The sequence below is a fragment of the Triticum aestivum genome, chromosome 4A (assembly GCF_018294505.1).
Source record: "Triticum aestivum cultivar Chinese Spring chromosome 4A, IWGSC CS RefSeq v2.1, whole genome shotgun sequence".
NCBI classification, from domain to species: Eukaryota; Viridiplantae; Streptophyta; class Magnoliopsida; order Poales; family Poaceae; genus Triticum; species Triticum aestivum.
The window spans coordinates 567150576-567222664 of NC_057803.1; the positions used below are offsets into that span (position 1 = coordinate 567150576).

Genomic DNA, 72089 nt, shown 5'->3' on the forward strand with positions numbered 1-72089 from the left:
TTTGGAGTACTGGAGATTTACGGGAATTCGCCGGGGGAAGTAGTGGGCCTTAATGGGCCATACGGGAAAGGAGAGAAGGGACTCAAGGGTTGGCCGCACGTCCCCTCCCATGGCAAGTCTGAATTGAACTAGGGAGGGGGTGGCGCCCCCTCTCTTTCCTTTTCCCTCTCCTACTCCTTCCCTCTCTCCCCTCTTGGAAAAGGAAGGGAACTCCAACTAGGATTGGGAATCCTAGTTGGACTCCCCCTATAGGTGCGCCCCTCCTAGGCCGACCTCCTCCTCCTCCCTCCTTTATATACATGGGCAGGGGCACCCAAAAGGCACTCCAAGATTTGTCTTAACCGTGTGCGGTGCCCCCCTCCATAGTTTTCCACCTCGGTCATATTGTCGTAGTGCTTAGGCGAAGCCCTGCGTTGGCAACTTCATCATCACCGTCACCACGCCATCATGCTGACAAAACTCCCCCTCGACCTCAACTGGATCAAGAGTTCGAGGGACGTCACTGAGTTGAACGTGTGCAGATCGCGGAGGTGTCGTGCGTTCGGTACTTGGATCGGTTGGATCGCGAAGACATTCAACTACATTAACCGCGTTACTAAATGCTTCCGCTTTTGATCTATGAGGGTACGTGGACACACTCTCCCCACTCCTTGCTATGCATGTCGTAGATAGATCTTGCGTGATCGTAGGAATTTTTTTGAAATACTGCGTTCCTCAACAGTGGCATCCAAGCCAGGTCTATGCATAGATGTTATATGCACAAGTAGAACACAAAGGGGTTGTGGGCGTGGCTATATACATATTGCATGCTGTCACTAGTTGTTTCTTGATTCTATGGTATTGTTGGATGAAGCGGCCCAGACCGACATTACATGACCGCGTTCATGAGAGTGGTTCTACCAACGTGCTTTGCACACAGGTGGCTGGCGGGTGTGTGTTTCTCCAGCTTTAGTTGAATCGGATTCAATGAATAGGGTTCTTTCTGAAGATCAAAAAGCAATCACTATACCACGTTGTGGTTTTTATGCCGTAGGTAAGAACGGTTCTTGCTAAGCCCGTAGCAGCCATGTAAAACTTGCAACAACAAAGTAGAGGACGTTTAACTTATTTTTGTAGGGCATGTTGTGATGTGATATGGTCAAGACGTGATGAGATATAAATTGTTGTATAAGATGATCATGTTTTGTTGAAGTTATCGGCAACTGGCAGGAGCCTTATGATTGTCTCTTTATTGCATAAGATGCAAGCGCCATATAACTGCTTTACTTTATCGCTATGCGATAGCAATAGTTTCAAAAGCAATAGTTGGCGAGACGACCATGTAACGACACGTTGATAAAGATCAAGATGATGGAGATCATGGTGTCATGCCGGTGATGATGGATACCATGACGGTACTTTGGAGATGGAGATCAAAGGCACAAGATGATGATGGCCACATATTTTGATTGCATGTGATGTTTATATTTTATGCATCCTATTTAGCTTAGTACGATGGTGGCATTATGAGATGATCCCTTACTAAAATTTTAAGGCATAAGTGTTCTCCCTGAGTATGCACCATTGCGACAGTTCGTCGTGCCGAGACACCACGTGATGATCGGGTGTGATAAACTCTACGTTCACATACAATGGGTGAAGCCAGTTTTTCACACGTAGAATACTCGGGTTAAACTCGACGAGCCTAGCATATGCATATATGGCCTTGGAACACTGAGACCGAAAGGTCGAGCGTGAATCATATAGTAGATATGATCAACATAGTGATGTTCATCATTGAAAGCTACTCCATCTCACGTGATGATCGGACATGGTTTTGTTGATATGGATCACGTGATCATTTAGATGACTAGAGGGATGTCTATCTAAGTGGGAGTTCTTAAGTAATATGATTAATTGAACTTAAATTTATCATGAACTTAGTCCTGATAGTAATTGCATATCTATGTTGTAGATCAATTGCTCGCGTATAGCTTCCCCGTTTTATTTATGATATGTTCCTAGAGAAAACTATGTTGAAAGATGTTAGTAGCAATGTTGCGGACTAGCTCCGTGATCTGAGGATTATCCTCATTGCTGCACAGAAGAATTATGTCCTTGATGCACAGCTAGGTGACGGACCTTCTGCAGGAGCAGATGCAGACATTATGAACGTTTGACAAGCTCGATATGATGACTACTTGATAGTTTAGTGCGCCATACTTTACGGCTTAGAACTGGGACTTCAAAAATGTTTTGAATGCAACGGAGCATATAAGATGTTCCAAGAGCTGAAATTGGTAATTCAAACTTATGCCCGTGTTAAGAGGTATGTGACCTCTGACAAGTACTTTGCCTACAAGACGGAGGAGAATAGCTCAGCTAGTGAGCATGTGCTTAGAATGTCTAAGTACTACAATAACTTGAATCAAGTGGGAGTTAATCTTCCAGATAAGATAGTGATTGACAGATTTCTCTAGACACTATCACCAAGTTACTAGAACTTTGTGATGAACTATAATATGCAAGGGATAATGGAAACGATTCCCAAGCTCTTCGCGATGCTAAAATTGGCGAAGGTAGAAATCAAGAAAAAGCATCAAGTGTTGATGGTTGACAAGACTACAAGTTTCAAGTAAAATGGGCAAGGGAAAGAAAGGGAACTTCAAGAAGAATGGCGAGCAAGTTGACATTCCCGTGAAGAAGCCCAAAGCTAGACCTAAGCCTAAAACTGAGTGCTTCTACTGCAGAGGGAATGGTCTCTCGAAGTAGAACTACCCAAAATACTTGGCGGATAAGAAGGATGGCAAAGTGAACAAAAGTATATTTGATATCCATGTTATTGATGTGTACTTTACTAGTCTTCATAGTTGTTGGGGAACGTAGTAATAATTAAAAAATTTCCTACGTGTCACCAAGATCAATCAATGGAGTAATCTAGCAATGAGGGGAAGGGGAGTGCATCTACATACCCTTCTAGATCGCGACACGGAGGAGTTACAAGAACGCGGTTGATGGATTCGTACTCGCGGCGATTCAAATCGCGGAAGATTCGATCAAGCGCCGAACAGACGGCGCCTCCGCGTTCAACACACGTACAGCCCGAGGATGTCTCCTCCTTCTTGATCCAGCAAGGGGAGCGGAGAAGTTGAGGGAGAAGTCCAACAGCACGACGGCGTGGTGGTGGAGGAGCTTGTGGTTCTCCGACAGGGCTTCACCAAGCACCATGGAGGAGGAGGAGAAGGTAGGAGGAGGGAGGGCTGCGCCAGGGAAGAGGTCGCGGCTGCCCTCCCACCCCTCCACTATATATAGGGGCAAGGGGAGAGGGGGAGGCGCCCTAGAGTTTCCCCTAGGGGGCGGCGACTAGGCAGATTGGATCTCCCTAGGGAAAATCCTAGGGAGACTTGCCCCCCGAGCCAAGAAGGTGGAGGCTTGCCTCCCAAGCTAGGTGGAGGCGCCCCACCTCCCCAAGTAACGTGGGAAAGGGTGTGGGGGGCGCACCAAACCTTAGTGGGCTGGTTTTGCCCCTTCCCCTTTGGCCCATGAGGCCCTCCAACACTTGTCGGGGCTCCCGAAACACCTTTCGGTCATGCTGGCCATAGCCTGGTACCTCCGGAACACTTCCGGACTCCAATACCCTTCGTCCAATATATTGATCTTCACCGCTGGACCATTCCGGAACTCCTTGTGACGTCCGGGATCTCATCCGGGACTCCGAACTACCTTCGGTAACCACATACTATTTCCCATAACAACTCTAGTGTCACCGAACCTTAAGTGTGTAGACCCTATGGGTTCGGGAACCATGCAGACATGACCGAGACACCTCTCCGGCCAATAACCAACAGCGGGATCTGGATACCCATGTTGGCTCCCACATGTTCCACGATGATCTCATCGGATGAACCACGATGTCGGGGATTCAATCAATCCCGTATTCAATTCCCTTTGTCTATCGGTATGTTACTTGCCCGAGATTCGATCGTCGGTATCCCCATAGCTTGTTCAATCTCGTTACCGGCAAGTCTCTTTACTCGTTCCGTAACACATCATCCCGTGATCAACTCCTTGGTCACATTGTGCACATTATGATGATGTCCTACCGAGTGGGCCCAGAGATACCTCTCCGTTTACACGGAGTGACAAATCCCAGTCTCGATTCGTGCCAACCCAACAGACACTTTTGGAGATACCCGTAGTGCACCTTTATAGCCACCCAGTTACGTTGTGACGTTTGGTACACCCAAAGCATTCCTACGGTATCTGGGAGTTGCACAATCTCATGGTCTAAGGAAAAGATACTTGACATTTAGAAAAGCTTTAGCAGACGAACTATACGATCTTGTGCTAGGCTTAGGATTGGGTCTTGTCCATCACATCATTCTCCTAATGATGTGATCCCGTTATCAACGAGATCCAATGTCCATGGTCCGGAAACAGTAACCATCCATTGATCAACGAGCTAGTCAACTAGAGGCTTACTAGGGACATGGTGTTGTCTATGTATCCACACATGTATCTGAGTTTCCTATCAATACAATTCTAGCATGGATAATAAACGATTATCATGAACAATGAAATATAATAATAACTAATTTATTATTTCCTCTAGAGCATATTTCCAACAGTCTCCCACTTGCACTAGAGTCAATAATCTAGTTCACATCGCCATGTGATTAACACTCATAGGTCACATCGCCATGTGACCAACATCCAAAGAGTTTACTAGAGTCACTAATCTAGTTCACATCACTATGTGATTAACACTCAATGAGTTCTGGGTTTGATCATGTTATGCTTGTGAGAGAGGTTGTAGTCAACGGGTCTTGCCATATTCAGATCCCTATGTATTTCGCAAAACTTTATGTCATATCATAGATGCTACTACCACGTTCCACTTGGAGCTATTCCAAATTGTTGCTCCATTATACGTATCCGGTATCTCTACTCAGAGCTATCCGGATAGGTGTTAAGCTTGCATCGACATAACTCTTTACTTCGAACTCTTTATCATCTCCATAACCAAGAAACATTTCCTTATTCCTCTAAGGATAATTTTGACCGCTATCTGGTGATCTACTCCTAGATCACCTTTGTACCCTCTTGCCAGACATGTGGCAAGGCACACATCAGGTGCGGTACTCAGCATGGCATACCGTATAGAGCCTATTGCAAAAGCATAGGGGATGACCTTCGTCCTTCCTCTTTCTTCTGTCGTGGTCAATCTTCGAGTCTTGCTCAACTTTACACCTTACAACTCAGGTAAGAACCCCTTCTTTGACTGATCTATTTTGAACTCCTTCAAAAACATGTCAAGGTGTGCGTTCTTTGAAAGTATCATCAGGCGTTTTGATCTATCTCTATAGATCTTGATGCCCAATATGTAAGCAGCTTTATCCAGGTCTTCCTTTGAAAAATGCTCTTCAAACAACCGTTTATGCTTTCTAGAAATTCTACATTATTTTGGATCAACAATATGTCATCCACATATACTTATCAGAAATGTTTTAGTGCTCCCACTCACTTTCTTGTAAATACAAGTTTCTAGCAAACATTGTATAAACCTAAAAGCATTGATCACTCCATCAAAGCATATATATTCCGACTCCGAGATGCTTGCTCTAGTCCATAGAAGGATTGTTGGAGCCAGCATACCTTTTAGCATCCTTAGGATCGACAAAACCTTTTATTGTATCACATACAACTTTTTCTTACGAAAACTGGTAAGAAAACTTGTTTTGACATCCATCTGTTAGATTTCATAATCGAAAAATACAGCTAATGCTAACATGATTCCGATGGACTTAAGCATCGCTACGGGTGAGAAATTCTCATCGTAGTCAACTCCTTCAACTTGTGAGAAGACTCTTTCCCACAAGTCGAGCTTCATAGACGGTAACATTACCGTCCACGTCCGTCTTCTTCTTAAAGATCCATTTATCTCAATGGCTTGCCGATCATCGGGCAAGTCCACCAAAGTCCATACTTTGTTCTGATACATGGATCCTATCTCGAATTTCATGGCTTCTAACCATTTGTCGGAATACGGGCCCACCATCACTTCTCCATAGCTCGTAGGTTCATTGTTGTCCAACAACATGATATCTAAGACATGATTACCATACCACTCAGGAGTAGTACATATCCTTGTCGACCTATGAGGTTCGATAGCAACTTGATCTGAAGCTTCATGATCACTATCATTAACTTCCTATTCAACAGACGTAGGCGTCACAGAAAACATCTTTATGTGTTGCATCACTCTCTGGTTGAAGTAAAGGTTCGACAACCTCATCAAGTTCTATCTTCCTCCCACTCAATTCTTTCGAGAGGACCCGTTCTTAGCAACAAACAATTTGCCCTCGGATCTGAGATAGAAGGTGTACCCAACTGTCACCTTTGGGTTTCCTATGAAGATGTGTTTGTCCGCTTTGGGTTCGAGCTTCTCCGGCTAAAGCCTTAAGCATTGCAGCCCCAAACATTAAGAAACGATAACTTTGGTTTCTTGCCAAACCAATGTTCACACGACGTCGTCTCAACGGACTTATATGGTGTCCTATCTAAAGTGAATGCAGTTGTCTCTAATGCATAACCTCAAAATAATAGTGGTAGATCGGTAAGAGATATCATAGATCGCACCATATCTCATAAGGTTCGATTACGACGTCCGGACACACCATTACCCTGTAGTGTTCCAGGTGGCTTCAACTATGAAACAATTCCACAATGTCTTAAGTGATTGCCAAACTCATAACTCAGAAATTCTCATTGATCAGATCGTAGGAATTTGATCTTCTTGTTATGATGGTTCTTAACTTCACTTTGAAATCGCTTGAACCTTTCAAATGTTTTAGACTTGTGCTTCATTAAGTAAATATACCTATATCTACTCAAATCGTCAGTGAAGATGAGCAATAGTGATATCCACCGCACGCTTCAATTCTCATTGGATCACACGCATCAACATGTATGATTTCCAACAAGTCACTTGCCCGTTTCATTGTACCTGAAGACGGGGTCTTAGTCATCCTGCCCATGAGGCATGGCTCGCATGTGTCAAGCGATTCAAAATCAAGTGACTCCAAACATCCATCAGCATGGAGTTTCTTCATGCATCTTACGCCAATATGACCTAAGCGGCAGTGCCACAAGAAAGTGGTACTATCATTATTAATTCTCCATCTTTTGGCGTGAACATGTGTATTACCACGACCGAGATTCAATGAACCATTTACATAGGGTGCATGACCATGAAAGGTATTATTCATGTAAACAGAATAACCAGTATTCTCTAACTTAAATGAATAATCGTATTGCAATGAACATGATCTAATCATGTTCATGCTCAACGTAGACACCTGATAACATTTATCTAGGTTCAATACTAATCCCGAAGGCAGATGGAGCGTGCGATGGTGATCTTATCAACTTTGGAAACACTTCCAACACACATCGTCACCTCGCCCTTAGCCAGTCTCCGTTTACTCTGTAGCTTTTTCTTCAAGTCACCAATAATAGCAACTGAACCGGTATCCAATACCCAGGTGCTACCAGGAGTACTAGTGAGGTACACATTAATAACACGTATATACTTTGTTGAAGTTTCTAGCCTTCTTATCTACCATGCATTTGGGGTAATTCCGCTACCAGTGACCGTTCCCCTTACAATAGAAGCACTTAGTCTCGGGTTTGGGTTCAACCTTGGGTTCCTTCACTGGAGCGCAACTGGTTTGCCGTCCATGAAGTTTCCCTTCTAGCCCTTGCCCTTCTTGAAACCAGTGGTCTTGTTAAACCATCAACACTTGATGCTCCTTCTTGATTTCTACCTTTTGCGGTCTTAAGCACCGCGAACAGCTCCGGGATCATCTCCATCCCTTGCATGCCATAGTTCATCACGAAGATCTAGTAGCTTAGTGATAGTGGCTAGAGAACTCTATCAATCACTATCTTATATGGGAGTTTAACTCCCACTTGATTTAAGTGATTGTAGCACCCAGACATTTTGAGCACATGCTCACTAGCTGAGCTATTCTCCTCCATCTTGTTGGCAAAAGAACTTGTCAGAGGTCTCATACCTCTCAACACGGACATGAGCCTGAAATCCCCATTTCAGCTCTTGGAACATCTCATATGTCTTATGGCATTCAGAACGTCATTGGAATCCCGATTCTAAGCCATAAAGTATGTTGCACTAAACTATCAAGTAGTCATCATGATGTGTGTGTCAGGTGTTCACAACATCCATAGACGACGTTGTAGGGGTTTGCACATCGAGCGGTGCATCAAAGACGTAAGCCTTCTGTGTAGCAGTGAGGACACTCCTCGGACGACGGACCCAGTCCGCATCATTGCTTACAATATCTTTCAACTTGGTCTTTCTCTAGGAACGTATTGAAACAGGGAGCTACAACGTGAGCTATTTATCTACAACATATTTGCAAAGACAATTTAGACTATGTTCATGATAATTAAGTTCATCTAATCAAATTATTTAATGAACTCCCACTCAGATAGACATCCCTCTAGTCATCTAAGTGACACATGATCTGAATCGACTAGGCCGTGTCCGATCATCACATGAGACGGACTAGTCATCAACGGTGAACATCTCATGTTGATCGTATCTTCTATACGACTCATGTTCGACCTTTCGGTCTTCCGTGTTCCGAGGCCATGTCTGTACATGCTAGGCTCGTCAAGTCAACCTAAGTGTTTCGCATGTGTTCCGAGGCCATGTCTGTACATGCTAGGCTCGTCAACACCCGTTGTATTCGAACGTTAGAATCTATCACACCCGATCATCACTGGTGCTTCGAAACAACGAACCTTCGCAACGGTGCACAGTTAGGGGGAACACTTTCTTGAATTTATTGCGAGGGATCATCTTATTTAAGGTACCGTCGTTCTAAGCAAATAAGATGTAAAACATGATAAACATCACATGCAATCAAATAGTGACATGATATGGCCAATATCATTTGCTCCTTTTGATCTCCATCTTCGGGGCTCCATGATCATCGTTGTCACCGGCATGACACCATGATCTCCATCATCATGATCTCCATCATTGTGTCTTCTTGAAGTTGTCTCGTCATCTATTACTTCTACTACTATGGCTAACGCTTTAGCAATAAAGTAAAGTAATTACATGACATTTATGTTGACACGCAGGTCATAAATAAATTAAGACAACTCCTATGGCTCTTGCCGGTTGTCATACTCATCGACATGCAAGTCGTGATTCCTATTACAAGAACATGATCAATCTCATACATCACATATATCATTCATCACATCCTTTTGGCCATATCACATCACACGGCATATGCTGCAAAAACAAGTTAGACGTCCTCTAATTGTTGTTGCAAGTTTTTACGTGGCTGCTATAGGTTTCTAGCAAGAACGTTTCTTACCTACGCCAAAACCACAACGTGATATGCCAATTTCTATTTACCCTTCATAAGGACCCTTTTCATCGAATCCGATCCAACTAAAGTGGGAGAGACAAACACCCTCTAGCCACCTTATGCAACTAGTGCATGTCAGTCGGTGGAACCAGTCTCACGTAAGCGTACATGTAAGGTCGGTCCGGGCCGCTTCATCCCACGATGCCGCCGAATCAAGATAAGACTAGTAACGACAAGTAAATTGACAAAATCGACGCCCACAACAACTTGTGTTCTACTCGTGCATAGAAACTACGCATAAACCTGGCTCTGATACCACTGTTGGGGAACGTAGTAATTCTTCAAAATGTTCCTACGTGTCACCAAGATCAATCTATGGAGTAATCTAGCAACGAGGGGAAGGGGAGTGCATCTACATACCCTTGTAGATCGCGACACGGAAGCGTTACAAGAACGCGGTTGATGGAGTCGTACTCGCGGCGATTCAAATCGCGGAAGATCCGATCAAGCGGCCGAACGGACGGCGCCTCCGCGTTCAACACACGTACAGCCCGGGGACGTCTCCTCCTTCTTGATCCAGCAAGGGGAGAGGAGAAGTTGAGAGAGAAGTCCAACAGCACGACGGCGTGGTGGTGGAGGAGCTTGTGGTTCTCCGGCAGGGCTTCGCCAAGCACCATGGAGGAGGAGGAGGAGGGAGGGCTGCACCAGGGAAGAGGTCGCGGCTGCCCTCCCACCCCTCCACTATATATAGGGGCAAGGGGAGAGGGGGGCGCCCTAGGGTTTCCCCTAGGGGGCGGCGGCTAGGCAGATTGGATCTCCCTAGGGAAAATCCTAGGGAGACTTGCCCCCCAAGCCAAGAAGGTGGAGGCTTGCCTCCCAAGCCAGGTGGAGGAGCCCCACCTCCCCAAGTAACATGGGAAAGGATGTGGGGGCACACCAACCCTTAGTGGGCTGGTTTGCCCCTTCCCCTTTGGCCCATGAGGCCCTCCAACACTTGTCGGGGCTCCCGAAACACCTTTCGGTCATGCTGGCCATAGCCTGGTACCTCCGGAACACTTCCGGACTCCAATACCCTTCGTCCAATATATCGATCTTCACCGCTGGACCATTTTGGAACTCCTCGTGACGTCCGGGATCTCATCCGGGACTCTGAACTACCTTCGGTAACCACATACTATTTCCCATAACAACTCTAGTGTCACCGAACCTTAAGTGTGTAGACCCTATGGGTTCGGGAACCATGCAGACATGACCGAGACACCTCTCCGGCCAACAACCAACAGCGGGATCTGGATACCCATGTTGGCTCCCACATGTTCCACGACGATCTCATCGGATGAACCACGATGTCGGGGATTCAATCAATCCCGTATTCAATTCCCTTTGTCTATCGGTATGTTACTTGCCCGAGATTCGATCGTCGGTATCCCCATAGCTCGTTCAATCTCGTTACCGGCAAGTCTCTTTACTCGTTCCGTAACACATCATCCCGTGATCAACTCCTTGGTCACATTGTGCACATTATGATGATGTCCTACCGAGTGGGCCCAGAGATACCTCTCCGTTTACACGGAGTGACAAATCCCAGTCTCGATTCGTGCCAACCCAATAGACACTTTCGGAGATACCTGTAGTGTACCTTTATAGCCACCCAGTTACGTTGTGACATTTGGTACACCCAAAGCATTCCTACGGTATCCGGGAGTTGCACAATCTCATGGTCTAAGGAAAAGATACTTGACATTTAGAAAAGCTTTAGCAGACAAACTATACGATCTTGTGCTATGCTTAGGATTGGGTCTTGTCCATCACGTCATTCTCCTAATGATGTGATCCCGTTATCAACGACATCCAATGTCCATGGTCAGGAAACCGTAACCATCCATTGATCAACGAGCTAGTCAACTAGAGGCTTACTAGGGACATGGTGTTGTCTATGTATCCACACATGTATCTGAGTTTCCTATCAATACAATTCTAGCATGGATAATAAACGATTATAATGAACAATGAAATATAATAATAACTAATTTATTATTGCCTCTAGAGCATATTTCCAACAATAGTAACCCCAGGGTATTTGATACCGGTTCAGTTGCTAAGATTAGTAACTCGAAACAGGAATTGCAAATTGAACAGAGACTAGTTGAGGGCGAGGTGATGATATGTGTTGGAAGTGATTCCAAGGTTGATAAGATCACCATCACACACTCCCTTTACCTTCAAGATTAGTGTTGAACCTAAAATAAATGTTATTTGGTGTTTGCGTTGAGCATAAATATTATTGGATCGTGTTTATTGCAATATGGTTATTAATTTAAGTCAAAGAATAATTGTTCTTCTATTTACATGAATAAAACTTTCTATGGTCATACACTCAATATAAATGGTTTATTGAGTCTCGATCGTAGTGATACACATATTCATAATACTGAAGCCAAAAGATGCAAAGTTAATAATGATAGTACAACTTATATGTGGCGTTGCCGTTTAGGTCATATTGGTGTAAAGCGCATGAAGAAACTCCATGCTAATGGACTTTTGGAATCACTTGATTATGAATCACTTGATGCTTGTGAACCATGCCTCATGGGCAAGATGACTAAGACTCCGTTCTTTGGAACAATGGAGCGAGCAACAGACTTGCTGGAAATAATACATACTGATGTGTCCGATCCAATTAGTGTTGAGGCTCGCGGGGGGTATCATTATTTTCTGACCTTCACAGATGATTTGAGCAGATATGGGTATATCTACTTGATGAAACATAAGTCTAAAACATTTGAAAAGTCCAAAGAATTTTAGAGTAAAGTGGAAAATCGTCGTAATAAGAAAATAAAGTTTCTATGATCTGATTGCGGAAACAAATATTTGAGTTACGAGTTTGGTCTTCATTTGAAACAATGTGGAATACTTTCGCAACTCACACCACCTGGAACACCACAATGTAATGGTGTGTCCAAACGTCATAATCGTACTTTATTAGATATGGTGCAATCTATGATGTTTTTTAACGAATTACCACTATCCTTTTGGGGTTATGCATTAGAGATAGCTGCATTCACGTTAAATAAGCCACCATCTAAAAATCCGTTGAGATGACACCGTATGAACTGTGGTTTAGCAAGAAACCTAAGCTATCTTTTCTCGATGATTATGTGAAAAAGTTTCAACCTGATAAGCTCAAACCCAAATCAGAGAAGTGTGTCTTCATAGGATACCCAAAAGAAACTATTGGGTACACCTTCTATCACTGATCTGAAGGCAAGATCTTTGTTGCTAAGAGTGGATCCTTTCTAGAGAAGGAGTTTCTCGCGAAAGAAGTGAGTGGGAGGAAAGTAGAACTTGATGAGGTAATTGTACCTGCTCCCTCATTGGAAAGTAGTTCATCACAGAAATCAGTTCCAGTGATTCCTACACCAATTAATGAGGTAACTAATGATGATGATCATGAAAACTTCTAATCAAGTTACTGTCGAACCTCGTAGGTCAACCAGAGTAAGATCCGCACTAGAGTGGTATGGTAATCCTGTTCAAGAGGTCATGTTACTTGACCATGATGAACCTCGAACCATGAGAAAGCGATGATGATCCCAGATTCCGCAAAATGACTTGAGGCCATGAAATCTGAGATAGAATCCATGTATGAGAACAAAGTGTGGAATTTGGTGGACTTGCCCGTTGATCGACAAGCCATTGAGAATAAATGGATCTTCAAGAGAAAGACGGGCGCTGATAGTAGTGTTATTATCTACAAAGCTCGAATTGTCGAAAAAAAGTTTTCGACAAGTTCAAGGTGTTGACTACGATGAGATTTTCTCACTCGCAACGATGCTTAAGTCTGTCCGAATCATGTTAGCAATTGCCACATTTTATGAAATCTGGCAAATGGATGTCAAAACTGCATTCCTTAATGGATTTCTTAAAGAAGAGTTGTATATGATACAACAAGAAAGTTTTGCCAATCCTAAAGGTGCTAACAAAGTGTGCAAGCTCCAGCGATCCATCTATGGACTGGTGCAAGCATATCGGAGTTGGAATATACGCTTTGATGAGTTGATCAAAGCATATAGTTTTATACATACTTTTGGAGAAACCTATATTTACAAGAAAAGTGAGTAGGAGCTCTGTAGCATTTCTGATATTATATGTGGATGACATATTGTTGATCGGAAATGATACTGAATTTCTGGATAGCATAAAAGGATACTTGAATAAGAATTTTTCAATGAAAGACCTCGGTAAAGGTGCTTACATATTGGGAATCAAGATCTGTAGAGATAGATCAAGACGCTTGATAAATTTTTCAATGAGTACATACCTTGACATGTTTTTGAAGTAGTTCAAAATGGAACAGTCAGAGAAGGAGTTCTTCCCTGTGTTGCAAGGTGTGAAGTTGAGTAAAGATTCAAAACCCGACCATGGCAGAAAATAGAAAGAGAATGAAAAGTCATTCCCTATGCCTCAATCATAGGTTCTATAATGCTATGTTGTGTACCAGACCTATTGTATGCCTTAGCATGATTTTTGCAAGGGAGTACAATAGTGATCTAGGAGTAGATCATTGGACAACGGTCAAAATTATACTTAGAGGACTAAGGAAATATTTCTCGATTATTGAGGTGATAAAAGAGTTCGTCGTAAAGAGTTATGTCGATGCAAGCTTTTGACACCGATCTAGATGACTCTAAGTCTTGATCTAGATACATATTGAAAGTGGGAGCAATTAGCTAGAGTAGCTCCGTGCAGAGTATTGTAGACATAGAAATTTGCAAAATACATACGGATCTGAATGTTGCAGACCCATAGACTAAACTTCTCTCACAAGCAAAACATGATCACTCTTTGTGTGTTAATCACATAGCGATGTGAACTAGATTATTGACTCTAGTAAACCCTTTGGGTATTAGTCACATGAAGATGTGAACAAATCACATAAAGATGTGAACTATTCACATGACGATGTGAACTAGATTATTGACTCTAGTGCAAGTGCGAGACTGAAGGAAATATGCCCTAGAGGCAGTAATAAAGTTGTTATTTATATTTCCTTATATCATGATTAATGTTTATTATTCATGCTAGAATTTTATTAACCGGAAAGTTAGTACATGTGTGAATACATATACTAACGCCCCTAGTCCTGCTCTGCCTACCAGCAGGGATGTCAGGGATGGAGTGGCAACAGTGCCACGTACAGGCAGAGATCTCCGCCTTTACGGAGCACTGTGGCCACGCCCGACCCTGGTTATGGGGGTGATGGGGTACACTGTAGCCTCACCCTATCTCGTCTTCTTAATGGGAGCGCGGACTCTGAGGGCGTGGTGGGCCGCCTGCTAGGAGCCGGCCTCTCTAGAGGCTGCTTGCAGTAAGTCGGCCCGTCTTGGAGCCGCCTTCTTGAGCTCAGCCGCCTTCTGGCCGCTGGCCGCTTAGGACAGTCGGCCACTAGAAGGCGGCACTTCTTCTTGATGTCTTGAGGGGCGCAGCCAGCCCCGATGTCTTGAAAGGCTCAGGGACTCGGGTTAGGCTACCCGTGGCCCATTACTCCGATAGTATGATGATATCGACGATCGAATCTCGGGCAAGTAACATACCCATGACAAAGGGAATAACGTATGTTGTTATGCGGTTTGACCGATAAAGATCTTCATAGAATATGTAGGAGCCAATATGAGCATCTAGGTTCCGCTATTGGTTATTGACCGGAGATGTGTCTCGGTCATGTCTACATAGTTCTCAAACCCGTAGGGTCCGCACGCTTAACGTTCAATGACGATTTGTATTGTGAGTTATGTGATTTTATGTACCGAAGGTTGTTCGAGTCCCGGATGAGATCACGGACATGACGAGGAGTCTCGAAATGGTTGAGATGTAAAGATCGATATATTGGAAGGCTATATTCGGACATCGGAAAGGTTCCGAGTGATTCGGGTATTTTTCGGAGTACCGGGGAGTTATGGAAATTCGCCGGGGGAAGTAGTGGGCCTTAATGGGCCATACAGAAAAGGAGAGAAGGGCCTCAAGGGTTGGCCGCGCGCCCCCATGGCAAGTCCGAATTGGACTAGGGAAGGGGCGGCGCCCCCCTCTCTTTCCTTTTCCCTCTCCTACTCCTTCCCCCTCTCCCCTCTTGGAAAAGGAAGGGGACTCCAACTAGGATTGGGAATCCTAGTTGGACTCCCCCTATAGGCGCGCCCCTCCTAGGCCGGCCTCCTCCTCCTCCCTCCTTTATATACGTAGGCAGGGGGCACCCCAAAGGCACTCCAAGATTTGTCTTAGCCGTGTGCAGTGCCCCCCTCCATAGTTTTCCACCTCGGTCATATTATCGTAGTGCTTAGGCGAAGCCCTGCGTCGGCAACTTCATCATCACCGTCACCACGCTGTCGTGCTGACGAAAGTCTCCCTCGGCCTCAACTGGATCAAGAGTTCGAGGGACGTCACCGAGCTGAACGTGTGCATATCGCGGAGGTGTCATGCGTTCGGTACTTGGATCGGTTGGATCACGAAGACGTTCGACTACATCAATTGCGTTACTAAACGCTTCTGCTTTTGGTCTACGAGGGTACGTGGACACACTCTCCCCGCTCGTTGCTATGCATCTCCTAGATAGATCTTATGTGATTGTAGGATTTTTTTTGAAATACTGCGTTCCCCAACATGATCTAGGTGTCATACCTAGTGCATCGGGTCCAATGGAAATCTTTTGTGATAATACTGGTGCAATTGCCTTGGCAAAGGAATCCAGATTTCACAAGAGAACCAAGCACATCAAGAGACGCTTCAATTCCATCCGCGATCAAGTCAAGGAGGGAGACATAGAGATTTGCAAGATACATATGGATCTGAATGTTGCAGACTCGTTGACTAAGCCACTCTCACGAGCAAAACATGACCAGCACCAAGACTCCATGGGTGTTAGAATCATTATAATGTAATCTAGATTATTGACTCTAGTGCAAGTGGGAGATTGAAGGAAATATGCCCTAGAGGCAATAATAAAGTTGTTATTTATATTTTCTTATATAATGATAAATGTTTATTATTCATGCTAGAATTATATTAACCAAAAACTTAGTACATGTGTGAATACATAGACAAACTGAGTGTCACTAGTATGCCTCTACTTGACTAGCTCGTTAATCAACGATGGTTAAGTTTCCTAGCCATGGACAAAGACTTGTCATTTGATGAACGGGATCACATCATTAGAGAATGATGTGATTAACTTGACCCATCCGTTAGCTTGGCACGAGATCGTTTAGTTTGTTGATATTGCTTTCTCCATAACTTATACATGTTCCTATGACTATGAGATTATGCAACTCCCGAATACCGGAGGAACACTTAGTGTGCTATCAAACGTCACAACATAACTGAGTGACTATAAAGAAGCTCTACATGTGTCTCCAATGGTGTTTGTTGAGTTGACATAGATCAATATTAGGATTTGTCACTCCGTGTATCGGAGAGGTATCTCTGGGCCCTCTCGATAATGCACATCACTATAAGCCTTGCAAGCAATGTGACTAATGAGTTAGTTACGGAATGTTGCATTACGGAACGAGTAAAGATACTTGCCGATAATGAGATTGAACTAGGTATTGAGATACCGACGATCGAATCTCGGGCAAGTAACATATTGATGACAAAGGGAACAACGTATGTTGTTATGCGGTTTGACCGATAAAGATCTTCGTATAATATGTAGAAACCAATATGAGCATCCAGGTTCCGCTATTGGTTATTGACCGGAGATGAGTCTCCGTCATGTCTACATAGTTCTCGAACCCGTAGGGTCTGCACGCTTAACGTTTGGTGACGATCGGTATTATGAGTTTATGTGTTTTGATGTACCGAAGGTAGTTCGGACTCCCTGATGTGATCACGGACATGACGAGGAGTCTCGAAATGGTCGAGACATAAAGATTGATATATTGGACGGCTATGTTCGGACACCGGAAGTGTTCCGGGAGGTTTCGGATAAAACCAGAGTGCCGGAGGGTTACCGGAACCCCCTCGGGAAGTTATTGGGCCCTTAGTGGGCTTTAGGGGAGAGAGAGGGCAACAGCCAGGAGGTGCCCCCCCAAAGGAGTCCGAATTGGACTAGGGGAGGGGGGCGTGGCCCCTCTTTCCCTCTCCCTCCCCCTCTCCTTCCTTCCCCCTCCTAGTAGGACTAGGAAAGGAGGAATCCTACTCCTACTTGGAGGAGGATTCGTCCCCCCTTGGCGCGCCCTCTAGGGCCGACTGGCCTCCTCCTCCCCTCCTTTATATACGGGGGAGGGGCACCCCATACACACACAAGTTGATGGTTTAGCCGTGTGCGGTGCCCCCCTCCACAGATTTCCACCTTGGTCATATCATTGTAGAGCTTAGGCGAAGCCCTGCGTCGGTAACTTCATCATCACCGTCATCACGCCGTCATGCTGAGAAACACTCCCTCGACCTCAGCTTGATCTAGAGTTCGTGGGACCTCACCGAGCTGAACATGTGCAGATCGCGGAGGTGTCGTACCTTCGGTGCTAGGATCGGTCGGATCGTGAAGACGTACGACTACATCAACCGCGTTCTCATAACGCTTCGCTTACGGTCTACAAGGGTACGTGGATAACACTCTCCCCTCTCGTTGCTATGCATCACCTAGATGGATCTTGCGTGTGCGTAGCATTTTGTTTGAAATTACTGCGCTCCCAAACAAAGCCAAAGAATATTCAAGAGTATTAGCAGTTGAGTTGTCAATTCAACCACACCTGAAAGACTTAATATCTGCAGTAAAGTTTTTAGTAGCAAAGTAGTATGGAAGTAACGGTAATAGTGGCAAAAGTAACAGTAGCAGTTTTGTAGTGATTGTAATAGCAGTAGCAACGAAAGTAGTTTAGCAAAGATCAATATGTGAAAAGCTCATAGGCAATGGATCGACAATGATAATTGTGTTGGATGATATTCATCATGTAGCAGTCATAACCTAGGGTGACACAGAACTAGTCCAATTCATCAATATAATGTAGGCATATATTCCGTATATAGTCATATGTGCTCATGAAAAGAACTTGCATGACATCTTTTGTCCTACCCTCCCATCACAGCGGGGTCCTAATGAAAACAAAGGGATATTAAGTCCTCCTTTTAGTAGAGAACCGGAACAAAGCATTAGCACTTAGTGAATACATGAACTCCTCAAACTACGGTAATCACCAGAAAGAATCCCAATTATTGTCACCTTGGGGTATGCATATCATAACTCATAATAGGTTTCCACAACTTGCAAGATAGGATCAAGAACACAAATATATTCATGAAAACATAATAGGTCCAAATCTGAAATCATGGCACTCAGGCCCTAGTGACAAGCATTAAGCATAGCAAAGTCATAGCAACATCAATCTCAGAACATAGTGGATACTAGGGATCAAACCCTAACAAAACTAACTCGATTGCACGATAAATCTCATCCAACCCATAACCGTCTAGCAAGCCTACGATGGAATTACTCACGCACGGCGGTGAGCATCATGAAGTTGGTGATGGAGGAATATTGGTGATGATGATGGTGACGAATCCACCTCTCCGGAGCCCCGAACAGACTCTTGATCAGCCTTCCCGACGAAGAACGGGAGGAGGCAACGGCTCTGTATCGTAAAACGCGATGAATCATTCTCCCTGATTTTCCTCCCGAATAGAGTTACATAGAGTTGGAGTTAGGGTCGGAGGAGGTCTAGGGGGCCCACAAGCCCTCTAGGCGCCCCCCAGGGGGGCACCCCCCAAGCTTGTGGCCTCTGGGTGGACCCCCTCCGGTTAATTCTTATGCCAACATTTTTTTATATTCAACAAAAATTCTTCCGTAATTTTTCAGGTCAATCCGAGAAATTTTATTTCCGCACAAAAATAACACCATGGCAATCCTGTTGAAAACAACGTCAGTCCGGGTTAGTTCCATTCAAAGCATGCAAATTAGAGTCCAAAACAAGAGCAAAAGAGTTTGGAAAAGTAGATACTATGGAGATGTATCACACCCATGTTACAATTGTTACTTGTTGCTCGTTACAAATTACCTTGCTATCAAACTATCGGTTACCGACAATTTCAGTTTGCACAGAATACCTTGCTGAAAACGTCTTGTTATTTCCTTCTGCTCCTTGTTGGGTTGGACACTCTTACTTATCCAATGGACCACAATTGATCCCCTATACTTGTGGGTCATAACATACCTCCGAAGATCATACCCGCCGCCGTAGTACCATCCACAACCGAGAAGGAACCATCAATCGGTAATGTTGTTTTCTCCTGAGGTGGTGGCATCTAACACAAGGCTTTAGTATTGGCGCAGTGGGTACACTGGTAATACTCATCAATGGCATCTTTCCCTTTAGTATCTCCTCAGAAAAGTACCTGTGAGCATTATCAAGGGACCGTCAATAACTTTGTAAAAAATTTGAACGATACTTCTGTCGAAGGAGCATCCTTTCCTTGGACTATATTATTCCGTAAATTACAAACTCTTCAGACTAGCAGGATGATCATGCTTCTAGTATTCGCCGAACAACCATCAAGTACTAAAGGAAGCCAATCCCTACCGGAATGGTGGAGGCGTTCTGACAGAGGCAGCAGCCACACCTCCCGCATATGCTTCCATAGCTCTTGTGCGTGGGAACAAGTGACAAGCGCATGGAAGCTTGATTCGTCCTCAGGACCACAGATTGGACATGTAGCACGTACACCAATATGATGCTCCACTTTTCCCAACATTGTAGCTAGTGCGCTGACAGAAGCTTTCTGGGCTATCGTTTTCATTTTTTAAGGAACATCAGCACGCAACATTAGCTTCCACAACGAGTGAACGCCTCATAATGATCAGATGTGGCTAGCTTATAAGTGCTCCATACCAAAAAACGGTCATTACGCTCTAGTTTCCATGATTTAAAGTCCACCCACTGCCGTAGTGATGTTCTGATCTTCAGAATTCTGTCCACGTCCATCTGCCAAAAGTGTTCTTGTAGGAGATGTTGTATTCCATGCTCCCTGCTCATTCAAAAAGCCAGCCACAAAAATAACCCTACAATTTTATTTTGGGGTAACAGGCTTAAAAATGGGACCTTTCGGGATCCAAGGATCTCTCCATGTTCTAATACATTCACCGTTTCCAAGTCATCAAATAACACATTTTTTTCAACAATTCTAGACCATATTCAATACTTCAAACAGTCGAAGCATTTCCTGTAAATACCATGTCAAGGAGGTGACCATTAGGATTAGGATGATATTTTGCACGTAGTTGCCTAGCACATAGGCTCTCATGGGCATCTAGTAGACGCCAAGCCTCCTTTGCAAGTACTTCTTGGTTGAAAACCTGCATATCCCCAAAGCCCATGCCTCCCTTTCCTTTAGGCAGTATCATTTTCTCCCAACTAAGCCATGCCATTTTATTTTTTCCATTCTCCACTCCCCACAAGTACTATCTAATCATGTATGTAAGGTCATCACAGACAGAAACACGAAGCCGAAAGACGCTCATAACATATGTAGGAATGTCTTGTGCAACACCTTTGATCAAGATCTCCTTGTTCTCTGAAGAGACATATTTTTCACTCTAGTCTACCAACCTTTTACTGAGGCTAGCCTTCAAAGTTTCAAACATACCATTCTTAATTCTTCTATCAGGGATCGACAAACCAATACACTTTGGGTCAAACACTATTTGGGTTATCTCTAAAGTACTCTTCACTTCATCTAACACCCCAGACATGCAATTATAAGCAAAAAGGATGGAACATTTTGAGTGGTTGATCAGTTGTCCCGTTGACATCGCGTAACTGTTCAACAAGCCTTTCACCAAACATGCATGCTGCTGATTAGAGCGAAAAATAGAAGAGAATCATCTGCAAATAACAAATGAGAGATCATCGGTGCCCTATGGCATATTTTTACTCCTTCCAATCTATCTTCTCTTACTGAATTGTTCACCAAAGCAAACAATGCATTAATAACGAATAGAAATAAAAATGGAGATAACAGGTCACCTTGCCTTAAACCTCGAGATGGTGTGAAAGAATTCAAAATCTTTCAGTTAAACTTCACAGAGTATTTAACTGATCTAGAGAAATCCATCTCGTGGAAAAACCCCATTTAGCGAGAGATCCTTCGAGAAAATCTGAGTACACACCTATGAGCACCCTCGAGAGCTGACAAATCTTGTGATTGATGAATTCACCACAGACCCCTCATAATCAACGGGATCAGCCATCTCTCACTTGAAGAATAGCGAAGAAAATCCTGAAGTAAATTCAGGAAAAAGATGAGCACTATACCATGTTTAGGACTTGTCAGTTCTTCAATATTGTTTGTGACACATGTGCTATAAATTGGCATATGCAAACAAAAAAATTCAGGAAGAAATTGTTTTCCTACGAGCCAGTTCAGTTGTCATATTTGAAATTGGTGCAAAATTGGCATGGTATACCTGTAACAAGGACTTGGGTAATCATATATACGACTCTAATCAAAGCTAGTATGCTATATAGAATGTTATGTGCAATCACACATACTCTGGTGTACACCCTGTATCACTTTGTTATTTAAGGGCATTTCTAACCGATCTCCTAAAAGTTAGCAGAGTACATACCTTAGTGAAGTATATATACTCCACTAAAATTTCACCGCACCTAGTCGATCCCCTAAAGTTAGCAGAGTAAAATTAAATTTGCACAAATTCAATCAACTTTTAACCGAAAGATGATACATTTCAACATAAAGTTCAACATAAAAAGTTCTCACAACCGAACATTAAACATAAATTTAAACTAGAACAAAACTTAAACTAATTTCGGCTGAAGTGGAGGTCAAGCCAATCCTTCCAGGTGAGGCCACCCTCGGTGCGAGCTGGGTCCGGGCCGGTCTAGCTGTCGTCGTTGTCGGGGAAGACGCTCCGCCACTCCTCGATGTCGGTCTCGTCCTTGCCGCCAACCTCGCCGCCCGTGTTCCCGTCCTCCTCGTTGCCGCCGCCCTTATTGCCACCCTCGTCGTCCAAGATGACGTAAATTTCTCCATCATTGAAGGCGAATATCGTCCGCTCCGCCTCCACGAGCACCAGGTACTGCCGACGGAGCTCATCCATGTAATCCTTGTCGGCTGCGTTGGCTTCGAGGCGCTCCCTCGCCTCTCGGTCCTCCCGCGCCATCCGAGCGCTCACCACACCAGGCTCCACCGGGACGAGGTCGACCGGAGCCGTGTCGAAGGGGAACTTGAGCCTCGCATCGCGGCCGTGGAACCGGACCTGCCACCGGTCGTATTCTATGGCCGCGAGCTCGGCCGGGTGGAATAAGCCGACCCACATCCGCTTGTGGGTCTCGCAGTCGGTGATTTCAGCCACCCACGTCCCCCACGACCGCCGTCGAACGCCCATGTAGGTCCTTGTTGGCGGTCGCGACGGAGGTAGGTCCTGGAAGTCTACAAATCGCGTGAGGGGCGTGCCGGTGGGTGGATCGGCCGAGCAGCGGCGGCTCGAGGAAGTGACCGCAGATGACGACCCACGGGTGTGGCGGCGCAGATCCGCTCTGCGGATCGGGGGTCACCGCGTCCGGCCAATGGGAGGAGGGAGGGCGGCGAATTGGGGCGGGAGTCGCGCAGGCGGGCAGAATTAGCCGAGCGGCGGCGACAGCTCGAAGAAGCGGCCGCGGACGACGACCCGCGGGTGTTGCGGCACGGATCACTGCGTCCGGCCATCGGGAGGAGGGAAGGCCACAGATTGGGGGGGGGGTCACACCGGAGGCAGGGCGAGGGGGAGAAGAAGAGAGAGTGGGAAAAAATTTACTCGGCCGCCGCTAGCCAAACTAAATATAAGGAGAAGAACTTGAATGGAGTGAAAAATTGGGTTAATTTGATAAATGTCACTCTAAATTTGACGATTCCGAGAAATGCCACTGCAATTTTCAAATTTTGAAAAATGCCACTTCATGCCATTTTCAGTGGCATTTTACGAAGTCTGCTGTGGCGTTTCTCAAAGTTTGCAAACATTGCAGTGGCATTTTCAAAATTTGGAAATTGCAGTGGCATTTTTATGAATCGTCATAATTGTAGTGACATTTATTTAATTAACCCTAAAAAATTTACTCAACTAACCGTTATAAGGAATCGGCCAGGTGCGATTTAGAGGAGAAAAATTATAATCAAATTTACTCCCTTACGGCCGGATAAGGGATCGGTTAGAAATGCCCTAAGGATGCTTAAGCCATCCATAAAATAAACTGCTATTATTAAATAATCGACCTAGCGTGTTGAAGAGATGGCATTTGCTAAGAAAATGTAGATCTGGTTATTGACGGAGAAAATGCGGAGACTTAACTAAAAAAGTACAAGATGTGACAAATTTCCCGATCAATTTACTTTAAATTAACTAAGCAGAGCACCGCTCAATTAAGATATCTCGGTGCCCTAAAAAGAACGTTATCTCGACGCCTTCGTATGATCGCATCCGTCCTAATACTTGAACATTTTGTTTATCTTATTATTAATATGGAACTCGCAGTGGACCTGTTACGTCATTTATGTGGGATCCAGGGCAGTTCGTCATTCAAAGTTAAAAGCAACGATCTTGTTACGTCAAAACCAGTGGCCGTCGCCTGGTTTGGGTGCCCGTTGTACTTATATTACTAAAAGTCAGTTGCTAATCCTGTAGTCGGTGACCAAGACAGTAAGCGTCGGTAGAATGGCCAATTTTCAACAAGTCAGTAGTAGCATTATTAAAAGGGGGCCAAACAGAAGTCCAACTGACATTCAAGTGAGACTGAGCCATGCCCATGCCGTCGTCGCGCAATTTTGGAGGGTACCACATTGACATATATTGATATATATGATGGTGTAATAACGAGCTCGAGGAGTTGTTGACGACACGATTTCCCGTGTCACAGGAGCATAGCTTGCCCGCGTGCATGAATAACCGGTTTCAGTCCGAGCTAGCTAGGTGTCAGCCGTTTAACAGCCAAGGATCGCACTACACACGCATTAATAAAATACTCTCACACCACACCACCTTTTCCCGAACCAGATGCGAATGCAGTTCAGATAAGCCACAGCCGTTATTGGAGCATCCACCCCGCCGTGCGCCGTATGCTGATTGGGCGAAACTAAATCGCAAAGTTGCTTACTACTACACCGAGAACGTATAGATAGCCTGAGGAAGCCAAATGCAGACCAGCAGGCGTACGCGAGCGCACCTCTGCCGTCATTTTCTTGAAAAATGTACTGTCTCATTCTTTTCCTGTTTCCCTCCAGTTGCTCCTGTCTCGCGCTTCGGGCGATCGGCTGGCTTGTCCACATCGTCTCGAGATCCAGGGCGGACTAATTCAACAGCGCATGTCGGCTTTTCTTTTGGCCAAAAAAAAAGTACTGTACTGTAGTATTTCATTTCCTTACTTGTGTCAGTAAGCAGACACCGGCACACGTCGCAAGCGTACGTGGATCCCATGTGCTGATACAAGCATCTAGCCACAGTTCAGAAGGTAAAATCAGTGGACTACGGCACAGGCAGCCCTCCAAAAAGAAGATGCTCTATTCAGTACCAATATTAGAGAGAACCTACACTGTTGGTCTGCAGCAGGAGGAAACCGCGGATGGCTTTGCGACGATGGCCTCCAACCGGCAGCAACACACGCACAAGAGTATTGCTTGTGCTCTGCTAACTGGGCTGGGCTGTTCTGACGTTAACCCGCCCCGCCCCACTAAAAACTCCGTATGTCTCAAAAAAAAAGAGCTAAAAACTCCGTGTTAAGAACGGTGACGCCACCTGCACACCCCCGCCCCCCTCCGCTATATATATAGCTCGGCTCCCAAGTTAGACATCAGCCACTGCCTCCTCACTCCTCTTCTTCTCTTCTCTAGCTCAGTCTTTGACCAGAACACTCGATCGCAGCTCAGCTCCGTCGCCTCCAGCGAGCCCCCGGTTTCAAACACAGCCAAACACGCGCGCAGCATTCCTTGACCGGCTGACGAGATGGTGAACAAGGTCGCCGACGAGCCGCAGCTGCTGTCCAAGAAGGCCGGATGCAACACCCACGGCCAGGACTCGTCCTACTTCCTGGGATGGGAGGAGTATGAGAAGAACCCCTACCACCCCACCACCAACCCCGGCGGCATCATCCAGATGGGCCTCGCCGAGAACCAGGTACGTACATACAGACAAATTCTAAGTGGCTGGAGAAGCTAGCTCGCCATTGTCTCTGCCTGTCTCTGACAAATTCAGCTCGTGCGCGCCGTGCAGCTGTCGTTCGACCTGGTGGAGGAGTGGCTGGAGAAGAACCCCGACGCGCTCGGCCTCCGCCGGGGAGCCGCGTCCGTCTTCCGCGAGCTCGCGCTCTTCCAGGACTACCACGGCCTCCCGGCCTTCAAAAATGTAATTCCCCGGCCACTTGGCACACTCCCCGGCAGCCATTCTAATCAAGCTTTGAATGAATCAATGCGGTCAAAGACTGACGCACGTGACTTTGCTCAGGCATTGGCGAGGTTCATGTCGGAGCAGAGAGACTTCAGGGTGGCGTTCGACCCCAGCAACATCGTGCTCACCGCCGGCGCCACCTCGGCCAACGAGGCGCTCATGTTCTGCCTCGCCGACCAGGGCGACGCATTCCTCATCCCCACGCCGTACTACCCAGGGTATGCGCCGTGCCGTCTCTCGATCGACATTTTTCTCCACGTTGCGCGCCCGGCGGCGCCTGCCCATGTGCGACGTGCATGTTCCATCATAGCCTTTTAACAGTGACAACAAGTACACATGGCTAATAACCTTGCTTACGCATGCAGGTTCGACCGTGACCTCAAGTGGCGCACCGGAGCCGAGATCGTACCGGTGCACTGCACGAGCGCCAACGGCTTCCGGGTGACGCGCTCCGCCCTGGACGACGCATACCGCCGCGCCCAGAAGCGCCGCCTGCGCGTCAAGGGCGTGCTCATCACCAACCCCTCCAACCCGCTCGGCACCGCCGTCCCGCGCGCCGACCTCGAGATGATCGTCGACTTCGTCGCCGCTAAGGGCATCCACCTCGTCAGCGACGAGATATACTCCGGCACGGCATTCTCCGAGCCGGGCTTCGTCAGCGTCCTCGAGGTCCTGGCCGCGCGCGCCCCGCTCGCCGCCGACTACACGCTGGACGACCGCGTCCACGTCGTGTACAGCCTCTCCAAAGACCTCGGCCTCCCTGGCTTCCGCGTGGGCGCCATCTACTCCTCCAACCCCGCCGTGGTCTCGGCGGCGACCAAGATGTCAAGCTTCGGGCTCGTCTCCTCCCAGACGCAGTACCTCCTCGCCGCGCTCCTCGGGGACAAGGACTTCACCCGCAGGTACCTCGCCGAGAACAAGAGGCGGATCAAGGAGCGGCACGACCAGCTGGTGGACGGGCTCAAGGAGATCGGCATTGCGTGCCTGGAGAGCAACGCGGGGCTCTTCTGCTGGGTGAACATGAGCCACCTGATGCACGCCCGGTCGTTCGAGGGGGAGATGACGCTGTGGAAGAAGGTGGTGTTCGACGTCGGGCTCAACATCTCGCCGGGGTCGTCGTGCCACTGCAGCGAGCCCGGGTGGTTCCGCGTCTGCTTCGCCAACATGTCCGCCAAGACGCTCGACGTCGCCATGCAGCGCCTGAGGGAGTTCGTCCAGACCTGCAGCTTCAAGGCCGCACCCGCCGCACTGCGCCGCGCCGCCGGCCCCGCCAGGAGCATGAGCTGCCCGCTCGCCATGAACATGAAGTGGGCGCTCCGGCTCACCCCGGGCTTCGCCGACAGGAAGGCCGAGCGGTAGACGGACCACCACCGCATAGCTAGCGAAGCATTACCGCCGCATTACCACGGATCACGTGCGCCTTGGAGCCAGCTTATGGCCATGGCCATGATCAGTACATAGCGCTACTACGCTAGTAGCTAGTAGCCGATCAATTCCTTTAGTTTCTTCCCCTACTTCTGCTGCATACCGCCATTTTTTCCTCGGAGCACCTTCCACGGCTGCCCGAGGAGCACTGTTGTATCTACATTTCGCGCTAGTATAGGAGCTAGCCATCGATCGATGCACCGGTATCGGATCGTGTATTTTTGGCTGGAGTGTTCTGCGGAGTACCCCGGTTGTTCGCTGTACTATTATTGTTGCCGGTTACTACATGGTCAATAAAATACTACACTACTACTACTTTACATCTCGCTCCCTCGTTACATCGGTCGCTGTCACGTGAAGTCAAACCGCTTGGAGAGCGGCGTTTCCAATGCTCAATTGTCAGCTGCAAAGTAGCCCTCCATGTTGCTAAACCAGTCCACGCTCGATCTCGGGCTAATAATGATGATATGTTGTCTTTAATTACGGCCGGCGCGCGGCGTCGTCGCCCACATGCCACCACGAGCTAGCGGTAGCGGCTGTGACCACCTTTGCTTAAACAAACGGAGCGTTGGTGGACATTCGGACGCGCGCGCCACGCAGCAGCTTGCGGTTGAAAGGTCCGTGTGGTCCGCCCCGCGCAAACCGAACAAAAATGAAGCTGCTGGGCCACAGATAGCGTATGGGTTTTGCCCGGAGCACGTTGCTTCTCCTCCTCCTCCTCCTTCTTCTTCTTCTTCTCCTACTTTTAGCTTTTCTTTTCGAGAACTCGTTCTTCTTCTTGGGGGACAAGAAAGAAATTAGTAGTCGTGAAATTCACTAAAAAAACTAGAAGGAAATCAGGGCTAGGGGCCAGATGGAGTGGTACATTGACGATGACGAAAAATGACGATAGTGGGAGGAGGTGGCATGCCGGTGGAAATGTCTTCCTACCAAACAGGGTTATGGGGAATTTGATTGGGAGCCCCCTAAAATTAGGCGATGCCTGATAGGGCATCCTGATCGCCCGCCTAACGAATGACGGCGGCGTTCTGGTGTCGTTTCCCTCTTGGGACGTCATTTTTGAAGGTGTACACGGGCACGAGGGACCAGGGAAAGGCTTTTTTGGTGGAGCGGTGATTCATCTTAAACATTGATAGCGACTGATATCGGCGGCATGACGCAGTGGAGACTCGGCGTCCGATGTGTGGAGATGGACTCGCGCAGGAGGAGGAGGCTGTCTGGCGTCATGGTGGCGTCGATGACAAAAAGGCTTGACAAGGTCAGTGCGTTAGTATCTGCTCTGAAGAATGATCGGTGGAGGACGGTGACAACGACACATGAGAGTGCGTCAGACCGGTTTGCGCCCCAAACCCGGTATGTGACTTGGTTGGGGCATCCGGCTTTAGATGTTAGGCTTTGGTGCGGTATCTGTTTGATATTAGCCTCGGACTATCAGCACCCCTTCATCAAGTGGATAAAAATAGCGACAGATGTTGCTAAGATGATGGCTTCAGACTACCTGATGCACCACTTTATAAGGTCTTTGTGAATAATTAATAAAATGACTGCATACATCGTCCAGATGCAGAGGCTAGGGGTAATCCTCCTTTTCAAAAGAAAAAATCGCCTGCCTAACAAGCCGTCAGATTGTGCTTAGCCCTGATCATATGTTTGCAGCTTCCTCCGCAATATTCCTTGTATGCATCAAATCCCCTGCCCTTCCCCATCTCTCCACGCGACTTAGACATGGGTGTATTGTCGCTTATCTTCATACGTCGGAAGCTCGTCCCCCCTTTCCCGCATGACCCTAGTGTCCAGACAAGGCGCTGACCAGGACCGCATGCCGAATCCAGTAATAGTCAACTAGCGGCATCGACATTGTCAGGTGGCGCCGACCTACATGGGCGGCGGAGAAAACCGAGAAGTGGAGAAACTTCTAGAAGGAGATAAAGGTCATATTGTGCATGGTGGAACCAGACGTGGAACATGTGCTAAAAAAGTCCACACATCCGGAGCCTATGATTGTTTTTTAGCTCGCGGCGGTTCTCTAATAAGACTTAAAAATATTATGTGAAATTTGATAGAGTGCTCTTTGAAATAAAGTGCTCTGGTGTGTTTTTTAGCAAAAGGGGTTTCCCATCGATTATCATTACAGAAAAACATGAAGGAGTTTTAACAAGCTACTCCCTCCGTTTCATAATTATGGTGGTGGTTCTTTTTTTGCGGCAAATAATTCTTGTGGTGGTTTTAATTAGTTTAAACTGAAAGCACGGCAAGGATTATGGAAGGGAGGTTGCAATCCTAGAACAATTTTAATTCATTTTTGAGGATCTAGTAGAGAATCTCCTAGGGTTACCAGAGAATCTCCTGAACCAAGGAATTGCCCCAGCGAGAAAAAAGAGAGTTGAGCCATGAATTTGTGAGTCTGCTGTGACTCGGGGGCGCATAGGGCACATGGGCCCGCCTCATCCCGTCTGGCGCGGGCAATTCGGGCACGCTCGCAGCACCCAGCAACACAACAGTGGGATCGGCCGGCCCCCGGTCTCGGCACTGGATTGAGAGAAGATGTCGGAAAAATCACTCGACCCACCACCATGACACATCTGCATCTTCTTCCTTCTTCTGCTTCACATCGTGCCGCTCTGTTGGACTGCCCGGTCGATCCAGCCGCCTCCCTTATCTTCGGGAACTCCCGATCCACACCAATTATTCCCCCAACTATGTCCACCCACTGCTCTGCGTACATGACCACATCACGTCCTCCTTATCTGGAGTTCAGTCGCTATTTCCGTGCCATGATGCCAGATGACTGCGGCACGTTCTGGGCGCAGAACCAATGGTAGAACGCTCGTCTATACCAACAATGGGTCGATGGGGGCGAAAGAATGACCTTTCAGACGAGGGACGTGCGTACGTAGTACATGTTGATAAGGCGACGCGTACCCTCATATAATGTGGGGCTGTACGGTACAGACAGATATTAGTACTACCAGCTCTGTTCAGCAGCACTCAGCCATTGTGCTGTGCTTTGATGTGATGCGCTGCGTTGGAAATTAGCACAAACGAAAAAGGTTAATAGGTAGTTAAGCAAGATTATTGATTAATTAATTAATTAATTAATTCTGCGTCTGTTCATGTCGGCGTTGATTGAGTCATGCCGCTACCGACTGGGACTACGCTCGATCCCTGTCCGCGCCTTTTCTGCACATAGTTTTCTCGACCGACTTTCTGGGTATGGGTTGCTGCAATCCGCTTGGCTTTCCGAGCCCGGCACGCATATTTCGAAGCTTCCCGCCCCGTTGTTCCATTTGCATCCATCACACTCCACCTGCCTACTCGAAAAAACACGCGGTTTTCCTCCTAATTCTATGCAAGCAAAATGGTTGGCCGTGCATTGTTTTCGGCCATCTGGGGACTGGTTTATGCGGCCGTGGTTGGGTCGGGCTTGCCCATCATCGAGCTGCGAGTGGAGAGCTCCAGACATGGCAATGCCTTTTCCCGTCCACTTGTCGATGCACCGGGCCGGCGTAGCCATCAGAGCAAGTACAATGAGCTTACGTAGACAAGCTGTAAGAGTTAAAATGTTATATTGCTGCTGACATGGAGGAGAGAAAAAGAGCCGGCCACAGAACAAGAGACAACTACATCACGTGCTATTGTATGTGTTGTCTATAAACTTGGCTATAGATGACATGACAACACCATATAATCATCACCTGCCTATACTATTAACCATGCCCTCAATCGAAATCGACCGGATCAACTCGCGGCGAATCTAATTAGCGCGTCCGTCGAAGCATACGCGCGCCATACGTCGTCCACTGTGTTTACTTTGCGAGCAATTTTTTCTTTTTGCGGGGCCTACGACGGTGATCTTAGCTCACCGCCAGTTCATGTTGATGCGCACATGACAGCGCCCAGCGACGCATGCTCGGTGCAAGGTGGCTTGTGACAGTTCGCATGTGGTAAATATATGGTTGATCTTTGAATTAGGATTTAGGAGTACCTACGCATGGTATACCATGTGGTAAAACGATGGTTTTACTGTGCCGAGTCCTGTTTTACTGTCCGGATCGAGATGTGTATGCTCACTGTTCAGTATATGTATTTTCCGTTCCAATTATTGGAGCCAAGGCATGCAGGCACACTCGTGCCGTGGGGCCTTGGACCCATGGACCCCGACGACTTTTGTGGTGGCAACTCTGCGGGACATAAAACTACGCATTGACCTGTTATTATACGGCGCGACGTCACTGTGTATGATAACATGCATGTGTCAGTAGTGAAAACGCATGCAAATTTATGTCGCCGGCCTCGCAAAAATATAGGAGCATCTCAGTGACTGGTCATAAAGGCGACCCCAACCGTCGACCCAGATGAACGAGGGTTTGTTCATTTTTCGTCCGTTTGAATCGGTCGCCCATGGTTAGCCTGAACCCATTTTTTTAGCGCGAGGACCTCCGCCAGCCTGGCTTGTTAGGCCGCCTCCTCCTCCGCCGCCTTGCACCGCTCCTCCTCGATGGAGGTCTACATGTCGGACTCACGGTCTCGCTCTCGCCCGGCCTTGCACCGTCGTCGTTCTGTACTTCTGCTACTAAGGCAGCTGTGTGCTCTTCTGTATGGAGGGAGCGTTCCGTATTTTCATTAACCGTTATGACGCCGCGTGGACCAGACATCTTGAGCTTGAGATAAATATAGTGTGGTACTGCGTTGAATCGAGCGAACTCAGTTCGTCCGAGCAGTGCGTATAGCCGCTGCGAAAGGGGACGATATCGAAGATTAACTCCTCGCTTCGGAAGTTGTCCGGAGATCCGAAGACAACCTCGAGTGTGATTGAGCCCGTACAGCTGGCCTCTACACCTGGTATGACTCCTTTGAAGGTAGTCCTGGTGGGCTTGATTCGGGATGGGTTAATGCCCATTTTTCACGCTGTATCCTGATAGTGCAGGTTAAGGCTGCTACCTCCGTCCATAAAGACGTGATTCAGGTGGAACCCGTCAATTATCGGGTCTAAGACCAGTGCGGCTGAGCCACCGTGACAGATACTGGTCGGATGATCCCGGCGATCAAAGGTGACCCGGCATGACGACCATGGATTAAATTTTGGGGCGATTGGCTCTATCGCGTAGACGTCCCTGAGTGCACGCTTGCACTCCCTCTTGGGGATGTGGGTAGCGTATATCATGTTCACCGTTTTGATATGCGGGGGAAACTTTTTCTGCCCCCTTGTGTTCGCTTGCTGGGGCTCTTCGTCATCGTCATCGCTTTGCGATCCCTTTTCCCTATTCTCGGCATTTAATTTGCCGGCTTGTTTAAAAACCCAGCAATCTCTATTTGTATGATTGGGTGGCTTGTCTGCGGTGCCATGAATCTGGCACGGACGATCGAGTATGCGGTCCAAACTGGATGAGCCAGAATTGTTCTTTTGAAACGACTTCTTCCGCTGTCCGGACTTAGGGCCCCTGAATCCGGCATTGACTGTCGTGTCCTCGGAGTTATCACTGTTGTTTCGACGCTTGTATCTGTTGCGTAGAGACTTGTCTTTGCTAGTTTTAACTTCAGGGTGTCGACGTCGCTTGCATTGTTTTTGAAGGAAATATGCTCTAGAGGCAATAATAAAGTTATTATTTAATTCCTTATTTCATGATAAATGTTTATTATTCATGCTAGAATTGTATTAACCGGAAACATAATACATGTGTGAATACATAGACAAACAGAGTGTCACTAGTATGCCTCTACTTGACTAGCTCGTTAATCAAAGATGGTTATGTTTCCTAACCATAGACAAAGAGTTGTTATTTGATTAACGGGATCACATCATTAGGAGAATGATGTGATTGACTTGACCCATTCCGTTAGCTTAGCACTCGATCGTTTAGTATGTTGCTATTGCTTTCTTCATGACTTATACATGTTCCTATGACTATGAGATTATGCAACTCTCGTCTACCGGGGGAACACTTTGTGTGCTACCAAACGTCACAACGTAACTGGGTGATTATAAAGGAGCTCTACAGGTGTCTCCAAAGGTACATGTTGGGTTGGCGTATTTCGAGATTATGATTTGTCACTCCGATTGTCGGAGAGGTATCTCTGGGCCCTCTCGGTAATGCACATCACCTAAGCCTTGCAAGCATTGCAACTAATGAGTTAGTTGCGAGATGATGTATTACGGAACGAGTAAAGAGACTTGCCGGTAACGAGATTGAACTAGGTATTGAGATACCGACGATCGAATCTCGGGCAAGTAACATACCGATGACAAAGGGAACAACGTATGTTGTTATGCGGTCTGACCGATAAAGATCTTCGTAGAATATGTAGGAGCCAATATGAGCATCCAGGTTCCGCTATTGGTATTGACCGGAGACGTGTCTCGGTCATGTCTACATTGTTCTCGAACCCGTAGGGTCCGCACGCTTAAGGTTTCGATAACAGTTATATTATGAGTTTATGAGTTTTGATGTACCGAAGGAGTTCGGAGTCCCGGATGAGATCGGGGACATTACGAGGAGTCTCGAAATGGTCGAGACGTAAAGATCAATATATTGGACGACTATATTCGGACTTCGGAAAGGTTCCGAGTGATTCGGGTATTTTCGGAGGTACCGGGGAGTTACAGGAATACGAGGAAGAAGCAATGGGCCTTAACGGGCCTTAGTGGGAAGGACCAGGAGGTGGCGCGCGCCCCTCCCAAGCCCAGTCCGAATTGGACAAGGGATTTGGGGCGCGGCCCCTGATGGAGTCATGTACCTAGGGTAGGGTCACAGACCTGATCTAAGTACCCTGCCCGAGGACACCCTTAGAAGAGATCACCTTCCAGTCGACCTACAAGGGACACACTCGACTAACTTGAAGGACTCGACCACGAAGACTCACTCGACCACCAGAAGGTCAAGAGGCACTCTGCACTGCAACGGCCTGTAATTAAGTAGACTTTATGATAGTAAAGACACTTTATGTGGGGCGTTACCAGTAACGCCCCAGACTTAATGTACCTTAAACCCTTCATTACGTGGGTTGGCTGGGGTCCTGGCGCACTCTATATAAGCCACCCCCCTCCACAGGCAGAAGGGTTCGGCACCCTGTAACTCATATACGCATAATCCACTCGACCGCCTCCGGGCTCCGAGACGTAGGGCTTTTACTTCCTCCGAGAAGGGCCTGAACTCGTACATCTCTTGTGTTTACAACCTCTCCATAGCTAGGACCTTGCCTCTCCATACCTACCCCCACTCTACTGTCAGACTTAGAACCACGACAGCCCCTCTCTCCCTTCCTTCCCTCCTCCCCCCTTTCCCCCCTTCTCCTAGTTGGACTAGGAAAGGTGGAAACCTATTCCAACTAGGAGTAGGAATCCTACTCCTCCTTGGCGCGCCCACAAGGGCCGGCCGGCCTCCCCCTTGCTCCTTTATATACGGGGGCAGGGGGCACCCCATAGACACAAGTTGGTCCACGTGATCATATTCTTAGCCGCGTGCGGTGCCCCCTTCCACCATAATCCTCGATAATATTGTAGCGGTGCTTAGGCGAAGCCCTGCGATGGTAGAACATCAAGATCGTCACCACGCCGTCGTGCTTATGGAACTCTTCCCCGACACTTTGCTGGATCGGAGTCCGGTGATCGTCATCGAGCTGAACGTGTGCTAAAACTCGGAGGTGTCGTAGTTTCGGTGCTTGATCGGTCGGGCCGTGAAGACGTACAACTACATCAACCGCGTTGTGCTAACGCTTCCGCTGTCGGTCTACAAGGGTACGTAGATCACACACTCCCCTCTCGTTGCTATGCATCACCATGATCTTGTGTGTGCGTAGGAATTTTTTTGAAATTACTACGTTCCCCAACAGTGGCATCCGAGCCTAGGTTTTATGTGTTGATGTATATGCACGAGTAGAACACAAGTGAGTTGTGGGCGATATAAGTCATACTGCTTACCAGCATGTCATACTTTGGTTCAGCGGTATTGTTGGACGAAGCAGCCCGGACCGACATTACGCGTACGCTTACGCGAGACCGGTTCTCCCGACGTGCTTTGCACAAAGGTGGCTAGCGGGTGACAGTTTCTCCAACTTTAGTTGAACCGAGTGTGGCTACGCCCGGTCCTTGCGAAGGTTAAAACAGCACCAACTTGACAAACTATCGTTGTGGTTTTGATGCGTAGGTAAGATTTGTTCTTGCTTAAACTCGTAGCAGCCACGTAAAACTTGCAACAACAAGGTAGAGGGCTGGAAGGTGCAACAAACTCACCAAGATCAATTCCATCTGCGATCCAAGTGGCAGCAGCAAGGAAAGTTTCCATAAAGGACCTGAAGTCGTGTTTCTTGGTGTTGGCCACCCGGAGGGCAGCCAGCTTGTCTTCTCGCGCATCTTTGCAGTGGACTCGGGCCAGACAGAGAGCAACATCTGCACCACACCGAGCCGAGGACTTTTTCCACTCCTGCACTCGACCAGGGACAGCGTTCAAACGAGCCATCAGCGACTCGAGGTCGTTCTGGAGTGTCTCCCCGGGCCAGAGCGTTGAGTCGATGCGAGATGTCGTGACCTTCAGCCTTGCAAGATAGTCCACGGCAGCTACAACACGGGACTCCAGTCGGAAAATATTCATGGCAACTTCGTCGTTCACCGGAGAATTGATGGGGTCAAGGTTTGGTTCCAGTCGGCTAGTCTCTTCTTCAAAGTTTTGACAAAATTCTGCAAGGACGATCACAGAGTCAAGGCAATAGTCGAATGAAAAAACCACAGTTGAAAATGATTATTGAGCGTAAAGGTTTACCTTCAAGCATAAGAAACAGCTTCTTGGCAAGGCCACTCAGGAAGACCTCCAGGTCATTTTTCTTCCCAAGGACAGCTTTCAGAGTAGCATTTTCTTGCTCAAGCTTTGTGACTGAAGCTAACTTCTCGTCAACAAGCTTGATCTTCTCAGCCAGTTCAAGGTCTTTTTTCCTTTGGGCCTCCCTCACCTTACCTGCAAGTTACAACAAGATCAGATTTTGAAACAAATGAAGGGAAAAAGCCGTCGTCGAGGTCTCACCAAACATACCTTCGGTCTCCTCCTTCGCCTTCGTCAGATTCTCCTGAACCAGCTTCAAATTCAGCTCGAGCTGAATGTGCTTATTTTCCAGTTCAGTGTAGCGAGCCGCAAGGTCACAGGAGTTCTGTGAAGAACCAATCGACTAAACGTCAAAGATAATTCACTTCCGAGTGGAAAAGGAAAAATCATGCGTTTCTAAGACTACAGCCGAATACAAGCATTCGACCGTAGTCTCGGGGACTACACCCAGTGGGTGCACTCAGCGTGCCCCCACTAATCCTAGTAAAGACAGAGTCGACCAGTCGACCGGTTTGCGAAATCCATTCGCCATAGTCGAATGACGGAAAGACTGAAATTATAAAGCCTAAGGCCGACTGCCAGCAGTCGACCTTAGCCTTGGGGACTACACCCAGCGGGTGCACTCAGCGTGCCCCCGCCGGTTTACGAGATCCATTCGCCATAGTCGAATGACGGAAAGACTGAAATTATAAAGCCTAAGGCCGACTGCGAGCAGTCGACCTTAGCCTTGGGGACTACACCCAGTGGGTGCACTCAGCGTGCCCCCACCGGTTTGTGAAATCCATTCGCCATAGTCGAATGATGGAAAGACTGAAATTATAAAGCCTAAGGCCGACTGCCAGCAGTCGACCTTAGCCTTGGGGACTACACCCAGCGGGTGCACTCAGCGTGCCCCCGCTAACACGGAGTTTAAATCAACACACCCACTGGGTGACTACTATAAATTCTGGAAAGAAAAGTTTTCGATAGCATATCCTAACAGAACAAACGGTGGTCGACTGACCTGAACATTGCTTTGGAGGGCGGAACTGGTGTCGTAAGCTGCCTGGCTCGCATCCCGGATGGTCCTCAACTGCTCCATCATGATCCCTGCCTGGCGTATCGCCTCCTTCGCTGCGCCAGCTTGGTCCTCTGGGACGTGGTGCGTCGTGAAGAGGGAGGGCTGCGGAGCACTCATCAGCGGATCTGCGAAGGACACAGTGTGTCGAGTGGCGTTTTCCTCCTCCGCGACCAGAGTCTCAGGCACCGTCACATCCCGGGGCACCCTGCTGGCAGACGCTTTCCTTCTCATTCTGTGCTTCAGCGGTTGCTCATCTTCATCATCATCAGGGAGAGTGATAATAACATTGGATGGAGCTACCGAAAAGAATCAGAATTAGAGATCATGAGTCAGTCGACTAGAAACGGTGTTAAGAGTATAGTACCAGGTTTTGAGGTTGCTGCGTCCTCCATCTCATGGTCGTCAGCCCGGGCTGAGGTCTCAGAAGTAGCAGCACTGCAACTCCAAAGAGTCAGTCGACTAACTCCAGCGCCAACCAGAGATAAAGTTCACACAAAACAAGAAGACTTAAGCAACATGATTACCCTGATATGATGGGGATGGACACCTTCATCTTCGGCAGGTGCTTGGTCGGCTTTGACGGGGCCGCCCTGGGCTGCTTCGACGCCTTTTCAGTCGGCGCCGGAGAGGTGGTCCGAGGGCGCTTGGTCGACTGTGTAACAGTCGCAACCCCCTCGCCGCATTCAGTCGCAGGGTCATGGACAAGTTTCGACCGCCTTTCCGAGCGCGATGGTGCGACCTCCTCCTCCTCCTCCTCTTCCTCGTCCTCATCGTCATCATCATCATCGTCATCATCATCATCATCAGCCTCATCGGCGTCCGAGTCCCACTCCTCCTCCTGGCTCTCGCCCCCGCTCGCTTCTCCCTCCTCGGTCGGAGCCTGTGCTCCATTGGGCATCGAGTACAGCTCAGTGAGGGCCTGATAGACATCAAGACAAAAATCAGTCGACTGATCGGCAGAGAAAACAGAAATAAAATGCGACGAGAATACAATGACATACCTTGTTTGGATCACTGTGGTAGTCGAGTGGAGGAATCCTTCTGGCTCCGCGAGGGTTATCTTTGTTCCCAGTAATAGCGGCCATCCACCTTTCCAGAGTGGCATCATCGACTCCTTCTGGATTGACCCGAGTCACATCCTCAGTCCCGCAGTACAACCACATGCAATGGCTCCGGAACTGAAGAGGCTGGATACGACGCCTAAGAAAAACCTCCAGGAGATCCATACCCGTCACTCCCTCCCGAACCAACTGAACTACACGCTCCATCAGCATCTTCACGTCGGCTTTCTCCTCCGGAATCACCTTCAGAGAGGAGGGCTTGTTCACTCGGCCCATGGTGAACTGAGGGAGTCCGCTCGACTGCCCCGGCGTCGACTGATCCTGGCAGTAGAACCAGGTCGACTGCCAGCCTCTGACTGACTCGGGAAATGTCATGGCTGGGAAGGTGCTCTTGTTCCTCATCTGGATCCCCAGACCCCCACACATTTGGACAACTCGGGTTTTTTCGTCGCCTGGGCTCGCCTTCTTCACGGTCTGAGAGCGACACGTGAATATGTGCTTGAACAAGCCCCAATGCGGTCGACAACCCAGAAAACTCTCACACATGGACACAAATGCGGCAAGATAGGCGATAGAATTCGGGGTGAAGTGGTGGAGTTGCGCTCCAAATAAGTTCAAGAAACCACGGAAGAAAATGCTCGGAGGCAAAGAGAATCCGCGGTCGACATGGGTAGCCAGAAGCACGCACTCACCCTCTTCAGGCTGGGGCTGCCACTCTTTCCCCGGAAGCCTCGCAGCTCCATGAGGGATCAGGCCCTCGTTGGCCATGTCGAGGAGATCCTTCTCCGTGATGGTCGACTGGATCCAATCTCCCTGGACCCAGCCTTTCGGCAGGCGAGATCTAGACGAAGACCCGCCGCGACTGGTGGATCTCCCCTTCGCCTTCTCCGTCGCCGACGCCTTCTTCGCGCGTTCCAACATCGCCGTCTTCTCCTTAACCATGGCTTCCGGCGAGGCGCGCGAGGAGAAGTTGTGCGGAGGCGAGAGCGAGCGCGTTGGGCGGAGACGAAGGGAGCAAAGAGAGAATGCTGAGGCACTGTTCAAAAAACCCTCGTCGGGCGCATTTATAAGATCCCTTCCGAGTGGATGACAAGTGGGCCCGGTCGATCTAATCATATCCTGAAGCAGTTACGCGGGCGTGATACGTGGCGAAAAAAGCGGCGCGGGGATCGAGGCGTCTCTGCCCTGTCCCATCCGAGCGCTGCGGTCCGCCCCGCTTCGCGCGCTTCCCCAAATTTCGCATCCCGCGGAATCCGCGAACGGCAGATCGGTCTGCCAGACGCGGGATTTCCTGCGATCCGTCGCTCAGAAATCGGCGAAGTCCAAAAGATCACTCGACGAAGGAAAAGAATGGATCGAGTCGACTGAAGAAAAGTTGCTCACTATCAACAAAGAGATTTTTTGGTTCAAAGCAACGCACGACCAGTATGCAAAGGCTAATCAGAAACAACATCAACTCCTTCATCACTCAAGCCTCAATCCATTCGGGGGCTAATGATGGAGTCATGTACCTAGGGTAGGGTCACAGACCTGATCTAAGTACCCTGCCCGAGGACACCCTTAGAAGAGATCACCTTCCAGTCGACCTACGAGGGACACACTCGACTAACTTGAAGGACTCGACCACGAAGACTCACTCGACCACCAGAAGGTCAAGAGGCACTCTGCACTGCAACGGCCTGTAATTAAGTAGACTTTATGATAGTAAAGACACTTTATGTGGGGCGTTACCAGTAACGCCCCAGACTTAATGTACCTTAAACCCTTCATTACGTGGGTTGGCTGGGGTCCTGGCGCACTCTATATAAGCCACCCCCTCCACAGGCAGAAGGGTTCGGCACCCTGTAATTCATATACGCATAATCCACTCGACCGCCTTCGGGCTCCGAGACGTAGGGCTTTTACTTCCTCCGAGAAGGGCCTGAACTCGTACATCTCTTGTGTTTACAACCTCTCCATAGCTAGGACCTTGCCTCTCCATACCTACCCCCTCTCTACTGTCAGACTTAGAACCACGACAGTTGGCGCCCACCGTGGGGCAGGTGTTTTAGCGATTTTGTGGAGAAGTTGCGATTCTTCTGAGTACTTTCATCATGGTGGCTGCTGGAGTTTTGGTCGAGGGTCGAGAGATCCATCTCGGTGCTCTCACCTTCGTCGCCGACGACTCCGCCTGGCTCCAGGAGGCTCCACTCGACGTCGATGCGCTCCGCGTCCGCGGTGCGACGCATTTTCGCGCATGTGTCTGCGGCGTTCTGTTGCGGCAACCGTCGACCCCGTATCGGTCGACTCCCCCATCGGTCACCCTCCCGGTCTCCCGCCAGCGCAAGCGCTCAGGCCGGTCGAGGCTTCAGCGGTGGGTGAGGCACGCGGTGGCTCGCCAGACGGCCACCACCCAAGTTGCGGCAATCGAGCCCGACGAATCTCTCTACGGCTTGTTCGATCTGTCGACTGGCTCCGTAGAGACGACATCTGAGTGCGATAGCAGTGATCCAGCGGAGGAAATCCTAATGGTCGACGGGCCCCGCAGTCCCCCTGGCTTCGCCCGTGATGGTGGGGCAGGCGACGGAGGCGACCCCGAACGAGACCACGAAGAGTACCAGCCCGAGCCACTCGACTCTCTGCAAAGAGAGGAACTTCACCGCAGGAACGTGGATGCCCTGCATACTCCCATCGCAGGAGAAACCCCCGAGGCTCGCGCCTTGGAGGAGGCACGCTTGGCCAACTTGGCCGAACGCGCTCGCTTGGAGAATCTTCAGCGAGCACTCGACGAGCGCGCGCGGCAACGAGTTCCCGACACCAGTCGACGTCAACTCTTCCCGCCGACTCAGGTATATCGAACCCCAATCCAGAATTTAGCAGCTGCGACCCGTATAGCAGAGTCCATTCAGCCCTCTCAGTCGGAAGCTGGCAGAGGCTTGATGCAGATCAGGGATCTGCTCCGAGCAGCAGGAGATCAGAATTCAGCCGTGTCGCAGTCGCGCAACAGAATTCACAGTCGATCCGTCGCTGCGAATACGGTTCAGTCGGCTCACAGTCCCAGATCGCCTCCGCGGCGTGAAGGATGCGAGAATCGGCGAGACCAATATGGGGACCGACACGACCGAGATGATAGGCGTCGAGTGCCTACTTCCCCTCCGAGGGGTGGGTCCTACGCTCCTCGGCAGCAAGATGACAGACGTCAGTTCAGTGTGGGGCGAAGAGTTCCAGTCGACCCCAGAGAACTAGGCTTCGACGCGCGATCCATTATCCTGCAAGGCTTGGTCGACCGGAACAGAGCCCATCGAGGTGGACCCGACAGAGATGCGCCCACGAGCAGTCGAGTGCATGTTTCTGGTCCGGAATGTTTCAGCAGAGCTATCAGAGCCGCAGTAATCCCTCCCAATTTCAGGTTGGCAACAGGAGTCAACAAGTTCACTGGTGAGTCTAAGCCTGAAACTTGGCTTGAGGACTACCGAGTGGCGGTTCAGATTGGTGGTGGGAATGACGAGGTGGTCATGAAGCATTTGCCCCTCATGCTGGAAGGTTCTGCCAGAGCGTGGTTGACTCAGTTACCTCCTAGCAGCATTTACACTTGGGAAGATCTGTCCCGAGTGTTCGTCAGAACGTTTGAAGGAACTTGCAAGCGACCGGCTGGATTGACGGAGCTGCAAGTCTGCGTGCAGAGACCAATGAGACTCTCAGGGAGTATATTCAGAGGTGGATCACTTTGCACCATACTGTGGAGAATGTGTCTGATCATCAGGCAGTCTGCGCCTTCAAGGATGGTGTCAAAAACAGAGAATTGAGTTTGAAATTTGGTCGAACCGGTGACATGACCTTGGGTCGGATGATGGAGATTGCTACCAAGTACGCCAACGGCGAAGAAGAAGACCGACTCGAAGCGGCAAGCACAAGCCGAGCCAGTCGGAAAAGGGAAACACCAGTCGGAAACAGAAGCGGAAGGCTGAACCGGCAGCTCCTGGAGAGGCTCTGGCCATGACTCACGGAAAGTTTAAAGGGAAACCAAAAGGATCCTGGAACCCTAAGAAGGTAAAGGATAAAGAAGGGAACGACGTGATGGATATGCCGTGTCACATCCACACGAAAAAAGACGAAGAGGGGAATATCATTTACCCAAAGCATACCACTCGCCAATGTCGACTCCTGATCCAGCAGTTTCAAGGAAAACAGTCCAAAGACAAGGAAAAGGAGTCGGACAAGGTCGAAGACAAGGAAAAGGAGGATAGTGAGGAAGGATATCCGCATGTCAACTCCACTCTGATGATCTTTGCAGATGTGGAAAGCAAGAGTCGATTGAAAGTCATTAACCATGAGGTGAACATGGTTACCCCAGCAAAAGCAAATTATCTGAGATGGTCCCAAACACCCATCACATTCGACCAATCTGATCACCCGACTCATATTGCCACCCCTGGGAGGCAAGCTTTGGTGGTCGATCCAGTTGTCGAAGGCACTCGACTGACAAAAGTGCTGATGGATAGTGGTAGTGGGCTGAATTTGTTGTATGCAGACACACTGAAAGGAATGGGCATTCCGATGTCCCGACTGAGCACCAGTAACATGAGCTTTCATGGAGTTATACCAGGGAAGAAAGCCAAGTCACTTGGCCAAATAGCTCTGGACGTGGTGTTTGGTGATTCGAAACATTTTCGCAAAGAGAAGTTGACGTTTGAGGTCGTGGATTTTCAGAGTGCATACCATGCCATTTTGGGGAGACCAGCTTATGCACGGTTCATGGCTTGACCATGTTACGTGTACCTCAAATTGAAGATGCCCGGCCCCAAAGGAGTGATCACTGTCACCGGCGATCGGAAAAAGGCAGAAGAGTGCTTTCAGAAGGGCTCAAAGATTGCTGATTCCCAGGTGACAGCGGTCGAGTTTGAAGAATACAAGCAAAACGCAGATCCGAGTGATTTGCTGCGATCCAAGAAACCCGCCACAGAATCTGCATTTCAGTCGTCCGGTGAGACGAAACCTGTTCACATTCACCCGACCGACCCCGATGCGGCCCCGACCCACATCTCCACAACACTCGACCCGAAATAGGAAGAAGCGCTCATCCAGTTCCTCCGTGAGAACTGGGACATTTTTGCATGGAAGCCCGCTGACATGCCAGGTGTTCCCAGGGGACTGGCTGAGCATCGCCTAAGAGTCGACTCATCAGCAAAACCAGTCAAAGAGCATCTTCGGCGGTCCGCCATCCAGAAGAGAAAAGCCATTGGTGAGGAAGTGGCTCGACTGTTGGCGGCAGGATTTATCCGAGAGATATACCACTCCGAGTGGCTCGCTAATGTCGTCATGGTTCCTAAGAAGGACAAATCGCTCCGAATGTGCATTGATTTCAAGCACATCAACCGGGCCTGCCCGAAAGATCATTTTCCTCTCCCTCGCATAGATCAAATTGTTGACTCGACCGCGGGATGCGAGAGATTGTCTTTTCTAGACGCCTACTCCGGGTACCACCAGATCCGTCTGTACGGACCCGACGAGGTAAAAACAGCTTTCATCACTCCATTCGGGTGCTTCTGCTATATCACCATGCCATTCGGCCTCAAGAATGCCGGAGCCACATTTATGCGAATGATTCAGAAGTGTCTACTCACTCAAATCAGTCGGAATGTGGAAGCGTATATGGATGATATCGTCGTCAAGTCACGAAAAGGTTCCGACCTGCTCGCTGACCTCGCCGAAACATTTGCCAACCTCAGAAGGTATGATATCAAGCTCAATCCATCAAAGTGCACATTCGGAGTTCCTGGTGGCAAGTTACTCGGTTTTCTCGTTTCCGAGCGAGGGATCGACGCTAATCCTGAAAAGATCGACACTATTCTCCGAATGAAACGCCCTGTGCGAGTGCACGATGTCCAGAAGCTTACTTGATGCTTGGCCGCATTAAGTCGATTCATCTCACGACTCGGTGAAAAGGCATTGCCTCTTTACCGACTGATGAAGAAGGCAGACAAGTTCGAGTGGACTCCAGAAGCTGATGCAGCGTTTGCCGAGCTAAAAGCTCTGCTCTCCACCCAGCCGGTGCTTGCTGCTCCAATCAGCAAAGAGCCTCTGTTGCTTTATATTGCAGCCACAGGACAAGTCGTCAGTACAGTGCTTACGGTCGAGCGGGAAGAAGAAGGAAAAGCTTTCAAAGTTCAGCGCCCAGTGTATTATTTGTCTGAAGTCTTGACTCCATCCAAGCAGAGATATCCTCATTATCAGAAGCTTGTGTATGGAATATACATGACCACAAAGAAGGTTGCTCATTATTTCTCTGATCATTCCATCACAGTCGTCAGCAACGCTCCACTATCAGAGATTTTGCACAACAGAGATGCAACTGGTCGAGTGGCGAAATGGGCGATTGAACTTCTTCCCCTTGATATCAAGTTTGAGGCAAAGAAAGCCATTAAGTCCCAGGCAATAGCAGATTTCCTCGCCGAGTGGATTGAACAGCAACAGCCGACTGAAGTTCACTCGGAGCATTGGACCATGTTTTTTGATGGCTCTAAGATGTTGAATGGTTCCGGTGCTGGGGTTGTCCTGGTTTCCCCCAGAGGAGATAAGCTCAGATATGTGCTCCAGATTCACTTTGACTCCTCCAACAATGAGGCAGAGTATGAGGCCCTCTTATACGGATTGCGCATGGCCATTTCACTCGGCGTCCGTCGCCTGATGGTCTATGGCGATTCAGATTTAGTGTTCAACCAAGTGATGAAGGAGTGGGACGTGAGAAGCCCAGCCATGACTGGATACTGCAGTGTAGTGAGGAAGCTGGAAAAGAAGTTCGAGGGGTTGGAGCTCCATCATATACCCCGACTGAAAAATCAAGCTGCTGATGATCTAGCAAAGATAGGTTCCAAGAGAGGAGCCATTCCGAGTGGTGTGTTCTTGGAGCATATACACACTCCGTCAGTCAAAGAAGATCCTTTCACCGAAGAAGCTCCACAGCCCAAGAGTGCCACAGATCCGACTGAGGTTGAAGTCCCAGCAGTGGTCGACTTGGTCATGGAGGTCTTGATGGTCATTCCCGACTGGACAGTTCCGTATATCGCGTATATCCTGAGAAAAGAGCTCCCGGAAGATGAGGAAGAGGCTCGACAGATCGTCCGTCGATCTAAAGCCTTTACCGTAATCAAAGGACAGTTATATAGAGAAAGCGCGACTGGAGTTGGTCAGAAGTGCATAACACCAGAGGAAGGTCGAATCATCCTTAATGATATCCACTCGGGGACCTGTGGTCATCATGCGTCCTCTCGGACCATCGTGGCCAAAGCATACCGAGCCGGATTTTACTGGCCAAAGGCGAATGAGATGGCAAAGGAAATAGTGGATAAGTGCGAGGGATGTCAGTTCTACTCTAATATGTCACAGAAGCCTGCATCAGCTCTGAAGACCATTCCACTCGTCTGGCCTTTCGCAGTATGGGGGTTGGACATGGTCGGTCCTTTGAGAACAGGGCGAAGTGGCTTCACGCATGTACTGGTGGTAGTCGACAAGTTCACCAAGTGGATTGAGGCTAAACCAATCAAGAACCTTGATGCCGGTGCTGCTGTTAGCTTCATCAGGGAACTGATATTCAGATATGGAGTCCCGCACAGCATCATTACGGATAATGGGTCGAACTTTGACTCGGAAGAATTCAGGGATTTCTGCAACTCTCAAGGCACACGAGTCGACTACGCTTCGGTCGCCCATCCGCAGACGAATGGACAAGCAGAGCGAGCCAATGGCCTGATTCTCAAGGGATTGAAACCCCGACTGATGCGTGATCTCAAGCATGCAGCTGGGGCTTGGGTTGACGAACTTCCCTCGGTGCTTTGGGGACTGCGGACCACACCTAATCGGTCGACCGGAAGAACTCCATTCTTCTTGGCCTACGGAGCTGAAGCAGTCTTGCCGAGTGATCTTCTCCACAATGCTCCTCGAGTTGAGATCTACAACGAAGCAGAAGCTGAACAAGCGCGGCAGGATGCAGTCGACCTTTTAGAGGAAGAAAGGGAGATGGCTCTGATCCGATCGACCATCTACCAACAAGATTTGCGTCGTTTCCACGCTAGAAATATGAGGGGTCGAGCCTTCCAAGAAGGAGATTTAGTCCTCCGAGTGGATCAGAAGAAACCACACAAGCTTGCTCCTTCTTGGGAAGGACCCTTCATCGTCACCAAAGTTCTCCACAACGGGGCGTACCGTCTTTACAACGTCGAACATAATATCGACGAGCCCCGAGCTTGGAACGCGGAACTACTCCGCCCATTTTACACTTAAGTTTATCACTCGGGTGAGTTGCAATAAAGTACTCCTGTAGTTCATGGATTTCAAAATAATAGTGTCATAGTTCCTCCATAATTTTTGTCACTTTTTATTTTTGCCCAATAAAATTTTCCCCTCAGTGGGTGACTTAGCCGCGAATCCATTTCGCCTAAGTTTGTAAAAATCCTTACCGAGTGGTGAGCCAGACTCCCACTCGGAGGCTTAGCTGCGAACCCGTTTCGCCTAAGTTATAAAAATCCTACCGAGTGAAGAGCAAACCTCTCACTCGGGGGCTTAGCTGCAGCCCAGTGCTCGCCTAAGTTATAAAAATCCTACCGAGTGGTAAGCCAGACTTCCACTCGGAGGCTTAGCTGCAGCCTAGTGCTCGCCTAAGATATAAAAATCCTACCGAGTGAAGAGCAAACCTCTCACTCGGAGGCTTAGCTGCAGCCTAGTGCTCGCCTAAGATATAAAAATCCTACCGAGTGAAGATCAAACCTCTCACTCGGGGGCTTAGCTGCAGCCCAGTGCTCGCCTAAGATATAGAAATCCTACCGGGTGAAGAGCAAACCTCTCACTCGGGGGCTTAGCTGCAGCCCAGTGCTCGCCTAAGATATAGAAATCCTACCGAGTGAAGAGCAAACCTCTCACTCGGGGGCTTAGCTGCAGCCCAGTGCTCGCCTAAGATATAGAAATCCTACCGAGTGAAGAGAAAACCTCTCACTCGGGGGCTTAGCTGCAGTCCAAGTACTCGCCTAAGTTATGAAAATCCTACCGAGTGAAGAGCAAACCTCTCACTCGGGGGCTTAGCTGCAGCCCAGTGCTCGCCTAAGTCATCAAAATCCTACCGAGTGAAGAGCAAACCTCTCACTCAGGAGGCTTAGCTGCAGCCCAACGCTCGCCTAAGTGGATTAAGGAATAAGTCGACTGCAGTGAGCGTCTTGCTTTGAACCTGCAAAAGACATTTTGAGCCGAAAGCAATCATATTCAAACACCAAATTCAAGTTCAGATTGATACCTAAAGAAACCAAAAGTGCTCAGGCGCTAAGCCTGTTAAGGTTTATCGGTTACAACTCCACTCGGCATACCGAGGCAAATTTAAAGCGTCGAGCTTAGAAGAAGTTTTTTATCCCTCCTGTGGAGGGCTGGAAGGTGAAACAAACTCATCAAGATCAATTCCATCTGCGATCCGAGTGGCAGCAGCAAGGAAAGTTTCCATAAAGGACCTGCAGTCGTGTTTCTTGGTGTTGGCCACCCGGAGGGCAGCCATCTTGTCTTCTCGCACATCTTTGCAGTGGACTCGGGCCAGACACAGAGCAACATCTGCACCACACCGAGCCGAGGACTTTTTCCACTCCTGCACTCGACCAGGGACAGCATTCAAACGAGCCATCAGTGACTCGAGGTCGTTCTGGAGTGTCTCCCCGGGCCAGAGCATTGAGTCGATGCGAGATGTGGCGACCTTCAGCCTTGCAAGATAGTCCACGGCAGCTGCAACACGGGACTCCAGTCGGAAAACATTCATGGCAACTTCGTATTTCACCGGAGAATTGACGGGGTCAAGGTTTGGTTCCAGTCGGCTAGTCTCTTCTTCAAAGTTTTGACAAAATTCTGCAAGGACGATCACAGAGTCAAGGCAATAGTCGAATGAAAAAACCACAGTTGAAAATGATTATTGAGCGTAAAGGTTTACCTTCAAGCATAAGAAACAGCTTCTTGGCAAGGCCACTCAGGAAGACCTCCAGGTCATTTTTCTTCCCAAGGACAGCTTTCAGAGTAGCATTTTCTTGCTCAAGCTTTGTGACTGAAGCTAACTTCTCGTCAACAAGCTTGATCTTCTCAGCCAGTTCAAGGTCTTTTTTCCTTTGGGCCTCCCTCACCTTACCTGCAAGTTATAGCAAGATCAGATTTTGAAACAAATGAAGGGAAAAAGCCGTCGTCGAGGTCTCACCAAACATACCTTCGGTCTCCTCCTTCGCCTTCGTCAGATTCTCCTGAACCAGCTTCAAATTCAGCTCGAGCTGAATGTGCTTATTTTCCAGTTCAGTGTAGCGAGCCGCAAGGTCACAGGAGTTCTGCGAAGAACCAATCGACTAAATGTCAAAGATAATTCACTTCCGAGTGGAAAAGGAAAAATCATGCGTTTCTAAGACTACAGCCGAATACAAGCATTCGACCGTAGTTTCGGGGACTACACCCAGTGGGTGCACTCAGCGTGCCCCCACTAATCCTAGTAAAGACAGAGTCGACCAGTCGACCGGTTTGCGAAATCCATTCGCCATAGTCGAATGACGGAAAGACTAAAATTATAAAGCCTAAGGCCGACTGCCAGCAGTCGACCTTAGCCTTGGGGACTACACCCAGCGGGTCCACTCAGCGTGCCCCTGCCGGTTTACGAAATCCATTCGCCATAGTCGAATGACGGAAAGACTGAAATTATAAAGCCTAAGGCCGACTGCCAGTAGTCGACCTTAGCCTTGGGGACTACACCCAGTGGGTGCACTCAGCGTGCCCCCACCGGTTTGCGAAATCCATTCGCCATAGTCGAATGACGGAAAGACTGAAATTATAAAGCCTAAGGCCGACTGCCAGCAGTCGACCTTAGCCTTGGGGACTACACCCAGCGGGTGCACTCAGCGTGCCCCCGCCGGTTTACGAGATCCATTCGCCATAGTCGAATGACGGAAAGACTGAAATTATAAAGCCTAAGGCCGACTGCGAGCAGTCGACCTTAGCCTTGGGGACTACACCCAGTGGGTGCACTCAGCGTGCCCCCACCGGTTTGCGAAATCCATTCGCCATAGTCAGTCGAATGACGTAAAGACTGAAATTATAAAGCCTAAGGCCGACTGCCACCAGTCGACCTTAGCCTTGGGGACTACACCCAGCGGGTGCACTCAGCGTGCCCCCGCTAACACGGAGTTTAAATCAACACACCCACTGGGTGACTACTATAAATTCTGGAAAGAAAAGTTTTCGATAGCATATCCTAACAGAACAAACGGTGGTCGGCTGACCTGAACATTGCTTTGGAGGGCGGAACTGGCGTCGTAAGCTGCCTGGCTCGCATCCCGGATGGTCCTCAACTGCTCCATCATGATCCCTGCCTGGCGTATCGCCTCCTTCGCTGCGCCAGCTTGGTCCTCTGGGACGTGGTGCGTCGTGAAGAGGGAGGGCTGCGGAGCACTCGTCAGCGGATCTGCGAAGGACACAGTGTGTCGAGTTGCGTTTTCCTCCTCCGCGACCAGAGTCTCAGGCACCGTCACATCCCGGGGCACCCTGCTGGCAGACGCTTTCCTTCTCATTCTGTGCTTCAGCGGTTGCTCATCTTCATCATCATCAGGGAGAGTGATAATAACATTGGATGGAGCTACCGAAAAGAATCAGAATTAGAGATCATGAGTCAGTCGACTAGAAACGGTGTTAAGAGTATAGTACCAGGTTTTGAGGTTGCTGCGTCCTCCATCTCATGGTCGTCAGCCCGGGCTGAGGTCTCAGAAGTAGCAGCACTGCAACTCCAAAGAGTCAGTCGACTAACTCCAGCGCCAACCAGAGATAAAGTTCACACAAAACAAGAAGACTTAAGCAACATGATTACCCTGATATGGTGGGGATGGACACCTTCATCTTCGGCAGGTGCTTCGTCGGCTTTGACGGGGCCGCCCTGGGCTGCTTCGACGCCTTTTCAGTCGGCGCCGGAGAGGTGGTCCGAGGGCGCTTGGTCGACTGTGTAACAGTCGCAACCCCCTTGCCGCGTTCAGTCGCAGGGTCATGGACAAGTTTCGACCGCCTTTCCGAGCGCGGTGGTGCGACCTCCTCCTCCTCCTCCTCTTCCTCGTCCTCATCGTCATCATCATCATCGTCATCATCATCATCATCAGCCTCAGCGGCATCCGAGTCCCACTCCTCCTCCTGGCTCTCACCCCCGCTCGCTTCTCCCTCCTCGGTCGGAGCCTGTGATCCATTGGGCATCGAGTACAGCTCAGTGAGGGCCTGATAGACATCAAGACAAAAATCAGTCGACTGATCGGCAGAGAAAACAGAAATAAAATGCAACGAGAATACAATGACATACCTTGTTTGGATCACTGTGGCAGTCGAGTGGAGGAATCCTTCTGGCTCCGCGAGGGTTATCTTTGTTCCCAGTAACAGCGGCCATCCACCTTTCCAGAGTGGCATCGTCGACTGCTTCTGGATTGACCCGAGTCACATCCTCAGTCCCGCAGTACAACCACATGCAATGGCTCCGGAACTGAAGAGGCTGGATACGACGCCTAAGAAAAACCTCCAGGAGATCCATACCCGTCACTCCCTCCCGAACCAACTGAACTACACGCTCCATCAGCATCTTCACGTCGGCTTTCTCCTCCGGAATCACCTTCAGAGAGGAGGGCTTGTTCACTCGACCCATGGTGAACTGAGGGAGTCCGCTCGACTGCCCCGGCGTCGACTGATCCTGGCAGTAGAACCAGGTCGACTGCCAGCCTCTGACTGACTCGGGAAATGTCATGGCTGGGAAGGTGCTCTTGTTCCTCATCTGGATCCCCAGACCCCCACACATTTGGACAACTCGGGTTTTTTCGTCGCCTGGGCTCGCCTTCTTCACGGTCTGAGAGCGACACGTGAATATGTGCTTGAACAAGCCCCAATGCGGTCGACAACCCAGAAAACTCTCACACATGGACACAAATGCGGCAAGATAGGCGATAGAATTCGGGGTGAAGTGGTGGAGTTGCGCTCCAAAGAAGTTCAAGAAACCACGGAAGAAAATGCTCGGAGGCAAAGAGAATCCGCGGTCGACATGGGTAGCCAGAAGCACGCACTCACCCTCTTCAGGCTGGGGCTGCCACTCTTTCCCCGGAAGCCTCGCAGCTCCATGAGGGATCAGGCCCTCGTTGGCCATGTCGAGGAGATCCTTCTCCGTGATGGTCGACTGGATCCAATCTCCCTGGACCCAGCCTTTCGGCAGGCGAGATCTAGACGAAGACCCGCCGCGACTGGTGGATCTCCCCTTCGCCTTCTCCGTCGCCGACGCCTTCTTCGCGCGTTCCAACACCGCCGTCTTCTCCTTAACCATGGCTTCCGGTGAGGCGCGCGAGGAGAAGTTGTGCGGAGGCGAGAGCGAGCGCGTTGGGCGGAGATGAAGGGAGCAAAGAGAGAATGCTGAGGCACTGTTCAAAAAACCCTCGCCGGGCGCATTTATAAGATCCCTTCGAGTGGATGACAAGTAGGCCCGGTCGATCTAATCATATCCTGAAACAGTTACGCGGGCGTGATACGTGGCGAAAAAAGCGGCGCGGGGATCAAGGCGTCTCTGCCCTGTCCCATCCGAGCGCTGCGGTCCGCCCCGCTTCGCGCGCTTCCCCAAATTTCGCATCCCGCGGAATTCGCGAACGGCAGATCGGTCTGCCAGACGCGGGATTTCCCGCGATCCGTCGCTCGGAAATCGGCGAAGTCCAAAAGATCACTCGACGAAGGAAAAGAATGGATCGAGTCGACTGAAGAAAAGTTGCTCACTATCAACAAAGAGATTTTTTGGTTCAAAGCAACGCACGACCAGTATGCAAAGGCTAATCAGAAACAACATCAACTCCTTCATCACTCAAGCCTCAATCCATTCGGGGGCTAATGATGGAGTCATGTACCTAGGGTAGGGTCACAGACCTGATCTAAGTACCCTGCCCGAGGACACCCTTAGAAGAGATCACCTTCCAGTCGACCTACGAGGGACACACTCGACTAACTTGAAGGACTCGACCACGAAGACTCACTCGACCACCAGAAGGTCAAGAGGCACTCTGCACTGCAACGGCCTGTAATTAAGTAGACTTTATGATAGTAAAGACACTTTATGTGGGGCGTTACCAGTAACGCCCCAGACTTAATGTACCTTAAACCCTTCATTACGTGGGTTGGCTGGGGTCCTGGCGCACTCTATATAAGCCACCCCCCTCCACAGGCAGAAGGGTTCGGCACCCTGTAACTCATATACGCATAATCCACTCGACCGCCTCCGGGCTCCGAGACGTAGGGCTTTTACTTCCTCCGAGAAGGGCCTGAACTCGTACATCTCTTGTGTTTACAACCTCTCCATAGCTAGGACCTTGCCTCTCCATACCTACCCCCCACTCTACTGTCAGACTTAGAACCACGACAGCCCCTCTCTCCCTTCCTTCCCCTCTTCCCCCTTTCCCCCCTTATCCTAGTTGGACTAGGAAAGGTGGAAACCTACTCCAACTAGGAGTAGGAATCCTACTCCTCCTTGGCGCGCCCACAAGGGCCGGCCGGCCTCCCCCTTGCTCCTTTATATACGGGGGCAGGGGGCACCCCATAGACACAAGTTGATCCACGTGATCATATTCTTAGCCGCGTGCGGTGCCCCCTTCCACCATAATCCTCGATAATATTGTAGCGGTGCTTAGGCGAAGCCCTGCGATGGTAGAACATCAAGATCGTCACCACGCCGTCGTGCTTATGGAACTCTTCCCCGACACTTTGCTGGATCGGAGTCCGGTGATCGTCATCGAGCTGAACGTGTGCTAAAACTCGGAGGTGTCGTAGTTTCGGTGCTTGATCGGTCGGGCCGTGAAGACGTACAACTACATCAACTGCGTTGTGCTAACGACGTAGATCACACTCTCCCCTCTCGTTGCTATGCATCACCATAATCTTGTGTGTGCGTAGGGAATTTTTTGAAATTACTACGTTCCCCAACAGTGGCATCCGAGCCTAGGTTTTATGTGTTGATGTTATATGCACGAGTAGAACACAAGTGAGTTGTGGGCGATATAAGTCATACTGCTTACCAGCATGTCATACTTTGGTTCAGCGGTATTGTTGGACGAAGCAGCCCGGACCGACATTACGCGTACGCTTACGCGAGACCGGTTCTCCCGACGTGCTTTGCACAAAGGTGGCTAGCGGGTGACAGTTTCTCCAACTTTAGTTGAACCGAGTGTGGCTATGCCCGGTCCTTGCGAAGGTTAAAACATCACCAACTTGACAAACTATCATTGTGGTTTTGATGCATAGGTAAGATTGGTTCTTGCTTAAACTCGTAGCAGCCACGTAAAACTTGCAACAACAAAGTAGAGGACGTCTAACTTGTTTTCGCAGGGTATGTTGTGATGTGATATGGTCAAGACATGATGCTAAATTTTATTGTATGAGATGATCATGTTTTGTAACCAAGTTATCGGCAACTGGCAGGAGCCATATGGTTGTTGCTTTATTGTATGCAATGCAATCGCGCTGTAATGCTTTACTTTATCACTAAGCGATAGCGATAGTCGTGGAAGCATAAGATTGGCGAGACGACAACGATGCTACGATGGTGATCAAGGTGTCGCGACGGTGACGATGGTGATCACGACGGTGCTTCGAAGATGGAGATCACAAGCACAAGATGATGATGGCCATATCATATCACTTATATTTTTTGCATGTGATGTTTATATTTTATGCATCTTATCTTGCTTTGATTGACGGTAGCATTATAAGATGATCTCTCACTAATTATCAAAAAGTGTTCTCCCTGAGTATGCACCGTTGCGAAAGTTCTTCATGCTGAGACACCACATGATGATCGGGTGTGATAGGCTCTACGTTCAAATACAATGGGTGCAAAACAGTTGCACACGCGGAATACTCAGGTTATACTTGACGAGCCAAGCATATATAGATATGGCCTCAGAACACGGAGACCGAAAGGTCGAGCGTGAATCATATAGTAGATATGATCAACATAGTGATGTTCACCAATGAAACTACTCCATCTCACGTGATGATCGGACACGGTTTAGTTGATTTGGATCACGTGATCACTTAGAGGATTAGAGGGATGTCTATCTAAGTGGGAGTTCTTAAGTAATATGATTAATTGAACTTAAATTTATCATGAACTTAGTCCTGGTAGTATTTTGCAAATCATGTTGTAGATCAATAGCTCGCATTGTTGCTTCCCTGTGTTTATTTTGATATGTTCCTAGAGAAAATTGTGTTGAAAGATGTTAGTAGCAATGATGCGGATTGGATTCGTGATCTGAGGTTTATCCTCATTGCTGCACAGAAGAATTATGTCCTTGATGCACCGCTAGGTGACAGACCTATTGCAGGAGCAGATGCAGACGTTATAAACGTTTGGCTAGCTCAATATGATGACTACTTAATAGTTTAGTGCACCATGCTTAACGGCTTAGAATCGGGACTTCAAAAGACGTTTTGAACGTCGTGGACCATATGAGATGTTCCAGGAGTTGAAGTTAATATTTCAAGCAAATACCCGAGTTGAGAGATATGAAGTCTCCAACAAGTTCTATAGCCAAAAGATGGAGGAGAATCGCTCAACTAGTGAGCATGTGCTCAGATTGTCTGGGTACTACAATCGCTTGAATCAAGTGGGAGTTAATCTTCTAGATAATATAGTGATTGACAGAATTCTCTAGTCACCATCACCAAGTTAGTAGAACTTCGTGATGAACTATAGTATGCAAGGGATGGCGAAAACGACTCCCGAGCTTTTCATGATGATGAAATTGATGAAGGTAGAAATCAAGAAAGAGCATCAAGTGTTGATGGTAGACAAGACCACTAGTTTCAATAAAAGGGCAAAGGGAAGAAGGGGAACTTCAAGAAGAACGGCAAGCAAGTTGCTGCTCAAGTGAAGAAGCCCAAGTCTGGTCCTAAGCCTGAGACTAAGTGCTTCTACTACAAAGGGACTGGTCACTGGAAGCGGAACTGCCCCAAGTATTTGGCGGATAAGAAGGATGGCAAAGTGAACAAAGGTATATTTGATATACAGATTATTAATGTGTATTTTACTAGTGTTCGTAGAAACCCCTCGGTATTTGATACTGGTTCAGTTGCTAAGAGTAGTAACTCGAAACGGGAGTTGCAGAATGAACAGAAACTAGTTAAGGGTGAAGTGACGATGTGTGTTGGAAGTAGTTCCAAGATTGATATGATCATCATCGCACACTCCCTATACTTTCGGGATTAGTGTTGAACCTAAATAAGTGTTATTTGGTGTTTGCGTTGAGCATGAATATGATTTGATCATGTTTATTGCAATACAATTATTCATTTAAGTTAGAGAATAATTGTTGTTCTGTTTACATGAATAAAACCTTATATGGTTACACACCCAATGAAAATGGTGTTGGGTTTCGTAGTAATTTCAAAAATTTTCCTACGCGCACACAGGATCATGTGATGCATAGCAACGAGAGGAGAGTGTTGTCTACGTACCCAACACAGACCGACTGCGGAAGCGATGACACGACGTAGAGGAAGTAGTCGTACGTCTTCACGATCCAACCGATCGAGTACCGAATCTACGGCACCTCCGAGTTCGAGCACACGTTCAGCTCGATGACGATCCCCGGACTCCGATCCAGCAAAGTGTCGGGGAAGAGTTCCGTCAGCACGACGGCGTGGTGACGATCTTGATGAACTACAGCAGCAGGGCTTCGCCTAAACTCCGCTACAGTATTATCGAGGAATATGGTGGCAGGGGGCACCGCACACGGCTAAGGAATTGATCACGAGGATCAACTTGTGTCAACTTCTGTGTTTAGAGGTGCCCCTGCCTCCGTATATAAAGGAGTAGAGGGGGGGAGGCTGGCCGGCCATAGAGGGAGGCGCAGGAGAGTCCTACTCCCTCTGGGAGTAGGATTCCTCCCCCCAATCCTAGTCCAACTAGGATTCCTCGGAGGGGAAGGGAGAGAGGGGGGCCGGCCACCTTCTCCTAGTCCTAATAGGACTAGGGGAGGGGGAAGAGGCGCAGCCACCTTGGGCTGCCCCTTTCTCCTTTCCACTAAGGCCCATGAAGGCCCATATGGCTCCCGGGGGGGTTCCGGTAACCTCCCGGTAACCCGGTAAAATCCCGATTTCACCCGGAACACTTCCGATGTCCAAACATAGGCTTCCAATATATCAATCTTTACGTCTCGACCATTTCGAGACTCCTCGTCATGTCCGTGATCACATCCGGGACTCCGAACAACCTTCGGTACATCAAAATGCATAAACTCATAATATAACTGTCATCGTAACCTTAAGCGTGCGGACCCTACGGGTTCGAGAACAATGTAGACATGACCGAGACATGTCTCTGGTCAATAACCAATAGCGGGACCTGGATGCCCATATTGGCTCCTACATATTCTACGAAGATCTTTATCGGTCAGACCGCATAACAACATACGTTGTTCCCTTTGTCATCGGTATGTTACTTGCCCGAGATTCGATCGTCGGTATCCAATATCTAGTTCAATCTCGTTACCGGCAAGTCTCTTTACTCGTTCCGTAATACATCATCTCACAACTAACATATTAGTTGTAATGCTTGCAAGGCTTATGTGATGTGTATTACCGAGAGGGCCCAGAGATACCTCTCCGACAATCGGAGTGACAAATCCTAATCTCGAAATACGCCAACCCAACATCGACCATTGGAGACACCTGTAGTACTCCTTTATAATCACCCATTTACGTTGTGACGTTTGGTAGTACCCAAAGTGTTCCTCCGGTAAACGGGAGTTGCATAATCTCATAGTCATAGGAACATGTATAAGTCATGAAGAAAGCATTAGCAACATACTAAACGATCAGGTGCTAAGCTAATGGAATGGGTCATGTCAATCAGATCATTCTACTAATGATGTGACCTCGTTAATCAAATAACAACTCATTGTTCATGGTTAGGAAACATAACCATCTTTGATTAACGAGCTAGTCAAGTAGAGGCATACTAGTGACACTCTGTTTGTCTATGTATTCACACATGTATTATGTTTCCGGAAAATACAATTCTAGCATGAATAATAAACATTTATCATGTTTATAAGGAAATAAATAATAACTTTATTATTCCCTCTAGGGCATATTTCCTTCAGTCTCCCACTTGCACTAGAGTCAATAATCTAGATTTACACTGTAATGAATCTAACACCCATGGAGCTTTGGTGCTGATCATGTTTTGCTCGTGGAAGAGGCTTAGTCAACGGGTCTGCAACATTCAGATCCGTATGTATCTTGCAAATCTCTATGTCTCCCACCTGGACTAGATCCCGGATGGAGTTGAAGCGTCTCTTGATGTGTTTGGTCCTTTTGTGAAATCTGGATTCCTTTGCTAAGGCAATTGCACCAGTATTGTCACAAAAGATTTTCATTGGACCCGATGCACTAGGTATGACACCTAGATCGGATATGAACTCCTTCATCCAGACTCCTTCATTTGCTGCTTCCGAAGCAGCTATGTATTCTGCTTCACATGTAGATCCCGCTACGACGCTTTGTTTAGAACTGCACCAACTGACAGCTCCACCGTTTAATGTAAACACGTATCCGGTTTGCGATTTAGAATCGTCCGGATCAGTGTCAAAGCTTGCATCAACGTAACCTTTTACGATGAGCTCTTTGTCACTTCCATATACGAGAAACATATCCTTAGTCCTTTTCAGGTATTTCAGGATGTTCTTGACCGCTGTCCAGTGATCCATTCCTGGATTACTTTGGTACCTCCCTGCTAAACTTATAGCAAGGCACACATCAGGTCTGGTACACAGCATTGCATACATGATAGAGCCTATGGCTGATGCATAGGGAACATCTTTCATATTCTATCTTCTGCAGTGGTCGGGCATTGAGTCTTACTCAATTTCACACCTTGTAACACAGGCAAAAACCCTTTCTTTGATTGATCCATTTTGAATTTCTTCAAAATTTTGTCAAGGTATGTGCTTTGTGAAAGTCCAATTAAGCGTCTTGATCTGTCTCTATAGATCTTAATGCCTAATATGTAAGCAGCTTCACCGAGGTCTTTCATTGAAAAACTTTTATTCAAGTATCCCTTTATGCTATCCAGAAATTCTATATCATTTCCAATCAGTAATATGTCATCCACATATAATATCAGAAATGCTACAGAGCTCCCACTCACTTTCTTGTAAATACAGGCTTCTCCAAAAGTCTGTATAAAACCAAATGCTTTGATCACACTATCAAAACGTTTATTCCAACTCCGAGAGGCTTGCACCAGTCCATAAATGGATCGCTGGAGCTTGCACACTTTGTTAGCTCCCTTTGGATCGACAAAACCTTCTGGTTGCATCATATACAACTCTTCTTCCAGGAATCCATTCAGGAATGCAGTTTTGACATCCATTTGCCAAATTTCATAATCATAAAATGCGGCAATTGCTAACATGATTCGGACGGACTTAAGCATCGCTACGGGTGAGAAGGTCTCATCGTAGTCAATTCCTTGAACTTGCCGAAAACCTTTTGCGACAAGTCGAGCTTTGTAGACAGTAACATTACCATCAGCGTCAGTCTTCTTCTTAAAGATCCATTTATTCTCAATCGCTTGCCGATCATCGGGCAAGTCAACCAAAGTCCATACTTTGTTTTCATACATGGATTCCATCTCAGATTTCATGGCTTCTAGCCACTTTGCGGAATCTGGGCTCATCATCGCTTCTTCATAGTTTGTAGGTTCATCATGATCTAGTAGCATGACCTCCAGAACAGGATTACCGTACCACTCTGGTGTGGATCTTACTCTGGTTGATCTACGAAGTTCAGTAGTATCTTGATCTGAAGTTTCATGATCATTATCATTGGCTTCCTCACTAACTGGTGTAGGTGTCACTGAAACAGTTTTCTGTGATGAACTACTTTCCAGTAAGGGAGCAGGTACAGTTACCTCGTCAAGTTCTACTTTCCTCCCACTCACTTCTTTCGAGAGAAACTCCTTCTCTAGAAATGATCCATTCTTAGCAACGAATGTTTTGCCTTCGGATCTGTGATAGAAGGTGTACCCAACAGTTTCCTTTGGGTATCCTATGAAGACACATTTCTCCGATTTGGGTTCGAGCTTATCAGGTTGAAGTTTTTTTTTACATAAGCATCGCAGCCCCAAACTTTAAGAAACGACAACTTTGGTTTCTTGCCAAACCACAGTTCATAAGGCGTCGTCTCAACGGATTTTGATGGTGCCCTATTTAACGTGAATGCGGCCGTCTCTAAAGCATATCCCCAAAATGATAGCGGTAAATCAGTAAGAGACATCATAGATCGTACCATATCTAGTAAAGTACGATTACGACGTTCGGACACACCATTACGTTGTGGTGTTCCGAGTGGCGTGAGTTGCAAAACTATTCCACAATTTTTCAAATGTACACCAAACTCGTAACTCAGATATTCTCCTCCACGATCAGATCGTAGAAACTTTATTTTCTTGTTACGATGATTTTCAACTTCACTCTGAAATTCTTTGAACTTTTCAAATGTTTCAGACTTATGTTTCATTAAGTAAATATACCCATATCTGCTTAAATCATCTGTGAAGGTGAGAAAATAACGATATCCGCCACGAGCCTCAATATTCATCGGGCCACATACATCGGTATGTATGATTTCCAACAAATCTGTTGCTCTCTCCATAGTACCGGAGAACGGTGTTTTAGTCATCTTGCCCATGAGGCACGGTTCGCAAGTACCAAGTGATTCGTAATCAAGTGGTTCCAAAAGTCCATTAGTATGGAGTTTCTTCATGCGTTTTACACCGATATGACCTAAACGACAGTGCCACAAATAAGTTGCACTTTCATTATCAACTCTGCATCTTTTGGTTTCAACATTATGAATATGTGTATTACTACTATCGAGATTTAGTAAGAATAGACCACTCTTCAAGGGTGCATGACCATAAAAGATATTACTCATATAAATAGAACAACCATTATTCTCTGATTTAAATGAATAACCGTCTCGCATTAAACAAGATCCAGATATAATGTTCATGCTCAACGCTGGCACCAAATAACAATTATTTAGGTCTAATATTAATCCCGAAGGTAGATGTAGAGGTAGCGTGCCGTCCGCGATCACATCGACTTTGGAACCGTTTCCCACGCGCATCGTCACCTCGTCCTTTGCCAGTGCCCGCTTATTCTGTAGTCCCTGTTTCGAGTTGCAAATATTAGCAACAGAACCAGTATCAAATACCCAGGTGCTACTGCGAGCATTGGTAAGGTACACATCAATAACATGTATATCACATATACCTTTGTTCACCTTGCCATCCTTCTTATCCGCCAAATACTTGGGGCAGTTCCGCTTCCAGTGACCAGTCTGCTTGCAGTAGAAGCACTCAGTTTCAGGCTTAGGTCTAGACTTGGGTTTCTTCTCTTGAGCAGCAACTTGCTTGCCGTTCTTTTTGAAGTTCCCCTTTTTCTTCCCTTTGCCCTTTTTTCTTGAAACTAGTGGTCTTGTTAACCATCAACACTTGATGCTCCTTCTTGATTTCTACCTCCGCAGCTTTCAGCATTGCGAAGAGCTCGGGAATAGTCTTGTTCATCCCTTGCATATTATAGTTCATCACGAAGCTCTTGTAGCTTGGTGGCAGTGATTGGAGAATTCTGTCAATGACGCAATCATCCGGAAGATTAACTCCCAATTGAATCAAGTGATTATTATACCCAGACATTTTGAGTATATGCTCACTGACAGAACTGTTCTCCTCCATCTTGCAGCTATAGAACTTATTGGAGACTTCATATCTCTCAATCCGGGCATTTGCTTGAAATATTAACTTCAACTCCTGGAACATCTCATATGCTCCATGACGTTCAAAACGTCGTTGAAGTCCCGATTCTAAGCCGTAAAGCATGGCACACTGAACTATCGAGTAGTCATCAGCTTTGCTCTGCCAGACGTTCATAACATCTGGCGTTGCTCCAGCAGCAGGCCTGGCACCCAGCGGTGCTTCCAGGACGTAATTCTTCTGTGCAGCAATGAGCATAATCCTCAAGTTACGGACCCAGTCCGTGTAATTGCTACCATCATCTTTCAACTTTGCTTTCTCAAGGAACGCATTAAAATTCAACGGAACAACAGCACGAGCCATCTATCTACAATCAACATAAACAAGCAAGATACTATCAGGGACTAAGTTCATGATAAATTTTAAGTTCAATTAATCATATTACTAAAGAACTCCCACTTAGATAGACATCCCTCTAATCCTCTAAGTGATCACGTGATCCAAATCAACTAAACCATAACCGATCATCACGTGAGATGGAGTAGTTTTCAATGGTGAACATCGTTATGTTGATCATATCTACTATATGATTCACGCTCGACCTTTCGGTCTCCGTGTTCCGAGGCCATATCTGCATATGCTAGGCTCGTCAAGTTTAACCTGAGTATTCTGCGTGCGCAACTGTTTTGCACCCGTTGTATTTGAACGTAGAGCCTATCACACCCGATCATCACGTGGTGTCTCAGCACGAAGAACTTTTGCAACGGTGCATACTCAGGGAGAACACTTCTTGATAATTTAGTGAGAGATCATCTTATAATGCTACCGTCAATCAAAGCAAGATAAGATGCATAAAAAGATAAACATCACATGCAATCAATATAAGTGATATGATATGGCCATCATCATCTTGTGCTTGTGATCTCCATCTCCGAAGCACCGTCATGATCACCATCGTCACTGGCGTGACACCTTGATCTCCATCGTAGCATCGTTGTCGTCTCGCCAATCTTATGCTTCCACGACTATCACTACCGTTTAGTAATAAAGTAAAGCATTACATCGCGATTGCATTGCATACAATAAAGCGACAACCATATGGCTCCTGCCAGTTGCCGATAACTCAGTTACAAAACATGATCATCTCATACAATAAAATTCAGCATCATGCTTTGACCATATCACATCACAACATGCCCTGCAAAAACAAGTTAGACGTCCTCTACTTTGTTGTTGCATGTTTTACGTGGCTGCTACGGGCTTAAGTAAGAACCAATCTCACCTACGCATCAAAACCACAATGATAGTTTGTCAAATAGACTCCGTTTTAACCTTCGCAAGGACCGGGCGTAGCCATACTTGGTTCAACTAAAGTTGGAGAGGCAGTCGCCCGCAAGCCATCTCTGTGCAAAGCACGTCGAGGGAACCGGTCTCGCGTAAGCGTACGCGTAAGGTTGGTCCGGGTCGTCTCGTCCAACAATACCGCCGAACCAAAGTATGACATGCTGGTAGGCAGTATGACTTGTATCGTCCACAACTTACTTGTGTTCTACTCGTGCATATAACATCAACATCATTAACCTAGGCTCGGATGCCACTGTTGGGTTTCGTAGTAATTTCAAAAAATTTCCTACGCGCACACAGGATCATGTGATGCATAGCAACGAGAGGAGAGTGTTGTCTACGTACCCAACGCAGACCGACTGCGGAAGCGATGACACGACGTAGAGGAAGTAGTCGTACGTCTTCATGATCCAACCGATCGAGTACCGAATCTACGGCACCTCCGAGTTCGAGCACACGTTCAGCTCGATGACGATCCCCGGACTCCGATCCAGCAAAGTGTCGGGGAAGAGTTCCGTCAGCACGACGGCGTGGTGACGATCTTGATGAACTACAGCAGCAGGGCTTCGCCTAAACTCCGCTACAGTATTATCGAGGAATATGGTGGCAGGGGGCACCGCACACGGCTAAGGAATTGATCACGAGGATCAACTTGTGTCAACTTCTGTGTTTAGAGGTGCCCCTGCCTCCGTATATAAAGGAGTAGAGGGGGGAGGCTGGCCGGCCATAGAGGGAGGCGCAGGAGAGTCCTACTCCCTCTGGGAGTAGGATTCCTCCCCCCAATCCTAGTCCAACTAGGATTCCTCGGAGGGGAAGGGAGAGAGGGGGGCCGGCCACCTTCTCCTAGTCCTAATAGGACTAGGGGAGGGGGAAGAGGCGCAGCCACCTTGGGCTGCCCCTTTCTCCTTTCCACTAAGGCCCATGAAGGCCCATATGGCTCCCGGGGGGGTTCCGGTAACCTCCCGGTAACCCGGTAAAATCCCGATTTCACCCGGAACACTTCCGATGTCCAAACATAGGCTTCCAATATATCAATCTTTACGTCTCGACCATTTCGAGACTCCTCGTCATGTCCGTGATCACATCCGGGACTCCGAACAACCTTCGGTACATCAAAATGCATAAACTCATAATATAACTGTCATCGTAACCTTAAGCGTGCGGACCCTACGGGTTCGAGAACAATGTAGACATGACCGAGACATGTCTCTGGTCAATAACCAATAGCGGGACCTGGATGCCCATATTGGCTCCTACATATTCTACGAAGATCTTTATCGGTCAGACCGCATAACAACATACGTTGTTCCCTTTGTCATCGGTATGTTACTTGCCCGAGATTCGATCGTCGGTATCCAATATCTAGTTCAATCTCATTACCGGCAAGTCTCTTTACTCGTTCCGTAATACATCATCTCACAACTAACATATTAGTTGTAATGCTTGCAAGGCTTATGTGATGTGTATTACCGAGAGGGCCCAGAGATACCTCTCCGACAATCGGAGTGACAAATCCTAATCTCGAAATACGCCAACCCAACATCGACCATTGGAGACACCTGTAGTACTCCTTTATAATCACCCATTTACGTTGTGACGTTTGGTAGTACCCAAAGTGTTCCTCCGGTAAACGGGAGTTGCATAATCTCATAGTCATAGGAACATGTATAAGTCATGAAGAAAGCATTAGCAACATACTAAACGATCAGGTGCTAAGCTAATGGAATGGGTCATGTCAATCAGATCATTCTACTAATGATGTGACCTCGTTAATCAAATAACAACTCATTGTTCATGGTTAGGAAACATAACCATCTTTGATTAACGAGCTAGTCAAGTAGAGGCATACTAGTGACACTCTGTTTGTCTATGTATTCACACATGTATTATGTTTCCGGAAAATACAATTCTAGCATGAATAATAAACATTTATCATGTTTATAAGGAAATAAATAATAACTTTATTATTGCCTCTAGGGCATATTTCCTTCAAATGGTTCATTCGATCTCGATTGTAGTGATACACATATTCATAATATTGAAGACAAAAGATGCAAAGTTAATAATGATAGTGCAATTTATTTGTGGCACTGCCGTTTAGGTCATATTGGTGTAAAGCGCATGAAGAAACTCCTTGCTGATGGGATTTTGGAATCACTTGATTATGAATCACTTGATGCTTGCGAACCATGCCTTATGGGCAAGATGACTAAGACTCCGTTCTCCGGAACAATGGAGCGAGCAACTGACTTATTGGAAATAATACATACTGATGTATGTGATCCGATGAGTGTTGAGGCTCGCGGCGGGTATCGTTATTTTCTGACCTTCACAGATGATTTGAGCAGATATGGGTATATCTACTTGATGAAACACAAGTATGAAACATTTGAAAAGTTCAAAGAATTTCAGAGTGAAGTGGAGAATCATCGTAACAAAAATAAAAAGTTTCTACGATATGATCACAGAAGTAAAATATTTGAGTTACGAGTTTGGCCTTCAGTTAAAAACAATGTGAAATAGTTTCACTACTCACGCCACCTGGAACACCACAGCATAATGGTGTGTCCGAACGTCATAACCGTACTTTATTAGATATGGTGCGAACTATGATGTCTCTTACCAATCTACCACTATCATTTTGGGATTATGCATTAGAGACAGCTGCATTCACGTTAAATAGGGCACCATCTAAATCCGTTGAGACAACACCGTATGAACTATGGTTTGACAAGAAACCTAAGATGTCGTTCCTTAAAGTTTGAGGTTGCGATGCTTATGTGAAAAAAACTTCAACCTGATAAGCTCAAACCCAAATCGGAGAAATGTGTCTTCATAGGACATCCAAAGGAAACTATTGGATACACCTTCTATCACAGATCCGAAGGCAAGACTTTTGTTGCTAAATTCGGAAACTTTCTAGAGAAGGAGTTTCTCTCGAAAGAAGTGAGTGGGAGGAAAGTAGAACTTGACGAGGTAACCATACCTTCTCCCTTATTGGAAAGTAGTTCATCACAGAAATCTGTTCTTGTGACTACTACACCAATTAGTGAGGAAGCTAATGATGATGATCATGTAACTTCAGATCAAGTTACTACCGAATCTCGTAGGTAAACCAGAGTGAGATCCGCACCAGAGTGGTACGGTAATCCTGTTCTGGAAGTCATGTTACTAGACCATGACGAACTTGCGAACTATGAGGAATCGATGATGAGCCCAAATTCCGCGAAATGGTTTGAGGCCATGAAATCTGAGATATGATCCATGTATGAGAACATGTATGAGAACAAAGTATGGACTTTGATGGATTTGCCCGATGATCGGCAAGCCATAGAAAATAAATGGATCTTCAAGAGGAAGACGGACGCTGATAGTAGTATTACTATCTACAAAGCTAGACTTGTCAAAAAAGGTTTTTGACAAAGTTCAAGGTGTTGACTACGATGAAATTTTCTCACTCGTAGCGATGCTTAAGTCTGTCCAAATCATGTTAGCAATTGCCGCATTTTTATGAAATCTGGCAAATGGATAAACAAAACTACATTCCTTGATGGATTTAAAGAAGAGTTGTATATGATGCAATCAGAAGGTTTTGTCAATCCTAAAGGTGCTAACAAAATATGCAAGCTCCAGCGATCCATCTATGGACTGGTGCAAGCATCTCGGAGTTGGAATATACGTTTTGATAAGTTGATCAAAGCATATAGTTTTATACAGACTTGCGGTGAAGCCTGTATTTACAAGAAAGTGAGTGGGAGCACTACAACATTTCTGATAAGTATATGTGAATGACATATTATTGATCAGAAATAATGTAGAATTATTCTGCAAAGCATAAAGGAGTGTTTTGAAAGAAGTTTTTCAAAGAAAGACCTCGGTGAAGCTGCTTACATATTGAGCATCAAGATCTATAGAGATAGATCAAGACGCTTGATAAGTTTTTTCAATGAGTACATACCTTGACAAGATTTTGAAGTAGTTCAAAATGGAACAGTCAAAGAAAGATTCTTGCCTGTGTTACAAGGTGTGAAGTTGAGTAAGACTCAAAGCCCGACCACGGCAGAAAATAGAATGAGAATGAAAATCATTCCCTATGCCTTGGCCATAGGTTCTATAAAGTATGCCATGCTGTGTACCAGACCTATTGTATACCCTACACTAATTTTGGCAAGGGAGTACAATAGTGATCTAGGAGTAGATCACTGGACATCGGTCAAAATTATCCTTGGTGGAATAAGGATATGTTTCTCGATTATGGAGGTGACAAAAGGTTCGTCGTAAAAGGGTTAGGTCGATACAAGTTTTGTGACTGATCCGGATGACTCTTAGTCTTCATCTGGATACATATTGAAAGTGGGAGCAATTAGCTAAAGTAGCTCCGTGCAGAGCATTGTAGACATAGAAAATTGCAAAATACTTACGGATCTGAATATGGCAGACCCGTTGACTAAACTTCTCTCACAGGAAAAACATGATCACACATTAGTACTCTTTGGGTGTTAATCACATAGCAATGTGAACTAGATTACTGACTCTAGTAAACCCTTTGGGTGTTGGTCACATATCGATGTGAACTATGGGTGTTAACCACATAAAGATGTGAATTATTGATGTTAGATCACATGGCGATGTGATGACCCTAGTGCAAGTGGGAGACTGAAGGAAATATGCCCTAGAGGCAATAATAAAGTTATTATTTATTTCCTTATTTCATGATAAATGTTTATTATTCATGCTAGAATTATATTAACCGGAAACATAATACATGTGTGAATACATAGACAAACAGAGTGTCACTAGTATGCCTCTACTTGACTAGCTCGTTAATCAAAGATGGTTATGTTTCCTAACCATAGACAAAGAGTTGTTATTTGATTAACGGGATCAGATCATTAGGAGAATGATGTGATTGACTTGACCCATTCCGTTAGCTTAGCACTCGATCGTTTAGTATGTTGCTATTGCTTTCTTCATGACTTATACATGTTCCTATGACTATGAGATTATGCAACTCCCATTTACCGGAGGAACACTTTGTGTGCTACAAAACGTCACAACGTAACTGGGTGATTATAAAGGAGCTCTACAGGTGTCCCCAAAGGTACATGTTGGGTTGGCCTATTTCAAGATTAGGATTTGTCACTCCGATTGTCGGAGAGGTATCTCTGGGCCCTCTCGGTAATGCACATCACCTAAGCCTTGCAAGCATTGCAACTAATGAGTTAGTTGCGAGATGATGTATTACGGAACGAGTAAAGAGACTTGTCGGTAACGAGATTGAACTAGGTATTGAGATACCGACGATCGAATCTCGGGCAAGTAACATACCGATGACAAAGGGAACAACGTATGTTGTTATGCGGTCTGACCAATAAAGATCTTCGCAGAATATGTAGGAGCCAATATGAGCATCCAGGTTCCGCTATTGGTTATTGACCGGAGACGTGTCTCGGTCATGTCTACATTGTTCTCGAACCCGTAGGGTCCGCACGCTTAAGGTTTCGATGACAGTTATATTATGAGTTTATGAGTTTTGATGTACCGAAGGAGTTCGGAGTCCCGGATGAGATCGGGGACATGACGAGGAGTCTCGAAATGGTCGAGACGTAAAGATCGATATATTGGACGACTATATTCGGACATCGAAAAGGTTCCGAGTGATTCCGGTATTTTCGGAGGTACCGGGGAGTTACAGGAATACGAGGAAGAAGCAATGGGCCTTAATGGGCCTTAGTGGGAAGGACCAGGAGGTGGCGCGTGCCCCTCCCAAGCCCAGTCCGAATTGGACAAGGGATTTGGGGCGCGGCCCCTCTCTCCCTTCCTTCCCCTCTTCCCTCCTTTCCCCCCTTCTCCTAGTTGGACTAGGAAAGGTGGAAACCTACTCCAACTAGGAGTAGGAATCCTACTCCTCCTTGGCGTGCCCACAAGGGCCGGCCGGCCTCCCCCTTGCTCCTTTATATACGGGGGCAGGGGGCACCTCATCGACACAAGTTGATCCACGTGATCATATTCTTAGCCGTGTGTGGTACCCCCTTCCACCATAATCCTCGATAATATTGTAGCGGTGCTTAGGTGAAGCCCTACGACGGTAGAACATCAAAATCGTCACCACGCCATCGTGCTGACGGAACTCTTCCCCGACACTTTGCTGGATCGGAGTCTGGGGATCGTCATCGAGCTGAACGTGTGCTAAAACTCGAAGGTGCCGTAGTTTCGGTGCTTGATCGGTCGGGCCGTGAAGACGTACGACTACATCAACCGCGTTGTGCTAACGCTTCCGCTGTCGGTCTACAAGGGTACGTAGATCACACTCTCCCCTCTCGTTGCTATGCATCACCATGATCTTGTGTGTGCGTAGGAATTTTTTTGAAATTACTACGTTCCCCAACAGTTTTTGCTACAGGCCAACCAACTGTCCTCGCCCGCACAAAAGCGGGTCATGAGTGCCGTGAGAGGTGCCATGGATTTTGGCTTTTCTTGGCCGAGGTGGCGAGCGAGCCATTCATCGCGGATGCTGTGTTTGAAGGCTGCCAGGGCTTCGGCATCCGGACAATTGACGATTTGGTTCTTTTTAGTTAAGAACCTAGTCCAGAATTTCCTGGCAGACTCTCCGGGCTGTTGAACTATATGGCTTAAGTCATCAGCGTCCGGAGGTCGAACATATGTACCTTGAAAGTTATCGAGGAAAGCCTCTTCCAAGTCCTCCGAGCTTCCAATAGAATTTGCAGGCAGACTGTTGAGCCAGTGCCGAGCTGGCCCTTTGAGTTTTAAAGGGAGGTATTTGATGGCGTGGAGGTCGTCGCCACGGGCCATATGAATGTGGAGAATGAAGTCTTTGATCCACACCACGGGGTCCGTGGTTCCATTGTATGATTCTATATTCACAGGTTTGAACCCTTCTGGGAATTCGTGATCCAGGACCTCATTAGTGAAGCAATAAGGGTGTGCGGCGCCTTTATATCGGGTCGTATCGTGATGTAGCTCAGATGGAGTCCGTCTGCGGTTTTTGGCCCGTGCGTGACTAAGTTTGTCATGTCCGAATAGGTGTCCGTCGTCGCGTGTCGAGGCACGCCCTCGCAATCCGTAGATTGATCTAGTGTGTCCTGGTTTATTGTTCAGGGTTTGCCGGAGGTCATATGTATGCCCCTGGGCTAGTTTACCTCTGCCTGTGCGCTGAGGCGGGGATGGCTGGTGTTCGGCGTAAGTTGCCGTTTTGTCTCGACCACGTGGTGGTCGGTCAGCTGCATTGTATGATGGAGGTATGTAGTTCGGCGCCTCCTCGTCAAACTGAGGTAGCAATTTGCGCTTTGGGTAGCTTTTGGTTGGGCGCTTGAGGCCGTACTCTTCGGCTACTAGGACATCGGTCCATTTATCGTTGAGCAGATCTTGGTCAGTTTGAAGTTGCTACTGCTTCTTTTTCAGGCTCCTTGCAGTGGCAATTAGCTGGCACTTGAAGCGGTCCTGCTCAAGAGGTTCCTCAGGCACGATGAAATCCTCGGTGCCGAGGCTCACCTCATCCTCGGAGAGCGGAAGGTAGTTATCGTCCTCCGAATCTTCATGCGTGGCCTGTTTACCGGGGCTAACCTGCCCGCCCTTCCGTCCATCTTGTTCATTAACTGTATCGACGGGGTCTTCGTTGTCTTCGGCGCCTTCTGGAGTGTTGTCTTCTCCTGTGCCGGTACTGCTATCTTTATTGCGGCGTGACTTAGAGCGGCGTCGCTAACGCCGCGCTTGGACTGTATTTCAGAAGGTTTTATCCTCAGCTGGATCTTCCTTGTCCTCGCCGCTGTTCTTCTTTGGTGCATCCACCATGCATACATCATACGAGGAAGTGGCCGTCCAGCGTCCGGTGAACGGCGGGTTCTGGACCTCTTCTTCTCCGACATCGTCGTCCATACCGTCGATCTCCTCGGAGTCGTAGTCAAGTTCGTCGGTCAAATCCTCGCCCGTGGCTATGAAGTGGGTGGCGGGTGGGAAGCGAAATTCTCCACCGTCGGCCCCTAGTTCGAGCCGGATATAGTTCGGCTGTGAGTCCTCTGTCAAGGACAGTTTTTTAACGAGTTTAGCACATCGCCCAAAGGCAAGCGTTGGAAGATGTCTGCGGCGCTGAATTCGAAGTTCGATAAACGATCAAGCTCGGCGTCCGCGGCCTCACGTGGTTCGGAACTTACGGCCGAAGACGAGTCCGGAGTTCCGCTGACACAGACGTCGTGAGAGGTTAAGTCTATATGCGGCTCCAACGCTGTGGAATCTGTGGCCTTCGTGGCGGGGTTGATCCTCCCGTCCTTGGGTGGCGCAGATTACTCCGGATCTAGGGCCAGAGCGGTTATAGGAGCAATCTCCTGGATGCAGCCTAATGACAGATTTAGGTCATGATCATCGGGGCGACCGGGAGCGGTTACCGCGGTCTCGAATCCGGCGAAGATCAAGTCTCCACGGGTGTCCGCAACGTAGTTCAAGCTCCCAAATCTGACCTGATGGCCAGGGGTGTAGCTCTCGATCTGCTCCAGATGGCCAAGCGAATTGGCCCGCAGTGCGAAACCGCCGAACACGAAGATCTGTCCCGGGAGGAAAGTTTCTCCTTGGATAGCGTCATTATGGACAATTGAAGGGGCCATCAAACCTTTTAGCGACAGCACAGTGGAACTCTCAATGAAAGCACCAATGTCGATGTCAAAACTGGCGGATCTCGGGTAGGGGGTCCTGAACTGTGCGTCTAAGATCGATGATAACAGGAGACAAGGGACATTGTGTTTACCCAGGTTCGGGCCCGCTCTATGGAGGTAACACCTTACGTCCTGCTTGATTGATATTGAAGAATAGGAGTATTACAAGAGTTGATCTACCTCGAGATCGTAATGGCTAAACCCTAGAGGTCTAGCTTGTATGGCTATGATGATGAGTCTCCTATCCGGACTAAGTCCTCCGGTTTATATAGACACCGGGAGGATCTAGGGTTACACAAGGTCGGTTACAAAGAAGGAAATCTACATATCCAGTCACCAAGCTTACCTTCCACGCCAAGGAGAGTCATGTCCAGACACGGGTGCGGTCTTCGGTCTTCGTATCTTCATAGCCCATCAGTCCGGCCCATGGCCAACAGGCCGGACGCCCGAGGACCCCTTAGTCCAGAACTCCCTCAGCGACCACTGCGCCATTGGTGAACAATACCAAGCCCTTCTCCCCCACACCGTCTCCGCTACCCTCTCTCTCTGGTCATGCCGCCTCCAGCGACTGCCATCGTCCACCCGCGCTCGGACGTTGGCCTATGGCTCTCGCTTGCTCGCGCTTCCCTTGCCAAGTCACCCTCCCCACATCCCCTACGTCCACTTGCGCGCGTCGCCCCAAAGCCCCTCTCCCGACTAAGCTCAGGCACCGCCGCAGCCCGACACGAGGTTGTCATCCAGCCTTGACCGCCTGCCACCCACCTCGAGCTCCACCGTATATGCCCTGCCCCACCAGAGAGAGATGAAGGCGCGAGAAAGAGATTGGGGAGAAGAGACAGACGCGGAAGGAAAAAAATAAATAGAAGTAAAAGCTGGCCCAATGACACATCGACCCAACGTATGATGTATATTGATATGAGTTTATTGGAGATATGCCAAAGCATCACACATGAAAATCCCTATAGATTTATTGAGAGAGCCAGTGTAACCAATTGTAGAGGGGAAAATAGAAAACATGTTGATTTTAGAAAAATTAGGAGGAACCTAGAATTAGAGTCTTATGGGCAAGGACAATATTGCTAATTTACTAACCTCTATAAGAAACACCGACATGGATAA

The 72089-nt window shown here is 47.8% G+C and overlaps 1 protein-coding gene across 1 annotated transcript; it reads left to right on the top strand.

Moving 5' to 3' along the window:
* The first annotated feature begins 25230 nt into the window (after positions 1-25230).
* LOC123082324 (1-aminocyclopropane-1-carboxylate synthase 1) lies at positions 25231-27551 on the top strand. The gene is made up of 4 exons (XM_044504678.1): positions 25231-25536; positions 25633-25764; positions 25864-26024; positions 26172-27551. The coding sequence occupies exons 1-4, from the start codon at positions 25366-25368 to the stop codon at positions 27163-27165; spliced, it is 1458 nt and encodes a 485-aa protein (XP_044360613.1). The 5' UTR covers positions 25231-25365; the 3' UTR covers positions 27166-27551.
* The last annotated feature ends 44538 nt before the right edge of the window (positions 27552-72089 follow it).

What these genes read in the sequence shown, in the direction of transcription:
- LOC123082324 (XM_044504678.1), top strand. Translation starts at nt 25,366, where the DNA reads ATGGTGAACAAGGTCGCCGACGAGCCGCAGCTGCTGTCCAAGAAGGCC. An exon ending in TGGGCCTCGCCGAGAACCAG is followed by an intron (nt 25,537 to 25,632) that starts GTACGTACATAC and finishes CGCGCCGTGCAG; the next exon opens with CTGTCGTTCGACCTGGTGGA. An exon ending in GCCTCCCGGCCTTCAAAAAT is followed by an intron (nt 25,765 to 25,863) that starts GTAATTCCCCGG and finishes GACTTTGCTCAG; the next exon opens with GCATTGGCGAGGTTCATGTC.